General features: G+C 36.6%; 5 protein-coding genes across 5 annotated transcripts in view; 2 read left to right on the forward strand and 3 right to left on the reverse strand.

Moving 5' to 3' along the window:
* Positions 1-394, forward strand: part of LOC108995225 (probable prefoldin subunit 4) — a 10,916-nt gene extending 10,522 nt beyond the window's left edge. The window contains exon 3 of the mRNA XM_018970741.2: positions 1-394. This exon is cut by the window's left edge and continues 113 nt beyond it. Within this exon, the coding sequence (XP_018826286.1) occupies positions 1-148 (148 nt within the window). The 3' untranslated portion in view covers positions 149-394.
* A 3,990-nt stretch (positions 395-4,384) lies between these two features.
* On the reverse strand, positions 4,385-5,784 carry LOC108995224 (PRA1 family protein E). The gene has a single exon (XM_018970740.2). The coding sequence runs from the start codon at positions 5,609-5,611 to the stop codon at positions 4,994-4,996; it is 618 nt and encodes a 205-aa protein (XP_018826285.1). The 5' UTR covers positions 5,612-5,784; the 3' UTR covers positions 4,385-4,993.
* Positions 5,785-19,424: 13,640 nt separating this feature from the next.
* Positions 19,425-21,572, forward strand: LOC108995210 (protein FAR-RED IMPAIRED RESPONSE 1-like). The gene has a single exon (XM_018970726.1). It carries the CDS (start codon positions 19,425-19,427, stop codon positions 21,570-21,572), a length of 2,148 nt encoding a protein of 715 aa, XP_018826271.1.
* A 464-nt stretch (positions 21,573-22,036) lies between these two features.
* Positions 22,037-24,416, reverse strand: LOC108995211. The gene is made up of 3 exons (XM_018970727.2): positions 24,113-24,416; positions 22,516-22,576; positions 22,037-22,438 (listed from the first exon to the last, which is right to left on the reverse strand). Exons 1-3 carry the CDS (start codon positions 24,414-24,416, stop codon positions 22,360-22,362), a joined length of 444 nt encoding a protein of 147 aa, XP_018826272.1. The 3' UTR covers positions 22,037-22,359.
* A 2,477-nt stretch (positions 24,417-26,893) lies between these two features.
* LOC108995215 (putative ankyrin repeat protein RF_0381) lies at positions 26,894-56,214 on the reverse strand. The gene is made up of 13 exons (XM_018970730.2): positions 56,053-56,214; positions 55,743-55,805; positions 55,492-55,662; positions 53,892-54,023; positions 53,322-53,461; positions 46,974-47,060; positions 33,986-34,111; positions 30,971-31,123; positions 30,132-30,203; positions 29,111-29,212; positions 27,905-28,075; positions 27,733-27,812; positions 26,894-27,470 (listed from the first exon to the last, which is right to left on the reverse strand). The coding sequence occupies exons 1-13, from the start codon at positions 56,081-56,083 to the stop codon at positions 27,386-27,388; spliced, it is 1,413 nt and encodes a 470-aa protein (XP_018826275.1). The 5' UTR covers positions 56,084-56,214; the 3' UTR covers positions 26,894-27,385.
* Between the last annotated feature and the right edge of the window lie 15,875 nt (positions 56,215-72,089).

The following is a 72,089-nucleotide window of genomic DNA, read 5'->3' on the forward strand; positions in this document are numbered from 1 at the left end:
AGGCAGGATAGAACAGATGAAAGAGGTGACAGGCCAGAACTTGGAAAAACTTGAGGCAGAGAAGGATTCCGTTCTTGCACAGATGACTGGATTGAAAAAGATTTTGTATGGGAAGTTCAAGGACTCCATCAATCTAGAGGAGGATTGATAGGGATGAGTTGTAACTTTGTATAATTTCATTAGTTATGCTCTGATGATATGATTACTTGACTTCCTGCAGATTCTGATAGGTTTGGATATTACAGTTACTTCACCATTGTCATTAGACGGTAGAATTTTTAAGTGGATGTTCATCTGTCTTGTTGGCATATGTCATGAATTGGTTTCTGTTTTCTGGCTCAAGTACTTTTAAACTCGTTCTGTTTCAAAGAAGTCTTTATTCTTTTTTACTTCTTATTATGTATTAGCTGTTGTAATTATCTTGTTTATGTCTCTTATGTTTATCTTGCCAGCTGATAAAAGTAGAAGTGCATGTCACCTGATGTATCGTGCATGTTTGATTCTTGTTGATCCCTAGGCTAAAAGAAAATTAAGCTGATACGAGATATTTGTGAATCTCATACCATGCCTACTTAAGAGGGAAAGACACTCCCTTTCTTGCCTCCTTCCGGATGGCTAATGCTAGATTTTTCTGGAATCTTCGTCCTACAAATGGCTTTGATATCTGGGATGTTAAAGCTCAATCGAGCTTCCTTCCACTAAAAAATTCTATGCATTTGCTTGATTGGTTTCTAGAACTGACGCATTAAAACCTCTTTTCGAAAGAGTTGCCTGCACTTCTAGGTTGGCTGGTCTAAAAGCTGAAAATGAGAGAGTTGAATATTCTGAATGGTTAACAGATGTGCGGCATTCTTTGCTCTTTTAGGAGCGAGTAAAGAAAACAAGGAGCTTGACAGTCTGGGGCCTAAAAAAAAAAGTAGAAAGTTGAAAGGTTGTTTTTTGTAGTGGTCTAGCGATTTCAAATTTGCACTGCATGAAGGAATCGTAAGTGTATTAGAGTATTTCAATCATGAGTGTAGCACTGCTTGTTTGCATGAAGCCATTAAGGGGATTTAGCATTTTACTTGATGTGTCACGTATGTTCCATTCTTGCGGAGACGAACGAACCCAAGGGTAGATTCTTGCTGTCTTTTCTTTGGCAATGGGATGGGACAACTGTGAGCAGAATAACTGAAAATACTAAAATTCCCACTACTACTGGACATATGTATTGCGCCGCATCGGGGATTCGGGAAAAGGAAAGAAGGGCAAGGAGAGGCTCCGCCCTCCTCCCTCTTGAAGCGTTTGAAGCGCTAATGGCGAAATGGTGATGTTAGGACTTATGAATTATTACGGAATGAAATGTACACACTACAAAATGAGTGTATATCAAAGTTCTTCGATCCGTACTTACATATATACTTTAAAAAAACAAAAAAATTTGTACTCCAAACTATTAACACTGATGCCATGTCCGGCTTCAACTAAAAAAACTAACAAATAACAGCCTCGTTTATTTCTATCCATCACGATAAATAAAAAATAAGTGAAAAGTATAAGGTCACGATGGTCGAATCCAATGAAAAGTTCATTTTCTATTCCTCCTAGTATCCATACATAGTAGATAATTGTTGGAAACACGTAGGTGAGGTCAGGTTACTGTTGGGGGGTGGTTTTCTTTACAGATAGGCTACAGGCATATGGAAACATGCATTGGAAAGTACGTTGTCATTTGGTGTTCCTCATTACTACAGGTGGGTTCTGTGGTCCTGGAAGGCCGGTTTTATTTAAAAAATTTATAGCTATGTCAATGATAACGGAAGCACTTTGCCAACTGTTACAGGAAAATTGGCTTTTCCTTGGATCCTTATACTTTGTTTCCATGTAAATCATTTCCTTTCTGGGTGGCAAGAAATAACTTAGGTCCCGTTTGGTTTTACACATATTCTGAACAAATCTCGTCTCATCTTGATATCAAAATACCATTTAAAGACAAACAATTTTCAATTTCAAGTTTTCAAGTTTTTCACCTAATTATTATAAATTTTTCAAATTTCTAAATAAAAAAACAATTCTACTTTTTCAAATTTCAAAACAAAAATTTTATTAATAAATTATGTTATAATAATATTTTTACTTTTTAATATTTTTATTCAATTTTCTCTCTTATTTATCAAATTTATTTGCACCCAAAATTCAAGTATTAGACCTAAAGACTAGTGTCTTCACAATTTGACTCAACCCATTGGGGGTTGAAAACTGAATTAAACCATTAATTTCCCTTTTATCTCTTTAAACTTGGCTCGTTTAATACAAGTTTCTATGAACTTAGAAAAAATTCTATTTATTATTGTTATGGTATTAATCTTAACTTTAAATAAAGGAAATCATATTCTTAGTCAAAATATAAACTTGCAAGTTGATTTTCTGAAAAAATAAAAACCAGAATTTTATCAAAATTTGCAGACAAAATTGAAAGATATAATGATATAAGTATCAAATAGACAAGTTTTATATAAATCATTTATAAAAAAACGGATCCCATAAATAGAGAATAGTTTTTTTTTTAACACTTTTAAGATGGAGTTTATTTTTTTACGAGGACTTGCATGAAACTTGTTTATTTGAAACTTGTACAAATTATTTCTCATAATGTAATAATCTATTTTGTAAAAACAAAATAGCTCACAAACAAGCTCCATCTAAGACTCAAAAGATAAGCTTGATATGAGTTCGAATAAAACAGGGCTGACTCCTCGCCACATGCTCAAACTCGAGTTGTTTACCCTCATAAATCAAACAAGGTAAATACTCTAGCTACAAACAAATTACACAAAAATAATTCCACAAATTGATGTAACTTGATATAATTCATTAGATTGTAAAGTTAATTTTGTTATAAAGTAAATCTAATAGATCAGATGAAACCACAACTGTTTGTAGGATTGTTTTGTATAATTCTTTTGTAGATGTAGTAGTACTCATCAAACAATACTGCCAAGAAAACAATCGACGCATTTCAACATTTAGATCGTGAGGGATTTCATCAATTTCTGAAGGGTATACAGAATGAAAAACCTAAAGTAAATTAATCAGAAACAAAGGAAACATCAGAGAAACGCCATTGAAATCATTAGCTAAGTAATGGCGAACCCTGCAGCTATGACTTACATGCTTACATGCAACGGACAAAACAGCAGAAACAGCAGAAAAGTAATTACCAGAAATGGCGTTGCCACCCCAACGTACAAAACAGCAGCAAATGCAGACTGGCTGGTCTTAAACTGAAACTAGACGTATACACACTACAATCTAACCTCTTTGTTAGCTCCAAGCAGAGAACTACCCCGACATGATTTCAAACGCATTACTTGTGAACATACTGAACCATTCCACACGATCTAGAACAATAAAATCAGTGCTCCAGGTAAGCAGAATGATAATGCAGTTACAAACTTTTTGACCATAAACTCTACTGAACCTCAGAGCCATACCTCTAATGCACTTAAAAGGATAAACATCACCAACCAGCAAGGTAAAGAATCAGAAGCCATAAACCAAAAACCACAGGTATGAGTATGTAATAAATAAATCGAATTCTCCTGGGCCATCATCTTTCTGATTCCTGTATATAACCAAAAGCTTATGCAAAAGAAGAGACTTCAAATCTCAAGGCAAATGGAAATTCCTTTTAGGACAGGTAGAGCATCAAAAAAATAATGGCTAATAATAAATTGGGAAGAAAATTATGTCTCTTAGAGGAGCAATACCCAACACTATCTCAATTGCTAATCACAGTACCTGTTTTTGGGTTACTAAATCACATTACATGAGAGTGAACAACATAAATGATACATGATAAGAGCCCCATTGTATATTGCATCGGAAGCCTTTATCAGAAAGCTAGCAAAAAGGGGAAAAAAAGATGGACTGAAATGAAATGCTATTTAAGGGATGCAGTAACAAGTGCAACGACTGTGCTATCTACACAACTAACCACAATCTATACATAAATTGAAAAACGTTACAAAGAAACACAAGTCCTTCAATCCACATACGTAGTCATATGCTCTCCGCTCAACCTCTAACAATTATTAAGAAAATACATGTACGTCACCTATAAAGGAAAAAAATGAATGTACCTACTTCTCAAAAAAAGTAAACAAATGTACTGAATCAGAAGACTAAAACAACATGAGTAAAAGCAGAACGAATAAGTAAGAGCAATCAGATAAACAAAGGCTCAATTTTACAGCTTAATGCTAAATAGCCACACCATAAGCACCCCAAAAGTACGAGTACAGTCTGCAGAGTATTCACTGCAGGAGGAGGGGCGGGGGGTTTGGGGTGCGGTTACATCAATTCATCTGAATCATATACTACTAACAAAACTGAGACCGATATCAAATTTCATGCCAGCTTTAAAGAAATAAACAACTCAAACAAGCCACACAGTCATTAGGATAATTCAATTTAGCAAAAGTGAAGAAACAAAGATAATTTTCCACGTTTAAGATACATCAGAAACAGACAAAACAGAAATCAAACTACAAACACTAACCCCACGAAACCAAAGAAATCACCTTCCCTATTGATGCTGCAAATTAAGACAACACATTTAACCTTGATGATTCCATTGTCACTTGGCAGCATGAATCTGAGTCAATAAACTAACCGAAACGACCAAAATCCAAGTGACCATGTAACAAACCAAATACCCCACAACCATTACCAACCAAATTGTAGAAAGGGTCCTTAAGCGCAAAATCAATCTCGATAATATCACTATCTGTTCCCCAAAATAAGTATACAAATCAAGACCGCAATGCACAGAACCTCATCTCCTCACCCAAGAAAGCCAACTACTGCAATGCCCACAATAAATCAAACCTCGAATACGGATCAAAGCTGTGAAATTGGCCAATCACCGCAATACCAACCAATCAAACCTTAGAAAGCAAATCACCAGTTGTAATCATAAGAAGTTTCATGAATGATAACCAAGAAGAAGAACTCAAATCCGGGTATACGTTGGCCTTACTGGCTGAGTCCCCACGACCGAGACCAACCCACCTGCCACGGCGCTCTCCTCGTCAAGAAACAAGTCATCCGTGCTCCGAAAAGCCGCGTGCAACCCGACAACCACGACCCCAACTATTAGAGCCACCAAAACATTCAAACCCACATTGGTCAACACCAATGCTATCACAGTAACAAATCCCAGAGCGCCGAGCACGACTCTGTCGTCCAAGGATTGACCGAAGAGGACAATTGGGGTGTCCCTATTGAAGTAGAGGAAGAGCCAGGCGACAAAGACGATGAGGAAGACGATCATGGAAACAGGGTGCCATAGGAGACTGAGGAAGAGGATGAAGAGGACAGTCAAAGCGTAGTTGACCCGGAAGTGGTAGAAGTTCCGTCTGATACGGGACAGAGCGTCCGGATAGGAGAAAGGGAGGGAGAAGGAGGAAAAAGGGGTGAAGAGTTCAGCCCAGGGACGCCGTGGGGCTATAAGGGTTTGGGTTGCGCGAGTGGCGCGCGAGATGAAGGTTAGGGACGTCGGGGAGGAGGGTTGTGGTTGTGTGGTTGTGGTGGTGCTGCTGCCGTAGCCTGCCGGTGATTTCAGAGACATTTTCTGTAGATATGTGAAATAAAAAGTAGAATTTCGTTCAGATCTAGGCAATTGAAGAGGGAGAGAAACCCCGTAGGTAACAGCCAAAGGAGTGAACTGGAGTGAAGGCTCTCTCTCCGGGAACAATGACCGGAGATTGACAAAAGCAAAGCAAAGTAATTATTTTCTGAGGGTCATGGGCCTCCGGCCATCGTTTTGTATCTCGTTTCCCTTTTTTACTTTCTATTTTTACATTAAAAAATTAAATAAATAAAAAATAAGAAAAAAATAATTGAGAGATAATATAAAAATAATCTCACAACTTCAATCTACTTTTAAGACTACCATACTCTCAATTTAATCCAAATAGAAAATATTTATTTAGCATAGCATATTAAGTATTTAGTTATTTCACTTGTGAATGTGATATGAAATAGCAAAAATATTCCTTATTTTATGAGTAGTGCGATATGTATGCATGACTTTATGCAAAGTTGTATCTCTTTCGATCTCTAAGTGCATTAATATTGGATTAGTCAAATGTCAATTAAGTCTAAATTTTAACTAATTTTTTTTAAAATTAATTGCATTAGACTAGCCAAATCACTTCAAATCAAATTATGAGTTACAATAAATAGAAAACCAGAGTCTTAGTTGATGAGTTATTCTTTACCAACCAAAAAAATATTTTATTAAAAATTATTCCCACTTTTTTTTGCTAACTCCCATGTCTACCCTCTCCCTTCCTTCCGTTTCTCTTCATTTCTTCTTCATTGATCTTCCTTTCTTTTCATGTTAAATAATTTGTATGTACAGTAAAAATTAAATTATTAATTAATATATTGAGTGTATTTGTAAAATATTAAAAAATAAATAAATAATTTATTAAAATATATAATATTATATTATTATTTTAACTTTGGACTGTCTAGTCTAATGTGGATTAACCTCTTCAAAAGTTTAACCTTAAGTTATAGTCGAAATTTGGACTTGGCTCTGGCCATTGCCAATACTCTAAGAGTAGGGTAGGAAGAGGAGAATGGGCAATCATGCACTACTCGTTTTTAGTAGAGTCGTAAAAGTCCCGACGTACAAAGGAGTTCTTGTTGGAACAGTAAGGAGGAGTTGGGGGAAATTTGGAATCAATTGAAACTCAGTGATAAAGAACAATCAGAAATCAACATCAACATTGAAAAGATGGAAGAGATGCATAGTCAAGGAGAATGTAGTTTGAGTCACAAGATATGCACGAATCAACATATAGGAAAAGAAGTCATTCTAACCACCATGTTGAAGCTTTGGAAGGTAGGCAGATCATTGATTTTCCATGAGGTTTGTATGAACACCTTCATCATTACTTTTGAAAAACAAGAAGATAGAGATCGAGTTCTGGAAGGTAGACATGTTTATTCGATACCAGCATTTTTATCTTGAAAGTCTTCAATGGCAATACTCAACCGCACCTAATTAGTTTTGATTCCGAACAATTTTGAGTCGAGTTGCATAACCTCCCAATGGCATGCATGAATTGTCAAGTAGAGAAACAAATAGGGGAAACGATTGGTAAAGTGTTGGAAGTGGATGTACGTGAAGATGGAGTAGCAGGTTGGGGGAGTTCCTCGAGGGGTAAGAATTGAACTTGAACTGAGGAAAGTTGTAGCCTAAGGAAGAACAATAAACATACAAGGGAAGAGCATGTGGGTGCCTATAAAATACGAGAAGCTATTGAAGATGTGCTTCAAATGTGGTTGAATCATTCATGGGAATCAAGGTTGTTCGAGTGATGAACTGAGAAAAAACCATAGCGGTGATAACTGATAAGGATAGTCAATTCGAACCTTAGTTAAGGGCTGACACCGGAAACTGTTGTGGATCAACTGATTTTCAAAACATAAAGAGGAGAACCAGAGCAATAATGATTCTCAAAACCATAAAAAGATCCGAGAGCTCGTCAACCGTACTGTTTAAAGTTCCAACCCGACGGAAGATAGTGTTGCTCTAATTCAATCAAACCGAGGAAAACCAGTGTTTGATGGCGAGAGAAAGTTAGCAATTTAGGTGGAACTGAGGAAAGTTTGAAAAACACAGAGACATTGGGGATGGCAACAGATCTTGCAGCAATCATAGATTATCATGAGTGATTTTCGAATTTGAGTAAAGATAGAACTCAGTCTAAGGATTCAAAGTCCAATTTGGTGAGAGGCCTATTGTCTCTGTAAATAAGAAACAATTAGGCCTTATGATCTCCAGCCCACAAATCCCAAAGAAGAACAATAGGCAGAATGGGCTCTCCGCAATAGAGGATGTTAACCCAAAGGCTCATTCAACGATAAACCAGTCTGTGACAGATGATCACTCCTTACTTAGAGCTCAAGGGAAAGTAGTGGCAACCAGAGGAAGCAGAAGAGAAGGGCAAGAGGAAATGGAAATGTAGGTGAGTCTATGCTCTTATCCTTTGTTAAAAATGTTCAATTTTGGATTGGAAAAAGGCAAAGAGTGACCGAGGGGAAGGAGAAGGTGTGAATGTTGTGATGTCGTTGGAGGCTGACGTGAGAAATCATCATACTAAGCTGGAACTTCTAAGGACTTGGGAACCCTAAGACAATTCAAGTTATTTGCCTCATGGTAAAGGAAAAGTAGCCCAAAAGTGTTTTTCTTGATGGAAACCCTTCTCAAGTCTTGTAAATTGGAAGCTCTTAGGAGGAAACTGGGTTTTGATGGGTGTTTTGGGATGGAACTTGTAGGAGTGGGGGTTTGGCCCTTTTGTGAAAATCTAATATAGGTCTTGAAATTTAGAACTTCTCATTGAGACACATTAATATTTGGATCACTAAGGAGAAGCACATAGTGAAGTGGCTTATTACTGGCTTCTATGGCCACTGAAAAGCTAGTAAAAGGAAAGAGTCATGGGTAGAAGGCTTGACATCAAGATGTTCAAACCATAAGCCACTAGTATTATTATTCAATGATGGATTTCTCAGGCCTAATAGGAGCCAAAAGTTGATTAGATTTGAAGCCAACTGGACCAAAGATAAAGAATGTGAAAATATTATTAAGAAGGAATGACAAACTGGTGATTTATCAACTAACTCTATGGTACAGGTACAATCTACACTTAATAAGTGTAGTACTGGTGCTCTCACCAGATGAAGCAAAAGGAAAGTTAGAGCCAGTGAGAAAGACATAAGAGAAAAAACAAATATTATCATATGGTTACAAGAAGCAGAGGGGCCACACAATGTGGAGTTGATCAAAAGACTACAGAATGAAGTAGGAGCAGGAGCTTTATTAGAGCAAGAAGATATCAAATGGAGGCAAAGGTCAAAGAGAACCAGGTATCAGCTTGGGCTAAATATTTCCATGCCTGTGCTACTCAAAGGAGAAAGGAAAACTAGATTATATAGATTAGAGACTCTAATTCTATACTCAGGATAGATCAAGAGGAGATTCAAAATGCTTTCTAGAATTATTACAGAGAAGTATACCAGTCAAAAGACCTTCAATAGAAGCAATTGAGGTTTGTTTGAAACACATGGAAGCTTGAGTAACAAAAGACATGAATGACTAGCTATAACAAGAATTCACAAGATTGGAAGTTGAGGAAGCACTGCACTAAATGACCCCTTTAAAATCCCTAGGCCCAAATGAGTTTAGGGCATGTTTCTACCAATCCTACTGGAGTGTAGTTGGTGATGAGGTTAGCACTACTATTCTTAAATTCCTGAATGGAGAGGACTTGGTCCCCCTCCATAATTTTACATATATTGGTTTGATCCCTAAAGTTAAAAAACCTATATCTGTTAGTGAGTTTTGACCTACAAGTTTGTATAATATGTTGTACAAGATAATTGCTAAAACTCTTGCTAATAGACTGAAAAAAGAGTTGCCAGATGTTATTTAACTCAACCAGAGTGCTTTTATTTTTGGAAGACTTATTATTGATAATATCATGGTAGCATATGAAGCTCTGCATTTGATGAAAACAAGACAAAAAGGAAGAGAAGGGAGTATGGCACTCAAATTGGACATGCCTGAGCATATGACAGAGTGGAGTGTGTCTACTTGGAGGAAGTTATGAAGAAACTTGGTTTTGGACAGAGGTGAGCTGAACTCATTATGAAATGTGCTACTTCAGTGCATTACTCAGTTTTGGTGAATGGGAAGCCTAGACAAAAGACTATCCCTTGAATGGGTATTAGGCAAGGACACCCCTTATCTCCATACATTTTCCTCTTGTGTGCAGAAGGCCTCAATTCAATGATAAAGTACTCAGATAGAAAAGGTACTACTAGAGGTGTTTTAGTAGCAAGGAGAGGGATTAGAATCAATCATGTTCTTTTTGCAGATGATTGTATACTATTTTGCAGGGACAACTTGAATGAGTGGAGGAATGTGATGCAAATTCTAAAGAAATATGAACAAGCTTCTAGTTAAAGTCTCAACAAGCAGAAGACTACCACATTCTTTAGTCCAATACCAGTTGTCACATCAAAGACCAAATTTTCAGGGAAGCAAGAGCAAAGGTGAGTGGTGACTATGAGAAATATTTGGGATTGCCCATAATGGTTTGAAAGTCTAAATACAAAACCTTTAGGAGATCTAAGAGAGAGTCTGAAATAAAATTAATAACTAGAAGAATCACTTCCTCTCCCAAGCAAGTAAGGAGATCCTTATCAAAGTAGTGATACAAGCAATTCTTACATATTCAATAAGTGTTTCAAGTTGCCAAGGTAATTGTGCAAGGAAATCTCTGCTATTATGGTCAGATTTTGTTGGGGGACACATGAATTATGATAGAAAGATCCAATGAAAAAAATGGAGTAAGATTGGTATATCTAAAGCTAAAGGAGGGTTGGGTTTCAAGGACATTGAAAGCTTCAATCAAGTCATACTTACCAACTAACATTGGAGTTTATTGACCAATCCCACCTCTCTGGCAGCTACAATTTTGAAAGAAAAATACTATAAATTAGAGAATTTACTAGAGGCCAAGTTAGGAGGGGGCCTTCAGTGATTTCGATGAGCATTTGGGAGTAGATGGATCTGCTTAAAGAGGGTCTAAAATGGAGAATGAGAAATGGAAATAAAATCAATATATGGGGAGATAGATGGTTGCCTACTCCTAGCACTTTCAGTGTGCAATCCCCAGTGCATATTCTTAACAATGATTCAAAAGTCAAAGAACTTTTAGATGAAGAAAGAGGCTGCTGGAATGTTAACCTCATAAGAGAAGTGGTGGATGATGAACATGCAGAAGTGATTTGCAGTCTACCTATTAGTAAGCTGGGTAGTGATGACAAATTAATTTAGAGCCCTACTAAGAATGGTAGGTTCTTCGTTAAGAGTGCATACTATTTGGAAATAAGCAGAATGAGGAGAGTGGAATGAGAGCCTTAAAGCAAGAATGGGGAAACTGCTAGGTGGAAGAGAATTTGGGAGATGAATGCTCCAAATGTGGTTAAATTTTTTGTCTAGAGCTGTCAGTGATATCCTTCCACAAAGAGAAATTTGTTCAAGAGAAGAGTAACTGAAAATTTCTTTTGTCCCATTTGTGAGAAAGTAGAGGAAACAAATTGTCATTCTATGTGGAATTGTGCCGCGGCCACTGATATTTGGGCTGAACCTTTGAGCCTTATTCAGAAATGGGTTTGTAAGGAGTATGATTTATTCAGAATTTGGGAGGAAATGGTGAGCAGATTTAAGAAACAAGAGTTGGAGGAGGTTGCTTCAATTATGAGAAGGATTTGGTTTAAAAGAAACAAGTATATCTATTAGCATAAATTTGATAGCCCAAGTTCAATCACCAATAGGGCCAGGGACGACTTGGAAGAGTTTTAGCACCAAACACTCACAAATGGAAGAACAGATAGAACAACAAGATGGAAAAAACCAGATAACAAGACACTCAAAGCTAATTGGAATGTTGACTTTGATGCAAAGAATTAGAAAATGTGAACCGGTGTTATCATCAAAAATTGGGAGGGGGAGATCATAGCAATGTTGTGCATGAACCCAAAGATAATGGGCATTTTGGTTTGCTTATCAAATCTATTTCAAGAGCCTAAAGAGGCTACATTTAGAATGTGGCCATGACAACAAAATACTATTAAAACCAGAGCATGGTACAGTGAGTACTGGAATCAAACGTCATTCCATATTCCTCTCGTATATTACTCATTAAGAAGAGATGATTCATTAAGTACTTTGGGCTTCTCTGTTTTTAAATCACATCATCATTTATAGACAAGTTCCTCATTTTTGTGATTGATGAACACTCAGAAGAGTTGCATGGAGCCTAGATATATTTTCTAGCTTGATTTGCGGATATCATATTAGAATAAATCCACTAGATGTTGAGAAGACAACATTTTGAAGTTTCAACCCACCATTATCATTACCAATTAGTAGTAATGCCGTTTAGCTTTTCTAATCCCAACTTCGTTGCTTTTTTAGAACATGTTGAATAGGTTTTTCCAATAGTAAGGGATAAGTGTTCATTTGGTAATCCCAAAATTTGCTATTTGGGTCATATTATTTATCCTCAAGTTGTTGTGGTGGACCCAGAAAAAGTTGGTATGATTGCTTGGCCTAAGCCAACTATCTTTAAGGAGCCATGAGGATTACTTGGATTAAGGTGCTATAAAAGAAAATTCAGTTTAGGCTACGGAGAAATTACAAGACAATGACTGAGTTGTTAAAGAAAAATGATTTCCTTTGGTCAACTCATGCCAAGTAAGCTTTTGGAACGTTAAAGCTACCAATTATGATGCAAGCTCAAATAATCACCCTTCCTGATTTTCCCAAGCCATAAACAATAAGCCCGTAGCTTTTTTTAGTAAGGGACTTCAGTCATGAAAAATAGATGTTCGCATTAGTTTTAGGTGCGGTTTAAATAGTGAAATGAGATAAAATAGTTTTAAAAAAAAGTTAAAGGTAGAAAAAAATATTGTTAGAATATTATTTTTTTAATATTATTATTATTTTGAGATTTGAAAAAATTAAATTATTTATTATATTTTATATAAAATTTTAATAAAATTATAATAATGAGATGAAATGAAATAAAACAATTTCATTATCCAAACGGGACCTAGAACTCTTAATTTGCACAAATCAATGAAGCCAAGTCTCTACTGGACGAAAATTACTTTAACAATAGCTCTACGATGAATGAAAGAGAAATTTAGGTTGAGGTGGATGAAACTGAAGAGAAAAATGTTGTATTTGTTAGAGAGAGTTTGACCATTAATACTGAAATAGTTGGAAATATGACTGTAAAAAATATAATTGTTGGTAAGTAAATGAAAGTTGAAAATCACGTCGTCAGGGACATAATGTCAAGACATGTCGTGTGGGGAAAATCACGAATGGAGAGAAAAATCGTGGCCGTAAGAAAGAAGAAATAATTACGGATGAAAATATTAATGGGAACGTGCAGAATGGTGAGACATCAAAACCGGCACTTCATGAGAAAAAAGAGGGTGAGGTTGCTGAAGAGCAGGATAGGGAGAATTTCATGTCCTCTGTTCAGGTGATTAAGGCTACCGAAACAGAAAATCTTGTTGATAAAGCAGATGGAGAGATTGTGCCCAAGGAGCTTACGGACTGGGGTGAGTTTGTGACCATTGCGGAAGCAGATAACACTCTAAATTCTTTTAGTTCCCAGGAACCAAACACTCTGCTTCTGAAGGAAGGTATTCCTGAAGATGACCCCTGTTTGGTTGATTTTAGTATGAAAGAAAACCAGGAAAATTTGTTTGAAGATTTTGTGTTGTCTGAACCTGATCCTGAGATGCACCCGCAAACTCTATCTCAGGACAAAGTTTATTATTCAGATAATGAAGGCAAAACTACAAAAAAAAAAAAATCAGAGAAAGAAATTTGAGAAAGTGCGAAGCTCCCTACGGGTCCTTACCCGTTCCTCTACTTTGCATTTATGAGTGAATCCATAATTGTTTGGAATGTCCGAGGCATTGACACTTCTAATCGTTGGTTAAAAAGTTTGGTTTTTAAGTTCAAGCCTAAGCTTATTGTGATTTTGGAACCTTTCCAAAATCAAAACAAAGCTCTTCGGTTGATGAATTCTCTTCATTTTAATTCTTTTATTTCTAACGTTGATGCTGGGCGTAAAATTTGGATTTTTTGGGATAATGTTCTTGATGTTCAAATGGTGAGAATAAGACAGCAGTTTATTTCTCTTCGTGTTAGTACGGGATCTTATCAATTCTTGTGCAATTTTGTTTATGCTAAGTGTAGCATGTATGAGAGGAAAGTTTTGTGGGAGGATCTCAGTTCTCAGTCTCTGGGTTCGGAACCTTGTTTAATTGCTGGTGATTTTAATATCATCCGTAATAATTCTGAGAGAAAGGGTGGTTGTCCCCGTCCTACTGCAGCTATGGAGGATTTCAACAATTGGATCCATCAGGGTGGTTTGGTTGAAATGAAATCAAAAGGTAAAAATTATTCTTGGTGCAATGGGCAGTCGGGCCTTGCTCGGTCTTGGGCAAAATTAGATCGGGTATTCATGGATGTTCCTTTGTTCTCTTCTTTCCCGAATGCTATTTGTTATTATCTTCCGCGCACAACCTCTGATCACTCTCCAGTGGTTATTGAATTCAAGATGGATCCTTTCTCTTATGGCCCATCGCCTTTCCGTTTCCAACAAATGTGGGTGGACCATCCGCAGTTTTTACAATGTATTCGCCAGGTGTGGTCTGAGACTATCGTTGGCCAGGGTCTTACTAAATTGGCTATCAAATTGAAAAATATTAAGGTGGCTCTGCGGGAATGGAACAAACAAATTTTTGGCCATACCACCATTCATATTAATGCGCTTGAGAGGCACATTGAAGAGCTTGATCATAAACTTCATATAAACTGGGATGAATCTACGGAAAGGGACCTCCTTATCTCGGCTGCGGAATTAGATATTTAGCTTCGACGTGAAGATACAAGATTGGTTCAGATGTCTAAAGTAAAATGGCAAATGGAAGGGGATCGGAATACGAAGTTTTTTCATGCGTGCCTTGCCAATAAACGGCGTAAAAGAGTGATGGAAATGAGATGTTCGAATGGGATGGTCTTCACTTCGCCGGAGAGCCTTCATCAAGGGGCAGTGGATTTTTTTTCTAATTTTCTGCAGGGTATGTCGAACAGATCTCTTCCGAATCTGTCATCTCTTATTTCTCCTGTTATTTCAGATGCTGATAGCAATATTTTGTGCTCTGTTCCTACATTGAATGAGGTTTTCTCAGCTCTCTCTTCTATCCCGTCTAATAGTGCTCCGGGACCTGATGGTTTTGGTTCGGGTTTTTACAAAAGTTGTTGGGAGGTTGTGAAAGAAGATGTCTTGGAAGCCATATCTGAATTCTTTGTTTCTAAACAGCTCCCAAGATTTTTTACGGCCTCTTTTCTTGTTCTTATTCCAAAGGTTGATAATCCTTCTAGGTTTGATAAATTCAGGCCTATCAGTCTATGTTCGGTATTTTATAAAATATGTTCCAAGATTATTGTTAATCGCTTGACAGGTTTACTCGCTCATATAATATCTTGGGAACAAGGCGCCTTCATTCCGGGAAGAAGTATTTTTGAAAATATTAGCATTACTCAAGAAATGGTCCATTCTATTAATAAGAAGGCACATGGTGGTAATATCATGATTAAACTGGATATGGCTAAGGCTTATGATCGAGTGGACTGGTCTTTTCTTATAGAGGTTCTTCGTTGTTTTGGATTCTCTTCCAACTTATGTGATCTCATCAGCACTTGTATTTAGACTCCTTGGTATTCTATTATGACGAATGGTACTACTAAAGGCTTTTTTCAAGGAGGTTGTGGCTTACGGCAGGGCGATCCCCTATCTCCCTATTTATTTATTATTCTCCAAGAAATACTATCTCGTCTCATTAAGCAAAGTGTGGAGACTCGAAAATTTGGTCAATTCTCACAAGCCCGAGGTACGCCTATAATCTCCTATCTTATGTATGCTGATGATGTGATGCTTTTTTCTAATAGTAGTTCCCAAGCCATCAAGGAAAATTTGGATGTGCTTAATAAATATGCAAGTTGGTCGGGCCAATGCATTAATCATTCTAAATCTGCCATTTATTGTTCTAATAAAATCCCTTCTACTCGTAAGAGTCTTTTATTAAGAATGACTGGATTTTCAGAAGGATCTTTCCCTTTCAACTATCTTGGTGTGCCTATTATTTTGGGTCGTCTCAAACAGGTGTATTTGGAAGATATGGTAGCTAAAGTCCAAAAGAAAATCTTTGGTTGGAAAATGAAAATTCTTTCAGCTGGTGGTAGGCTTATCTTATTGAGACATGTTCTTTCCAGTATGGCTCTTCACCTTTTTGCTATTCTTCAGGTTCCGCAAGCCACTATCAATACTCTCCATTGTATGATGAGTACCTTTTTCTGGGGGGAGTTTAATGGTAAAAGCAAAAAAAAAATGGGTGGCCTGGAATTCTATCTGTCGTCCCGTGGATGAAGGTGGCTTGGCATTGAGAAATCTTGATGATATGCAACAAGCCCTTCACACCCGTTTTGCTTGGAATCTCATTCAAGGTAATTCTTTATGGGCCAATTTTTTTAAGGGTAAATATGTGGGTACCAAACCTTGGTCTCTTATTGACCCTAATAAAGGTACTAGATTCTGGAAAATGATTGCTAAATCTCTTCCTTTGGTTTTGGATAACACTAAATGGCGTCTAAAAGACAGAAATATTTTATTCTGGTATGATAAATGGCGGGAAAGAGGTCCTTTAGCTAATGAGATGCCTATTGTGGGTAATTCTCTCTTGAAAGTTAAAGACTGTAAATTATCTAATAACTGGGATGTGGACTTTATTCTCCAGTTAGTGGGCCCGGCTAATTTGGACGGTATTTTAGAGGACATTTGTAAAGCTTAACCTGGTCTAGATGTGTTGATATGGACTAAAAATGATAATGGTTTGTTTTCTACCAAGTCGGTTTGGGATTGTGTTCGTATTAGAGGTGGCTCTCTGGAAGGGCATTCTTGGATGTGGCATAAAAGTCTTCCTTTGAAGATGTCCATTAATATGTGGAAAGCCTGGTATATGGCATTGAGTGTTGATCATCACCTTCGTCGCATTGGTATTCCTATTACTTCTCGATGTGACTGTTGTGCTAACGGTCATTATGAAGACCAGAATCATGTTCTGTTTGCAGGTGATATTGCTAGCACTGTTTGGCATTATTTTGGGGCTAATCTTGGTATAGTCAATGGTCGTAATTGGAAAGATATGGTTCAAACTTGGTTTCGTCGTGCGAAATTAGCATCTCAAATGGGCATTATTGTGGGAATTCTCCCGGTGGTTATTACTTGGCGTCTCTGGCGAAGGTGTTGTCTGGCGTGTATGGAGGGTCAATTTGAAACGGCCCCTGACATCATTCACTCTGTCCGACGGTGGATTAGTATTATTTGCCGTGATATACATACTAGCTCTCACGTCTCTAGTTTTGATTTGCAGGTACTTGAGAGTTTGCAGGTTCAACCCAGTTTCCCTCTTGCTCGGAGTTGCAAGATTATTAAATGGCAAAGGCCTTTGGCGGGTTGGGTTAAATTGAATACAGATGGCAGTAGTTTGGGCAACCCAGGAGATTCTGGCATAGGTGGGATTATTAGAAACGATCATGGTAAATTAATTCATGCTTTCTCTGCATTTACTGGCACAGGTTCTAATAATCAAGCTGAGCTTGTAGCCCTCCTACATGGACTCCAGGTTTGTTGGTCTTTATCTCTCAATCATGTTGAAATTGAACTTGACTCTATGACTGTTATTTCTTGGTGGCGTAGTAAAAGATGTGGGGTTTGGTACTTGGAGGACTTCTGGGAAGAAGTTCTTGATATCATGAATTCTATGACCTGCTCTATTCACCACATTTTTCAAGAGGGAAATAAAGTGGCAGATTGGTTAGCCAAAAATGGAGCTTCTAGTAACGATTCAGCTTTCTCCCATTTGATGGAGACTCCCTGAATGTTGCGTGGCCTTATTTGCATGGACTATTCCGGGATACCTTCGCTTCATATTACTTAGCCTTGTTTTGTCTTTTCTTGTGGTTTTGTCGTTTCTTGTTGAATTATTTTTTATGGTTGTTGGTTTTCTTTTGGTATGCTGGGATTTTTTGCTATACCCCAGAAGATGCTTGTTTTTTGTAACCACGGTTTTCCTCCGCCACAAGTGAGGGCTATTAATAAAATTGGGGAGGAGTCACTCTTGGACAGGTGACTCTAACTCTTTAATAAAAAAAAATTAAAAAAAAATGGCCATTGAAAAATGTGATTTTATTAAATTCAACCCAAGTGATCTGATTTAGCAAGGAGATCTGATAGTCCTGTTAGATATAATAAAGCTCGAATAATTGACCCAAAGAGTTAGAAAATAATAAGGTTATAGAGCATAGTACATGACCATAAACCTTGAAAATCCCAAATCCCAATAGCTATGTTCCTTATTAGAAATTATATTTATAATTATGAAATGTGTAAATACTATATAATTATTTTGAAAGAAATGAGTATATACGAGATTTAAATAAAAAATAATAATTTTTTAATAATGAACTTCACTCGCTTTCAAAATGATTGCGCAGTATTTATATACTTTATAACTGTATATATCATTACTTCTTACTTATACACCATTTATGATGATGTTGTAAAAAACTCAAAAACAAAAATTAAAAAAATATATAATTTTATTAATACTCATTTTTTTAATCATTAAATAAAATAAAATATAAAATATAAATAAATAATAAATAAATAAATAATAATAAGATAGTTACGCTATCATTGCTCATATTATTTTGTTATGGAAAATGCTACTCATCCCGCACTCACGTCCCGTTCGGGCATCCCTCTCGACGTGGCAATTAAAATGTAAAAAGTCAAATGAATAAAATAAGGGGATGAAAACACACGGGCAAAGAACGCACCCCCCGCACCCCCCGCACTCTTTCTCCAGAACGAACGTCCCGCACCCTTCCTTCGCGAATACCCTTCGCGAGCAGAGAACCCGTTCGGACCCAGACCCCGAGAGCAGAGAACCCGTTCCGACCTCATCTCCCTTTCCTCCATCTCCGACCTCTCATCACCGACCTCTATTTCATTTTTTTTTCCTCACCTAGACCCCGCGCAGCGCTCTCTGCGTCGTCTCCCACCCGTCTACCCCGTTCGGCGCAGCCATCTCCCCCAGCCCCACGAGTTTGAGCACCACCAGTCTCTCGGCCATCTCTCCGTCGTCGGACCCGTTGTATTTGTTTCCCAGCAGTTCCATTTTCCCAGCATTGCTGTTTCCCACTGCAACATGTCCGAAGGTTTATTAATTTTTTTTTTGTGGTTTGTCTGGGATTCGTATTTTCTTCTAAGCTATGTTGTTATTATCTCAATGTATTGTATTAAGGAAGGGAAATAAAACAGAAAGATGAAGAAATTTGTGAAACAAGAAATTGCACTTTACATGTTTGTGCAAATGCTTGTGAAAACCGAAAATCAATATATCTCACTAATTCTCCGTAGTGGTTATGTTCAGCATCAATGCATTTACACAGATTGTCGTCAATGATGAACACAGCTTGATTAAAAATGAAAAAGAAAAAGTCTTGATCTCCCTATGCTATTTTATTATACAATAGATACTTGGCTGAATGTAATATTTCCATTTTATTCAAGTCTAATAAGTTGTGGAGAATAGCTGATCCGTACATAGAATAGCTGATGTGATGAATTTCAAGACTTATGCCAAATCCTTTATTTTAATATCCTTGTTTCACATGTTTTATATTTGCAGAGAATTTGAACGTTGCAATGGATGCCGATATAGAATTTTCAAATAATGAGTGTGATGAGGTAGAAATTGATAAGGAGATTGGAGGTGATGAAACAATTGAAGAACCTACGGTTGGAATGCAATTTTCATCTGTAGAAGAAGTGCATGCTTATTATATGAAGTATGGTAAGAAGAAAGGGTTTGGGGTATCCAAAAGGAATATTAGACAGGATGACGATGGGATAGTAAGATGGTTTTGCTTGGCATGCGCGCGAGGAGGCATATCAAAGAGTACGGTTGCCAATGTTATGAAACCAAGACAAACTGTAAAGATGGGATGTAAGGCTAGAATTAATGCGGTATTAAATGTTGAAGGTGGATATATTATATCTAAAGTGATATTGGATCACGTCCACGCCTGTAGTCCGGGGAAGGCAAGACATTTTAGATACTTTAAGAAGGTTGATGCTCGTGTTGCCAAGAGGCTTGAAATAAATGACGAGGCAGGTATAAGGTTGTCCAAAAATTTTAAGTCTTTGGTTGTTGAGGCGGGGGGTTATGAGAATTGCGCATTCGGGGAGAATGAGTGTCGAAAATACATTGACAAAGCACGACTACTTCGCCTCGGGGTTGGAGGTGGTGTAGCTCTATGTAACTATTTCGAAGATATGCAAAAAAGAAATCCGGAGTTTTATTATAAGATTGACGTTGACAATGAAATGCGGTTGAAGAATGTGTTTTGGGCAGACGCTCGGAGTAGAGTTGTGTATGAATCATTCGGGGATGTTATTACATTTGATACAACATATCTCACTAATGCTTATAAAATGCCTTTTGCACTGTTTGTGGGTGTGAACCACCATGGACAGTCAATCCTACTCGGTTGCAGATTGATATCCAATGAGGACGCAGATACATTTGAGTGGTTGTTTCAGTCATGGTTGCAGTGTATGAATAACCAACCGCCAAACGCAATCATCACAGACCAAGACAAGGCCATGAAAATTGCAATATCGAGGGTGTTTCCAACTTCTAGGCATCGATTCTGCTTATGGCATATAATGAAAAAACTTCCTGAGAAATTTGGCTCACATTGTCGATACGGGGAAATTAAGAGTACCATACATAGATGCGTATATGACTCTTTCAGTCAGCATGAGTTTGATGAACATTGGTGCCGTATGCTCGATACATATCATTTGCATGAGAATGCATGGTTAGTATCACTGTATAGTGATCGACATTATTGGGTGCCGGCCTGTGTTAGAGACACATTCTGGGCAGGAATGTCAACCACACAGCGAAGTGAAGGAATGAATGCATTTTTTGACGACTATGTTCACTCTAGAACTACTCTGAAGCAATTTGTTGACCAGTATGATTCGGCCCTTAGGAGGAAGGTAGAGAATGAAGCAATTGCTAACTTCAATTCCTTTAACACGGACATTCCTTGCATCAGTCGCTATCCTCTTGAGAAGCAATTTCAAAGTGCATATACTCTTGCTAAATTCAAAGAGGTACAAGAGAAATTGCGAGGATTTCTATATTTGACTACTAAGGAGATGGGGTGTGAGGATGGTAGATATATGTTCGTTGTTGTGGATGAGATTCAAGTTGGTAATGACTTATTAAAACGTGTAACATTTAATGTGGAAGTTGATCAAGATCCCCTTGATGTGAAATGCAGTTGTAAGTTATTTGAGTTTAGGGGTATTTTGTGTAGACACACTCTCCGTGTCTTAACTCAAATGGGCCAACATACAATACCATCAAAATACATCTTAGATCGGTGGAGGAAAGATATTAAGCGAAAATACACCTTCGTGAAAAGTAGTTATGACACTACTAGCATCGACGATGCACGAAGGTACGACAGGATCCAAAATTGTTTCTATGAACTGTGTTCCAATGCTTCAAAGGCTGAGAGCAGTTGTGTTAAATTGATTAGTCAGATAGAACAGTTGAAGACACGGTACCCTGGTATCGCTGATCATGATACTAGCAACACAGTTGATACAACTCCTTCGACGGAGGCTTCAACCCCTAGAGTTATTAGTCCTTTGGTAGTTCGGAGTAAGGGAAGACCACCGTCTAAGAGAAAAGTGCACCCCACTGAGAAGAGTATTAAGAAATCGAGTACGAAAAGGCGATTGCACAACAACCAAGCTGAGGTTCATTTTTATTAATTTTGTATACTAAATTTACAATTCACTTGGTCTTGAATATTTTTGTAGTTTTTTTTTTAATTTATTTTTAATTTATACTTTTAACACTAGGATGAACAAAGTCAAGTTTGGACACATGCGCCGGAATTTTTTTCAACTCCTTCAACTGCTCATCACTCACAGGTAATGTAAAAATAAAATATTTTGATAATTTTTTTACTGAATTGTGTTACTACTGACAATATTTTTTATGCCTTTATAGGACAACATTACGGAAGCTTTTCATCAAGACTTCAGTTATTTTTGATTGGTAGTTGCCATGAGACAAATTTGTACTTGGGATATTATTGAACTAATTTTTGTATTGACGTGTTTAGATCATTACTTGTAATATTGGGATTGTATTGAATCTGTTTTTGTAATCGTCATTTTTATAATAGTTTCTTGATGCAATATCATAATCATACTCATGACATTGAAATTGCTTCAAAACAAGCCTAAACAAGGTACCCATAACATTGAAATTAACTTCAAAGATTACATATTGTCTTAGCATTTCCCTCAAAATAAGCCTACACAAAGTACCCATGACATTGAAATTAACTTCAAAGATTACATATTCAAACATTACATATTGTCTTAGAATTTCCTCCAAAAAATAAGCCTAAACAAAGTACCCATGACATTGAAATTACTAAAATTACAATGACTCTCTCAACATTTCTCTTGCGCCTCTCAATCTCTATTTCTAGTCGACGTCGAGTTGTTTGGACATCCATTGCTAGTTGTATCTTTTCAATTTCGGTTTTCAAACGGTTGATTTTCTTCTCCCCATATGGTAGTATTTCTGGGTCATACCAACAAAAATATCCGCAAGAATACCCAGCCTGCAAAATCAGCCAACACATTAGGAAACAAGGATTAACATTCACTTTATAGCAAACAAGATTTAGATTTGAGATACCTGAAAGTTTTGACACGTGAAAAATCGATGCCCGTCATTATCCTCCGTATGCGCAGTTCGTCTGCATGCTTTAATACCACAAAAGCATATTGGGTATTCATTTTGACAAGTGTTCTTTGAGCGTGAGATATTGCTAGTGCTACTACGTGCTTCCGACATTATAGAATATCTAGTCTCGTGCAGGAAGAGCTATCTAGCTCGGGTTCAGATATGCTTTTCTTCATTAATTGAAAAAATAGTAGACAACACATCTAGCTTATAAATTAACATCAACTAATAAATTAACAAATATCATATTTCAGAATGCATGACCGTGAGAGCAAATATACATGGAGTTGAAGGAAAATCACATGACTGAAGATGAAAAGCGTTAAGATATAAAATAAATAATAAAATTTATCTATTCTTGTAAATTTTTTAGACATATGTTTAGTTCATATAATATCAGGGCTGTATAGCTCACAACTCTTATATGATCCTACTATAGCCTCGTCTTCCACTTTCTTGTCATGTGCAGCTCCTTTTTCAACCCCAAACCTTACTCTTGATCTCTATCAAGCTTGACAGCTCAAATTATCTTCTTTGGAATTCTCAATTTCTTTTGATTTTTCGTAGCCTTGATCTGATCGACATTATTGATGGTACCGATCCTTGCCTTCAGAAATATCAACTTGATTCTAAAGGAAATGCCACTACTACTAAGTCCAGATTTTGTTCTCTGGCAAAATATATATTAGTATCTCTTGTATAGTTGTATTGCTTAATTGCTACACTTTCTAATGCAGTTATCTCCTCCGTGTATAATCTAAATACCACCCAATATGAGATTCACATGAAAAAATTAGTTTTTTAACGGTAGACCCCGGCCACTCTTTTTCAAAGAGAGTGTGAGAGGCTTATACGCCGTCCTAAGACTGTATTTATGTGATCCTGATTCGCCTCAAGATCATTTATGACTATCTATTAGAACTATTTTAATTAAATTACTTCCATAATTCCATCAAAATGTTGAAACCAGCTTGATGAAAGAAAGATTAATTCATGGTGCAATTACGTACTATTGATTCTTATTAATTATACGAATTAGTAATGGTTTAATTACTTATACTAAGTACTCAAGCTTAGCTAAAATTAATCTCTAGACGCCTGCCTAGCTTCTAATCAAACAATTTTATTTTTGGGTGTATTATCACAGCAGGCGACAACTACAGAGAATAAGTACGGGGGACTCGTGCCAAAGAAAAAGCCATTGATTTCAAATGTAAATCATCAACACTACTTCCACATCTCCAAACATGCATATATATATATATATATAACAAATCTAGTAAAATCACTAGCTTAATTTACCCAACCCATTTTGATTTTCGATTTTCACAAGCATTTGCACAAACATGTAAAGTGCAATTTCTTGTTTCACAAATTTCTTCATCTTTTTATTTTATTTCCCTTCCTTAGTACAATACATTGAGATAATAACAATATAGCTCAGCAGAAAATACGAATCCCAGACAAACCAAAAAAATAATAATAATAATAATAAGCCTTCGGACATCAATTGCAGGGAAACTGAGAAAGGGAAACAAATACAACAGACCTTGGGTCCGACGACGGAGAGATGGTAGAGAGACTGGTGGTGCTCGAACTCGTGGGGCTGGGGGAGATGGCTGCGCCGAACGGGGTAGACGGGTGGGAGATGATGCAGAGAGCGTTGTGCGGGGTCTGGGTGAGGAAAAAAAAAATGAAATAGAGGTCGGAGATGAGAGGTCGGAGATGGAGGAAAGGGAGATGAGGTCGGAACGGGTTCTCTGCTCGCGAAGGGTATTCGCGAAGGAAGGGTGCGGGACGTTCGTTCTGGAGAAAGGGTGCGGGGGGTGCGTTCTCTGCCCGTGGGTTTTCATCCCCTTATTTTATTCATTTGACTTTTTACATTTTAATTGCCACGTCGAGCGGGATGCCCGAACGGGACGTGAGTGCGGGATGAGTAGCATTTTCCTTTTGTTATACATATATCCGGCCCTAACTACGGGTGCTAGGTAGGTCCCTATAATCAACTTGCCAAGCATACTCTCACCCACTCCCTAAAGGAGGTACCAAGCAAGCAGATGACGTACAAATTGTATAACCAAGCGGGTAGCTTGCCTAGGTTTCACTTGCCCAAATTCTAGACATATTTTCCATCACCTTCTCCTCAAGCCTTCTTCTTCTTGGGTCTCTACAGCCGACAACCAAGGTCTCTATGCAAACCAATAGCCAAGCCGAGGTCGCAAGTAAGGGACTCTGCAACCCACGACCTAGTTGTGGTCGTGGGTAAGGGGTTTACAACCCACAATCACGACTTTGTAAATGGGTCTTTGTGCAAAAACACAGCCAAGCCATGATCGTGCGTAAGGGGGTCTGCATTAGTGCATACCATCTTTCTTCTTTTTTTTTTTTTTTTTTTTTTCAAAGAAGAAAATTATAGTTGGACCTACGTAATGAGAGTTTGATCTACGACTTGAGATTTGAATATCAAAAGTGAGGAAATGGATCTTAAGATTTAAGAGTTGAATCTTAAATATAGGGTTTAGTTTGGACTACGGCTACATTTGGGTAGCAAATTCTTCTCAACACTCTTCAAGTATTCTCGTATTTATAAAAATAATTCACATGTCAAACAACTTAAAATACTCTCAATGGGACCCACAAACTCACTTCAATCTCTACTCATAACTATTCACAAACATTTTATAATATTTATCACTATTATATATAAATAAAAAATAAAATCACTATAATATTTATCACTATTATATATAAATAAAAAATAATTTCACCATAATATTTATTTATATTATATATAAATAAAAAATAAAATCACTATAATATTTATCTCTATTAAATATAAATAAAAAATAAAATCACTATAACATTTATCACTATTATATATAAATAAAATCATCATTAAAAAAAATCAATCATTGATGGGACCCACATATTTTTCAATTATATATCCAAAAATCAACAACTCAACATATTTCATACATCAAAACAACTCAAAATACTCTCAATGAGACCCACAAACCCATGTCAATCTCTATTCATAACTATTCACAAATATTCTCAACACTTCTTAGGTATTCCCACTACCCAAACGTAACCTACGTAGTGAGCTAAAAAATCCACCTGCCCATTGGAGGGGACGTGTGAACAGGAGGTTTGGGTGGAGTGGAAAATGACAATCTCGAGCCTCCATATCCTCTTTTCAATGACTTTTAGGGTACGTTTGAATCTAAACACATCTCAATTTATCACTATAATTTTTTTTTAAATTTCAATACAAAATATAATAAATAATTTAATTTTTTTTAATTTTAAAATTTTAAAATAGTAATAATATTAAAAAATAATATTCTAATAATATTTTATCATCTCAAATCAACTTATTTCAACATCCAAACGCAGCCTTAGTTAATCACAATTAGGTATCTAGAGCCTCCATATCCTCTTTCAATGACTTTTCTTCTTTTTCTTAAGCATCTTCAATGGATTAGTCAAAACTAAATGACACTTTTGATGAATATGAAATAAATTTGACTTTTGACTATTCCATTCACATAAATCTCCACGTTAGAATATCTATTTTTTTCTTTATATAACAATAAAATAATATAAAATAAATCTGATTTTGTCTATTCACACCAAATCCTCATATTGAATTATCCATTTATTCATTATATAGTAATAAGTAAATAATTAAAAAAATATTTTTTTAATTATTAATTTAATTTAATTTATCATATTTTATCATTCTACCTATTATATATTAATTAGTAATCATATTCTAATTAAATTATGTTAATTAGTAATCATTTTCTAAACAAAACAAAAAAGGTCTAGTACCATGCGAGGCCCCAGCACATGAGCTGTGCATTAATGATTTTTTTTCTTTTTTTTTAGTAAACTGAAGCCGTGCATTAATAGTCACTTAGAAAATATAGACATTGAAAGTAATTAATTTACTTCAAGTCGTGCCCCCCAAATAGTTTATATACTTGAAGTCGTGCCCCCCAAATAACACCTAGTAATATTACTTTCATTCAACTTGAAAGTAGACATGAAAGTATAGAGAGAAATAAATGATAAATTATACATTTAGTGAATCTCCAGTAACTAGCAAATTTGAAAATGATTTTAGTGTTTATGTAGTAGCTAAAGTCTAAATATTTAGATTTTAACTAATTCATTGTGATGATATTTTGAGGTCTCATAGCTGAAAATGCTATGTATTTAGCTTATTGCAAATCTATTGAGGATGCTCCCTTTGGAATGTACTTTTTTTAAATTGGTCCACATCAAACCATGTCTGCTGTCAAGTACATCGTGAACATGTCAATCGTAAAAAAGTTTCCCAACACAAGTATCTTTTATACTAACTAATGTGTTTGGCTTTCACATAAATAGTGCATTTGGTGTGTCAGTAAATAAGCATGCAAATAGAGTTTTTACAAACCTAAATACAGGAGGGTACTTATGTCTGGTTTCAGACCAACGCCAATCAATTCAATGAGCACTGTGGATCATGGGTTTCCAAGGTTTTCCCTCAATTGTAGACTGTAGTACCAATGCTGTAAGTTGTCCCTGGTTGTCTTAAACGGGCTTCTTCCCTTGGCAGGCTGTTGAATGCATGAGCCTTTTAATAGATTATTCGGAACCTTTTGATTCGGTTGGACTCTAACCAGTCTAAGAAATCTTACAATAAGGTTTTTGATGTTAAACTGGCTGAAATAATTGTGATTCTCTACCAAAACAGTGAACAATTCTCATTGATAAACTATAACAGTTTTTTTTTTGATACAGTTTCCATGTATGTCCGGTATGACCCTTACAGCTATTTATCCACACAAAACTCCAGTTCCTCTTTCTTGATTGGTGATTTGGTACCATGAAACTTCCTCCCAGCTTCAACAGCTTCCCTGTAGAAGTCGCAGGTACTCAGAGCATGTATTTGATTGATGACATAAATTTTGCAGTCCCTCTTAAAGTGTAAGATGTCCCAAGTAAACGAAACTCTTCAACAATTAGCTCATTTCATGGAATCGATAAAGAGAACAATAAATGATTTTGTTCTTTTCTTTTCTTTTTATTTTTATTTTTATTTTTCATTTTGTAATGTAGTCATCGGCATGCCAAAACCAAGTCCTAAGTAAATCCAGAGATGGTGAACGTGATCACTACCTGAAGGCATGCACAAGTTCCTTATTTTCGGGGTCAAGCTGCACTCCCTCATAAAAAGAGTTGGCTGCTTCATCAAACCTCTGCAATAATAAGAGAAACAAATAACATCAGACCACAAAGACCAATTCGTTGTTTCAAATGCCATGGACCAGAAGCGAATATGAAAACATGCCTGCAATAAGCGTAAAGCTGCACCTTCCCGGTAGCAAGCTTTCGGCCAATCTGGCCTTAATGCTCGGCAGGCCTTTGCATCATCTAAGGCATGCTCAGCTTGACCCATGCGTATCCAACAAAGGCTCCGATTGGAAAACAAAGTAGCATCAGTGGGGTCTAAATCAACTGCCTGAATATGCATCCCAAACAATTACAATTTACAGTCAAAGAACTGAAAGCTCACGTTTAAGATATGCATCTGTGAATAAGGAAACAAATTTTGCCACTGATATCTATAACACATAATTTTTCATAGTAAAAGCTTCTTTGTTTCTATTAGGCCACGTCATCCATTCTTGCAGTAAATATAAATTGATTATTTAAATTTCAAATAATAGAATAGCATACAGAAGATGGTATATCTACTACCAATGGAGCACTAAAAATATCAATCACCAGCTAGATTCTGTCAGAAGAATAGTCATGAGAAGTTTAATTAAGTCTCATTCACCTATTTGGTAAGTGAAGAGGTTAATTAGTTTCTTTGAAAATGCGCTAAATTATTATTATTTTTTTATTGGCACTGGGTGTCCAAGAACAAAGTCTCAACTAATCCTGGGGGTGCACAGACCTTCGGCAAGGAATTTCCCGCAAATGCACTTCAGGTAATTCAATGAGAAGTTGCCCCCCGTCAGATAGTCCCTAGAAATTATTTGCACGAAAGAGGATCCTTAGACTTGGAGGGAGCATACCACCAAGACCAAAGCTTTTACCAGTTGAGCCACACCCGTAATGCGCTAAATTATATTGGTATATTGGTGACTGACCATGAAATATGCTTTCTAGTCAAACAATAAACCGATAAGTTACCCCAACAATGTTCTATATAGAAAGAGAAATACTTTAGCAACAAATTGATTACACATAAGTAATCCCACAAATTGAAGTAGTTTCATGCGGTTCATTAGATTGTAAAGTTATTTTTATTATAAAATAGATCTAACGGATCATATGAAACCACATCATTTTGTGGGATTGCTTTTGTGTAATCTCTTTGTGGCTATAGCAGTCCTCATATAGAAATGTGTTCTCTACCATAAGATGAAAATTAGCATCAACCAAGAGCACGACCAAATACAGAGACATAGGGTTGCAGCCGAAAAGGAAAATTTTCAACAGTAAAAGGGAGAGAATATTGAATTAGTCAAAGGAGAGAAGTATGAACTTGTGTATAAGCATCTACAGCAGTATGATAATCTTTTCTTTTGAAAGCATCATCTGCTCTACATTTTGCTTCTGCAGCTTTCTTCTTTGCTTCTGGTGCCACCTGAAACGTTGAACATTCATCACATCGGCAAGCACAACGGTAAAAGTATTCCAACAGAATACTTTAACTCAGAAAGTTTAATATTTATGACTTCAGACAAAAAGTTTAATATCTCCATAATTCAATAAAAAATAAAAAAATACACAATAAATCCGAAGGATAAAAGACTTGCAAGTAATCACAAGGTGAAAGTAAGTCCAAATCCCTGTCAATGTTAGAGGGGAGAACCATTTCCTTGCTCACAATGATTGCAATGATCCCAAAGTGGCATCTTAAATTTCTTTTCATTAGCATTTCAATGCTTCTTCCACTGGAAAAAGTTTTCAATAAGGATTCCACTTCTTATAGAAAGTGCAGTATCATAAGAGATAAAACCAGTAATTGATTCATGGAAGTCTTTGATTCAGTCTTTTGGTGAATTGACATTACTTTTTTACAGGTAATGGTTGAACTGTGACGATCAGAGAGTAAAAACTAGAATATTGAATTTGAATTGAATTTATGACAGTAACTAGATTTGAATTAGATATATAATAATCTCATCTACAGAACATCCAGTGTAATCTTACCAACTTTTTTTTTTTATTGGCACCGTGTATCCGAGAACAGCGTCCCGACTAATCCCAAGGGTACACAGGCCCTCGGCAAGGAGTTTCCCACAAGTGCACCTCGGGTAATTTAAGGGAAAAATTCCCCAGTCTAGAGATTATTTACAGCCAAGAGAATTTGAATCTTAGACTTAGAGGGAGTATACTACCAAGACCAAGGCCTCCACTTGAGACAACCCCTAGGGGTTTTATCAAGAAAAAATAAAAGCTAAAAAGCATCCAATTTCAGACAACAGACAATCCAGAAAAGAATCTGAGCCGCAGTAAGTATAACAAACAGAAAGGTACATTAGAGAGTAAAAAACTGATACCTCAGGGAGACCTTGCTTTAGTAGATTGGTTTCCTTCGGCATATTAACATTGCTTTGATCCCTTGTTTCTTCCTGAAAATTTTCCCTTGAATGTTAATACAAGAATCTAAACTAGTACTGGATTTGGCAAACCAAATAGAAACTGATATAGACTGTAGTGACACCAGGTGTCTCTTCATTATTTGTTGCAAGTAATTATGGAATTGTTTATGTGTTGTCTGGGTTAGTCTTTTATTTTCATATTTCCTTCCATTCTTCAGTGGATTTTTTTTTTAGACACCTGGTGTCTAGGACAAAGTCTACTAATCCTGGGGGTGCACAACATTCTTTTTTATTGGCATCGGATGTCCAGAACAAAGTCTCGACTGATTCTGAGTGCACAGCATTCTTAAGTGGAAAATTTTCCTCCTTTCACTCAGTAATATAATCTCCGTTCCAAGGATAATTTGAGGTTCTTCTCATTATGTACCCAGAACTCCTTTCACAATGGCTTAAGAGCTCCAAATTCCTTTGAATGGAGAAAGAAACTCTTTTTGTTTTTCAAATAAAAAAGACAGTAGACATCTAGTCACTGGCACACTGCTATGCTTGTTATCAGGCCAAGAAACAATTCTTTATTTTTGGTGAGAAAGCTAATAAGGAAACATAGAGGTATTTTAAAATATTTATTTCGAAATCAAAATGCCCCACCAAGAGATCGCAAGGTTAGTCTTTAGTTTAAGCTAATATGATGTTTTGAATAAACACAATAGAGCCTATATAAATATGCACTCATTGAAAAATTGAAAAGCTTCCTTTCTTTCTCACATATCCAAAATTTCATGCCTCGATATTAGTACCTGTTGTTTGCTAGTTTCAGACTGCATATGCTCAAGTATTTCATCAACAGTCCAATTTGAAATGGTCTGAACTTTTGAAGTCAAAGGAAAAAGAATCTCAACGGCTCCTCGATTGCCTTGTGCAGCTGCAACCTGGATCGGCTTCAGACCATCCTGGTATGGCAAGAACATCTTTTTTAACAATACGCACCAAGAACATCCAATATCTATACTTACGAAAAAACATCAAATATGGGTATGATTTTAATTAATATTACTGTGAAGGAAACAACCAAAAATGGACTCATACAAGCAATCAATCAAAACGAATTGGTAATTATAAGGAGTCAAGGAGAGATGGTTAACAGGCTATCTCATAGAACTTTAGTAATGTTTCCTGACAGTCCACTTAGTACAGAATATAATCTGGATGCTTTGGCTCTAGCTATGATGAACTCAACCAAAACGTTTTTCCTATAATAGACCATTTGCAACTTAAAGGAAACCACTAACAAGATTATTTTGAAGAGGCCTCCAACTTGGAAAATGTTCCAATATTTGAAAGACCTCCAAGTTGGAAGTGTTGGGAAAGAAGACCAAAGTCATCCAGAAGATTGCACCACTTTGTTTTATAGCATATATTTAGAAGGAAAAGAAAAATATTTATTTTTTTCTTTGCTATTGAGGTGTTGCCTATTGAAAGATGGGTTTCCCAACCTACACTGAAAAAAAAAGCACCAGTTATAAGTTCTTAATGCACACTGGAGTATTGAAACAAATAAAAATAATTTATTAAAATAACCACAGGCAGTGTAACCAAAGCATGTGAAAGTAAGACGATCCTCTCCCTTCCCCCCTTCCCCCCAAAAAATATAAATGAATATTTAAATTAAGTATAGGTCCTAAAATTAAAGCGTAAATTAATAACAAGTTTAGTACACTGCACTTACATTTTTTGGTCATGGGAACAATTTAGGACACTGCACTAATGTTTTTGCACATGGAAACAAAAGATTTACCCACTCTTAGGGCATGTTTGGGGGGTGAGATGAGAATTTTGTGTTTTGTTTTAGTGTTTAAAATATTATGTTTTAGTATTATTATTGTATTGGGATTTGAAAAAATTGAATTGGGATTTAAAAAAGTTGAATTGTTTATTATATTTTATATGAGAATTTGAAAAATGTGTAATGATGAGATGAGATGAGATGAGAATTTTGTGTCTCATCCCACCTCCCAAACCTGCCCTAAGTCTTAATCAAGGATTGTTCATCATATAAATGTCATTTTTTTCTCTCTTTCAATTTTTTTTGAGATCACATATATGTAATCTGTTTTAATGAATAAAATAGAATTGACTATAATTACCAATACAATAGGAGGGGGTTGGACCCCAACAAACAACCCCAAATACATTTTACAGAGCAGGAAAAGGGAAACAATTGGGTAACGGAACCTACAATTCTGGTCCTATATTTTCTTGACATGTGGTCTTGAGAAAGGCTGTTGTGAAGGTGATTTGATGGGCTGCAGAACCCAATGCATTCAGATGCACGTTGGATCTGTTCGGGTTGAGGCGCTTGATCAGAATCTTTTCTCCTACATACTTGGATAGGAGAACTTTCGAAGGTAGCTCCCAACAAAAGCAGTTTCAGGAGGAGAATGAAACTCCTAGCAAAATGAAACAGAAGATGATCAGCAGCAGAGGAGAGAGGTGGCACATGGTGGCCAGATCTGGTTAAAAGGCAGGGTTGGTTGGTGGAGGTGGTGGAGCAGACACTCGGAGGCCTTCGATGGAGCACCTAAGGTGAGGACTAGTGGAATAGCACATATCTAAGTTTGAAAAGAAAAACAAGAAAATATACGAAAGAAAATCGAGAAAATAGGAGACCAAGGCCAGAAAGCCACTGGGCAGCTATGCGTGCCGATGACAGCCCGTTACCAACCATTGATCCAAAAGCCTTAGAATTGTTGAATACTAATTTGGTCAAACATTTAACCCAAGGATCATAACATTCCGCCACGCTTCCGAATCCAACATCCACGGTGGCCCACTCTATCGGCACTGACCAGGTAGTAGTCCTTTCCCTTTTGGCAATTCACTCATCTATCATAATTCAACAACTTAGGAAGATAGGGATATTCCAGAACTCTAAAAAGAAATAAATATAGGGATGGTATTAGGAAGGTTCATGGCATATTCCAGCAACGTCTTGTATGCCTAAATTCCTAAACCTAAGAAAATTTAAGAGGTTAGGAAAGCATTATGCCTAAGTTACTTAAAAAGGAAGATCAAATTGGAAGTATAATTTTCTTGCTAATGAGGACTAAAGAGACCGATCAAAAAATGAATAAAAAGTGTCAAAAGGTATCATCTTTATTTCTGTGGCGATCTCATTTTCTTACGAGTAATTTTGATAAGTAGAGGTTCAAGTATTCACAAATCTTTTTCTTTGGATTTTATTCTATTAAGTGTTTCAAAAATCAATTGAATTCTTGACCATATTATTTTCTTTTTTGGGTGAATGTTGTTAGTATATCAAATGCCCCTAGTGTTAACTAATGATGAGGAAGCCAAATGGGTAACTAATGATGAGTCAATAGTCACAATATGATGAATAGTCTTTTTTATTGAAAAAGTATGAGTTAAGTGTGGGAAAGTCAAATGATTAGAAATGGAAAATCAATAGAGAAGTGTTAGGTCTATACACAAATGATAGGAGACCTTTCATCTCCAAATTTTTTTTTTATCTTAATGTCAAAAAACCGAGTGGGTTTATACTGGTAATAAAGAAAATACAATGAAATGTCTTTTTAGCATGTGAAGCGTTGGGATAGGTCAAAGTAAAATGAAAAATAGATTAAAATGATGAGGTAGCTCAATATAATACAAAGAGGATGCTTCAGGGATTATATAGGTAATATATTTCATAAATTCCAACAGTAATGTAAAGACACTAGCACGAAAATATATGAGCATGCTGACTCAAGTATAACAGGTCAATTCGTGACTATATAACAGAAGTATAGCTTCACCTCGTCAGTGACATTTGGATCAGCTCCAGCTTTCAACAGACAGTTTATGATTTCTAAGCTCCCATTATCAGCAGCAATATGCAAAGGGGTTGCTCCACCAGCGCTAATATTTACTTTAGCGCCTGCCTATACATTAGAAAATGCAAACATTATTTTTTTGATAAGTAGAAAATGCAAACATTAGGGTTGCTGAAGAAAAGAACGCATAAAATGGCACAGAATCTAATTACCAGATTTATTTTGCAGATGCACATAAACAGAAGGATAGTTATCAGAACATTGAAATGATATCACATAGGTTCAAACATCAAACAAACGCTCTTTTAAATAAGCCCCAAGCTCTACTCTTTTATATATATAAGTAATACAAAATTCTGTAATTACAAAACTAAAAGGCATAGTCAGCAACACCCGGGCGCAACTTTATTATGGCTAAAAGGATAGCTTTATTGGGCCCATTGGCCCATAATGTTTGAAGGCCCAATTGGACATTTATTGGAATAAGTTGGCCTACACTTGAGTTGGATATTTAATGTAAATCCATTCCCGTGGAATAGCATTTGGAAGACAAAAGCTCCCTTAAAGGCACCCTTCTTTGTATGGACAGCTTCTTTGGGGAAGATTCTCATTACCGAGAACCTAAGGAAACAGCGAATCATAGTCTTGGATTGGTGTTGTTTGTGTAAAACGAGTGGAGAATCAATCGATCATCTATTAATTCATTGTTAGATTGCCATGACTTTGTGGAATGACTTTTTTGCAAGGGTGGGTGTAGCTTGGGTGATGCCAAGAAGGGTGATCCACCTCTTAACTTCATGGAGAGGTTTCCAAGGCACTTCTCAGATTGCCGCAATTTGGGAGATGGTTCCGATCTGCCATGGTGGTGTCTTTGGAGGGAGAGGAACGAGCGAAGCTTCCAAGGTCAAGAACGGTCATTGAATGAACTTACAACCTTTTTTTTACCACCTTGTTTCAATGGTCGATTGTAATAGATTTTTTTTTTTTTTTTTAAATTAATAAGAGATTTTATTACCAAGAATAGGCATAACCCAAATACAAGAAAGTATACAAGAGAAAATACCTACATACACTCAAGAAACTGAAAAAAGACTAAGGCCTCGTTTATTTATGCAGTTCACATGAGATGTTTTGTTGAAAGTTGAATAAAATATTGTTAGAATATAATTTTTTAATATTATTTTTATTTTGGGATTTGAAAAAGTTGAATTGTTTATTATATTTTGTATGAGTTTGGAAAAATTGTAATGATGAGATGAGATAAGATGTTTTATGTATCCAAACCGAGCCTAAAGCAAATCGAGAAAATCATCTCCATTCAAAATAAGAGCCTTAGCCCACAAACTCAAAGTACTAAAGAAAAACTCTCTAAGTTCTCCCATCGAGCGTTCTTTATCTTCGAAACACCTCCCATTCCTCTCCAACCATAAGCACCACATCAAACACAAGGGGCTCATCTTCCAAATGGCAGCGGCAGTTTGTCATCCCTCAAAACCTTTCCAACAAGCAAGAAAATCAACCACTTGCTTAGGCATCACCCAAGCAATTCCCATCCTACCAAAAATCTCATTCCACAAAATCTTGGCCATCTCACAATGAAGAAAAAGATGGTTAACAGATTTACCATATTTGCTTCACATAAAGCACCAATCTACTAAGCAAAGTCCACGCTTTCTTAAGTTATCTATGGTCAGAATTTTTCCAAGAGATACCAACCAACAAGCAAATCTCATCTTACTAGGCACCGTAACTTTCCAAAAGCTTTTCCAGGGGTAATCACAAACACAATGGCAGGTTAGCACCTTATAAAAGGAACTTACCAAAAATCTGGAATTGCCTGCATGAACCCACAGCAAGCTATCCTCCCTTCCCTGAATAATCTTTAAATCATATAATCTTCCAAAAAAAATCTGAGACTACATTCACTTCCCAATCATGCACATCTCTCACAAATTCAACATTCGATTGAGGATTATTATTCAAGAAAGAAAGAGAATCAGCCACTGCAACATCTTGGTCCCTGGCAATCCTAAATTGGGAATGGAAAAACATTCTTGAGGGCTGAATCCCCACACCAAAAATGTATCCTTGTCCCATCCCCCACCTTAAATTTAATATGATTGACAAATTCCCCCCAACCAATCCGAATGGACTTCCACAAATCCACCCCATACGCTCCTCTAACTTCATTAGAGCACCAATTCCCCCACATTCTCCCATATTTAACATCAACAACAATTTTCCATGATGCATCCCTCTCACAATGATATCTCCATAACCATTTTCCAAGAAGAGCTTTATTAAAGAGCCTCAAATTATTATTATTCTTTTTTTTGATAAGTTAGAACTTTATTAAGCACAATGTAATAGGCGGAGCCCTAGTACACAGGAAGTATACACAAGAAACACCTAATTACATTCTAAAACTTAGAAAAACGAAGACAATAACTCGTTTACAGCCCCACCCTTGAGTACAATAGCAGAAAACCAGTTAAGTAGAGTGCTTATAAAAAACTTCCAAAATGCATCTCTATTGCGTTCCCGATCATTAAAGCACCTCTCATTTCTCTCCAACCAAATACACCACATAATACACAAAGGCATCATTTTCCATGCAGCTGCCACTTGGGAACAAGTATGCAATTGAAAGTTGGTCCAGCTTGTTAGGAAATCGACCACTGCTTCTGGCATAACCCAGCACAGCCCAACCCTTCCAAACACACCATCACACAGTACTTTAGCCATTTCACAATGAAGTAGTAGATGGTTCACTAATTCCACTTCTTTCTTGCACATAAAGCACCAATCCAAAACAATCATTCCGCGCTTCCTCAAGTTATCTATAGTCTGAATATTCCCTATTGCTACTGTCCATACAAAAAAAGCCACCCTTGACGGAACATGAGCCTTCCTAATCCTCTTCCAAGGAAAACCAATATAAAAGCCACCCTTGATGGAACATGAGCCTTCCAAATCCTCTTCCAAGGAAAGCCAATATGGTGCTGATTTAGTAACACCTTATAAAATGACCGAACTGTAAATTTTTTAGAGGCTGTTTGTCTCCAACATAGTTGGTCCCTGCCCTTTCTTCTTATCTCCACTGAATACAACTATCTAAAAAAATCAGTAACCTCCTCTACTTCATAATCCTGGGCAGATCGGGAGAAACCTACATCCCAAAGCACCACTCCATTGGAAAAACCCATCATCTTGAAAACTGAAGCTTGCTAATTAGTCGCCAATCTGAAAACAACCGGAAATGCTCGAGACAATTCAATATCCCCACACCAAACATCAGACCAAAATCTTATTTTTGAACCATCACCAACTGAGAAGTTACCTTGTTTCAGGAAGCAACCCCAACCATTCCTAATAAACTTCCATAGACTCACTCCATACGAATCCCTGCTCTCCTTAGTACACCATCCTCCCCAATCACTACCATACTTACGATCAATCATCCCCCTCCACAATGCTTCCTCTTCCCCATGGTATCTCCATAGCCACTTCCCCAACAACGCCTTATTAAAACTACATAGACTATGAATACCCAGACCTCCATCAGCAATCAGGCAACAAATTTTTTTCCAACTCACTAGGCTACGTTTGGGTAGCGAAAGTATCTCAACACTTTCCAAGTATTCTCGTACCGATGAAAATACTCCACATGCCAAACACAATGAACCATCTTCGTACCAAAGTCTCTCCACTATAATATTTATCACTATTATATATAAATAAAATCATCATTAAAAAAAAATCAATCATTGATGAGACCCACACATTTTTCAATTATCTATCCAAAAGTCAACTCAACATACTTCATACATCCAAACAACTAAAAATACTCTCAATGGGACCCACAAATCACTTCAATCTCTACTCATAACTATTCACAAACATTCTATCATATTTATCACTATTATATATAAATAAAAAATAAAATCACTATAATATTTATCACTATTATATATAAATAAAATTATCATTAAAAAAAATCAATCATTGATGGGACCCACACCTTTTTCAATTATCTATCCAAAAGTCAACAACTCAACATACTTCACACATCCAAACAACTCAAAATACTCTTAATGGGACCCACAAACCCACTTCAATCTCTACTCATAACTATTCACAAACATTCTCAACACTTCTCAGGTATTCTCACTATCTAAACGTAGCCTAGTCCTCAACCAGGCCTCCCCATAAAAAATCTCTATACAATTTTTCAATACGGTTGGCCACACCAACTGGTAAAGGGAATAAAGAAAGGAAATAGGTAGGGATATTAGAGAGAGTACTCTTTATAAGAGTAATCCTACCCCCTTTAGATAAATAAGTCATTTTCCAAGCTGCCAACTTCCTTTCTATCTTCTTGATCACCCCGTCCCAAATGTGTTTGGCCTTAAAAGATGCCCCTAGCGGTAGTCCCAAATATTTTATGGGCAGAAATGCAACTTTACACCCCAGAAAATCAGCCAAGTGATGAATAGTATGGACCTCTCCCACCGGTACCAACTTTGATTTACTTAAGTTCACTTTTAATCCCGAGATAGCTTGAAAACATAGCAGGACAGCCCTCAAAATTTGAATTTGTTTCCCAACAGCCTCACAAAAAATGAGGGTATCATCAGCAAAAAGCAAATGTGATATAGTAGAAGGGCCACTAGAATTAGTTCGCACTGAAAAACCCGAGATAAATCCTGCTCCTACCACTGCCTCCACCATGCGACTCAAGGCTTCCATAACAATATCAAATAAGAAGGGAGATAAGGGATCCCCCTGCCTCAAACCTCTAGAACTCGGAAAATACCCACAAGGCTGCACATTAACAACTACAGAAAAACGGATAGTTGAAATGCAATGACTTATCCAGCCACACCACTTATCTCCAAAACCGCATCTTCTAAGCATATACAAAAGAAAATTCTAGTTTACATGATCATATGCTTTTTCCATGTCCAGCTTACAAAGGACCCCCGGAGCCCCTTCCCGCATGCAGCTATCTACACATTCATTTGCAATCAACACCGAATCTATAATTTGTCGTCCATTAACAAATGTGTTTTGAGATTTAGAAATGATCTTCTCCATCACTTTGCTCATTCTATTTGCTAACACCTTTGAAATAATCTTATAGACACTACTTACCAAACTAATTGAGCGAAACTCCTTCAACTCCGAAGCACCCACTCTCTTTGGAATCAAGGCAATAAAAGTGGCACTCAAACTCTTCTCAAACTTTTGAAACTCATAAAATTCATGAAAAACCTTCATCAAATCCTCCCGCACAATCTCCCAACAATCTTGAAAAAATGCCATAGAAAAGCCATCTGGCCCGGGAGCTTTGTCTCTCCTCATTCCACACACCATCCGATGCACCTCAAGCTCTTCGAATGGCCTTTCCAGCCAACTTGTTGAAGAAGTATCCACCGCTGAGAAGTTCAATCTATCTATCTTAGGTCTCCAATCTTCCGTCTCACTAAGGAGGGAACTAAAATACTGCACAACATGCTCTTGGATCTCAGCAGGTAAGGCAAGCAGATTATTTTCAGTTCTTAACATCTCCATAGCATTGTTACGTCTATGAGAATTGGCCATTTTGTGGAAGAAGCTAGTACACTTATCACCCTCTTTAAGCCAAAGAACTCTCGACTTTTGCCTCCATGATATTTCTTCCCTCAAAAGAACCCTCTCAAGTTCTATTTTTACTTCGTTCATCCTAGATAAGCTCTCCTCATTATCACCATCAGCTTCCAAGGATTGAAGCTCTTCCCAAAGGGCTTTTTTCTGCTGCTCAACATTCTCAAAAACCTCCTTATTCCATATCTTCAAATCAGCTTTTAAAGCCTTGAGTTTACTAGCCAAAACAAAACTAGGAGTCCCCTCAAACTGGTACGACAGCCACCAACTTTTTACCTTATCAACCAAGCCCTCCACTTCTAGCCACATATTCTCGAACTTAAAGTACCGTTTGCCCTCATGAATACCCCCACACTCAAAAATAATGGGGAAATGATCCAATCCTATCCTTGGAAAACATTTTTGGCACAACTTCGGATAATGAGCTTCCCATGATGATGATACTAAAAATCTGTCCAATCTAGAACTGCCTCTAGAATTGGACCACGTACACTCACGCCCCACCAACGGCAAATCCAGCAGTTCCAAGTCAAAAATCAGCTGTGAGAAAACCTCCATTGCTGTAGTTATTGAAGAAAGAGCCACCCGCTCACTTGGGGATCAAACTATATTGAAATCCCCACATATGCACCAAGGAAGATCCCACATAGAATACAACCCTGATACTTCATCCCACAGCAAGTGCCTATCCCGATCCCTATTGGGACCATAGACACTTGCTAATGCCCACGACCACCCATCTTCCACGTTCCTTAATACACATGCCACCAAGTAATTTCCAATGCACTCTTCTACCATCTCGACAACTCTACTATCCCACATGACTAGTACTCCACCAGAAGAGGCTAAATAAGTCCAGCCTACAAACGAACCTCTCCACAAGCTACTAATAACATTCCAGTCAACACTTTCCAATTTTGTTTCTTGGAGGCATACAACATCGATCTTCCAACTATGAATAATGGACCTAATGTGAAGGCGTTTATTGACATTATTGATCCCCCTTACATTCCAAGACATAATTTTATGCTTCATTAACTGATATAGCTTCCCTCCCCTTAGATCTGTTCCTCCCCGAAGTACCCTCCTTATTGTCATAATTAATAGAACAATGCAATCTTCTCAACTCCTGCTTCTTTTTCACAAATGACTGCTCGGCCGTGGTCGACCAGCTTCAATAGCAACTAAAAGTGCCCTCAATTGTTCTTTATAACCTTCATAAAAGAGACCCACATAGCTTTGAATTTTCTCCACTTGTTTAAAAACCCAATCTGAGGTTTCCTCCGACACAATCTGAAGAGGAGTCATCTGTAACGGAGATGAACTATCCATCTCCTCCTCATAAACAGCTATTTTGAGCTCTGGATCCGAGACCATCCTATCTTGCTCTTCCATTTCAGACCGTACAAACTCAACCTGCCTGCTTCCTTCTAAATTTAAGAACTGTGACAATAAACAATTACCCCCTTCCACCATAGAGGTCAGAACCTCATTTTGTCCCTCAGCAACCTCGACAATTTCCCCTGCCTCCCTTTCCAGAACATGGTGGACCAACATAAGCTCACCCGAAGCTTCCATTGTGCCTATCGACTCTTTTTGTACCATTGGTGGAAGCATCTGTGCTAATATCAGCTCCGTTACATTGTCTCGGGACTGAGCCGAAACTGTCTTGCCTTTACTCACGAGAAAATCACCTTTACTCCTCGCGATTGACGTCGGGATCTCCTTATCTACTACCGTCGACCAAGTTTGTGTAGGAGCCGAGATGTTTGTTTCTGATCTTACGGCAAAACTGCCTGAGTTCACCCCTCCATGCTTCACGGACCCTACTGCCGGCGGCTTTTCTTCCGTCAAAGCTTTGAGGACCTTCGACGTAACCGTCTGAGGCTTCGCCAGCCACGATGGCACTGACCCACCCACCTCTGAGTCCGCCCCGACCTGCGACTTCTTCCTCCACGCCAAACCTTTCAGCTGGTTGGGCTCGGATCCGATATTCTGTTTGGACTGGGCCTTACCTTTAGGTCCCCTTTCCTGGCCCACACCCAAAGCCTCAATCCCCTTCTTCATAAGATCAGGCTCCGGCCCACTCCCCAAGCCCAAATTCAACCCCATAACTTCTTCAACCCCAAGCCTCAATCCCCTTTAGGTCCCCTTTCCTGGCCCACACCCAAAGCCTCAATACCCAAAACGCACCGTATCATCCCTTTGACTTTAACGGCCATCTCTTCCAAAGCAGCCTGCATATCCCGCAAATCCTTCAAAATACTTATATCATTTTGCCCAGACACCTCTGCCATCACCCTCCCGCCTTTGTGCACCTACCAAAATAGGAACTTCGCCTACTCTATTCAGGTCTGCCGAAGCAAAATTTCTCCCTTCTCGAGGTGTCTGCACAACCTCCATGTACAACCAAGCCAATGGGAGTGCCACTGTCGACGAAGGTGGTAGACCTCTCCCCTCAGCACATTTGTTACCCACCTCCCTCACGACCACTACAAGCTTCCTCCACCCCATTCCATCCCTTTCCCCAGGGACAAAGATGATACTCCGGGACACACCAGTGGAAGGAAAATAGAGACAAGAAACGTAGGCAAATTGTAGACTATTCTTGATCAAGGTTATCCCACCACTTTAGACAAATACATCATCTTCCAACCAGCCAAAGTGTGTTTAATCTTCTCAATCACACCATTCCAAATAGAATTGGCCTGGTACACACCAATGGAAGGGACATAGAGACAAGAAACATAGGCAAATTGTAGAGTATTCTTGATCAAAGTTATCCCACCACTTTAGACAAATACATCATCTTCCAACCAGCCAAATTATGCTTAATCTTCTCAATCACACCATTCCTAATAGAATTGGCCTTGAAAGAGGCACCCAAAAGGAGGCCAAGATATTTCATAGGCAAAAAGGATATCGTACACCACATTATGCAGTCAAACGGCTCACTAGAAACATTATCTACAAGAGCAAGCTTTGACCTGGTGCAATCCACTTTCAAGAAATAGCTTCAAAGCGTAAACAATGGCCCTCAAGGAGCATAGGTGGCTTGGGATTGCCCAACAAAATATTAAAGTATCATTTACAAACAGCAGATTGATAATGTTCAGAACATCAAGATTTCCAGTCCTTCAGAAAAGAAAGGGTATGTTTGATTAGGAGAAATTTTGAGAATGAGAATTTATAAGAATTTTTTTGTGATGTATTGTTTGTTGGGTTTTGTAAAAATAGATATGAAAATGAATAATTTGTTTTCTATATATGTTTTGTACTAGAGTTTGTAACAGTAGGTAGAGTTGAAAAGTTGCTCGAATATAATTTTTTTATGGTAGTTTGTGAAAAAATTGTCATTATTTTTTAACTGAAAAATCTAGGCAAATGATTAGTTAAAGAGTTGAAATAGAAAGTTTTTTAAAATTGAAAGATGTTTGGAATGAAGTTGAAAAAAATTTGAAATTTTTTAAAAACTTAAAAAAAAGAAAAAAAAAATGTTAACCAAACATGACCAGAACCTCCAACAGTAATGAAGACAACATTCTATTAAGAGCCTCCACGACAATAATGAAAAGTTACGAAGATGAAAGATCATCTATCCTCGACCACAAGCTACTAAGGAAACCAGCACGAAAAGCCATTCACTAGTAGAGAGAAGAGCACCAAAAAACGCAATGCACTATCTATGGCCATTATTTCTCCTCAAAGCTACATCTCCCAAGCAAATAATAGAAAAACTCCCAATTAACATGATTGTAGGCCTTTTCAATATTTAATTTACAAAGCAATTGTGACTCACCTAAAATAAACGTACAATTTAGATTCGTTGGCAATAAAGCAATAAGCACCGAGTCTAAATTGTGTACCTCTTACATAGCTCTTACAAACACTTTATGTGGCTTCGAATAATCTTCTCAACAACCCTACTAAACTTATAAGCAAAGACACATACTACAAATGTTAGTGAAAGTGCTAGGCATTTTAAGCACAAATGCCGCCTAGAGCCTAGATGAAAATTTTTAAAATATAACGTATAAAATTGCCAATCAAAAAAAATATATAACGTATAAAAACAAAATATGCATAAAATGATTCTAGCCTTGGTGAATAGTGGCTTTATTGAGGGATTCTCAATGGGTAATCCTATTAGGGGCACCATTAACCTATCTCACTTATTGTTTGCAGATGATATACTAATTTTTTGTGAGGTAGAACAAAACCAAATTCAAACACTGAGGGCATTATTACTTTGTTTTGAAGCGGTTTCCGAGTTAAAAGTGAACTTTGATAAATTAGAATTGGTGTCAGTGGGTGATGTTCCTAACATCTGGCAACTGGCTAGTATCCTTGGATGTAAGGTTTCCTCTCTTCCCATGAATTACCTTGGTCTTCCTTTGGGGGCAGCAACAAGGTCTACATCGATTTGGGATATAGTGGTGGAGAAGATTGAACACAGATTGGCAGGTTGGAAGATATCATCTCTCTCAAAAGGTGGTAGGATCACTCTTATCAAAAGTACTCTTTCTAATCTACCAACGTATTTTTTATCTGTATTTCCTATTCTAGCAAGTGTGGCAAACCGTATTGAGAAGTTGTATCATGACTTTCTTTGGAGTGAGATAGGAGAAGAATTCAAGTATCATCTAGTCAAGTGGGATAAGGTATGTTCTCTATAGTCTCTTCGGGTGGGTTGGGTATTAGAAACTTGAGGATTTTCAATCAAGCCTTGCTTGGGAATAGTTGTGGAGATAGAATATAGAACCAGAAGCCCTATGAAAGTTAGTGATTGATTGCAAATATGGAAGCATGTGGGGGAGGTGGTGCACTAGGGAGGTCTATGGGGCTTATGGAGTGGGCATTTGGAAACACATTCGAAGTGGGTGGGGGACCTTTAATCGGCATACTAGACTAGTGTTGGGTGATAGATCTAGAATAAAATTTTGGACTGACCTATAGTGTGGAGATCAAGCCCAAAAGGATTTATTCCCATTAGTTTTTAGGATTGCAGGTGAGAAAGACGTCTCGGTGGATAATTGCATGGAGTCATTGGGGGAACTAGTCCAATGGAACGTGAATTTCACTAGAGCCGTCCAAGATTGGGAAGTTGGCAGCTTTGAGGAGTTTTTTGCTCTTCTATACACCATGAGGTAGAGAACCCAAGAAGCAGATAAGATGTGGTGGATACCCACAGGTAAAGGTAAATTCTTGGTCCGTTCTTTCTATAAGACGCTTACACAATCGCAGAATACGCAATTCCATGGGAGAAAAAAATGGAGAAACAAGGCGCCTCCTAAAGCAGCATTTTTTGTATGGACAGCAACATTAGGTAAGATCTTGACAACAGATAATCTATAGAGACGTAAGGTGATCATAGTAGATTGGTGTTGTATGTGTAGAAAAAATGGTGAAAATATTTATCACTTATTGTTGCATTGTGAGGTGGCTGGAATGTTATGGAATGAAGTGTTTAATAGAATAGAGTTAGCTTGGGTTATGTCTGCCACAGTGACAAAGCTCATGGCCAGCTGGATAAATCTACAAGGTTTCCCACAAATCTCAATGGTGTGGAAAATGGTCCCGATTTGTATCATGTGGTGCCTATGGAAGTAGCAAAAATCGTCACTAGAAGTACTTAGATTTTTTTTTTGTTAGCACTCTTTTTCTTTGGGCCACAACTGTAGATTGTCATGGCCTCGATATCCATGATTTTTTTGTTTCTATTACTTCTCTCTAACTGGGTGTGACCTTTTGTATACCATCTTGTGTACTTGGGCTATGCCTATTCATATCAAATAATCGTTTACTTATCAAAATATATATATATATATGCATAAAATATCATAAAAAGTTTATAAAAGGCATGATAGTAACATTTTCATCCTATTAAGTCAATTGCTTAAAATCATTGAGCAACATTACAATCAAGATCAACTAATTACATAAATTTAAACAAAGCATTGAATATAGTTCTCTTGTTCTTAATAAAATATGTACAATCCAGATATTTTTCAGCCACAATCAAAGTAAAGTACGTGGCTAAATCAAAATACACCCAAAAGGAAATAATCAAATATGCAAAAGAATTGTAGGTATGACTTGTATGCTAAAATAAGGAATACAATGCCATCCTGAAGTATATAATCATCCTCATCATTAATCATAAAACCATCATCATAGTCATCAACGTATTTGTAGCCCTCATCATCTTCCTCATTTAATTTATCTAAATTAAATTAATATAGTTAAATCTGATATTTTACATTCTTTTCAAAAACTACAAAAGCATGCTTTTCACACTATAATCTAGCTAAGAAAAGTGCCAAAAAGTCCATAAGGTAAATGTGCTTTGATTTCAGTAAGCGAAGGGCTTCAGGCTTTGGTGTTTTAAGCTTGAGTGTGCTTTTACCAATACTGTCCATAGCCCCGGCATTTTTAGGAATGAGGGTTGTGAAGTGCAATTAAGGCTTTTCTCAAACTTCTTGTTGGCATGAAAAACCTAGAATACCTTCATACCATCATCTTGAATCGCATCCCAACAAGCTTAAAAGAATCCATAGTGAAACCACACAGACCCTGTGCTATATCACTAACCTAAATTTACCATCTTGAAGATCTCTCTCTTCAACAGCCTCTCAAGCCACGTTGCCATCCCTTCCTCAATGGACTAAGGTCCTGAAGCAAATCGCTCTGAAAATTTATGTATATAATACTGTAAAATATGGTTCACGATCACAGTCTCATCAGAGAAGACTAATCATCAACCAAAAGCATCTCAATAGTGTTGTTTCTCCAATGTGAGTTAGCCACTTGATAGAAAAACATCCTTAAAGCGCCACCGTTTCTATTCAATAGTGTTACTTCTTGTTTAAGAAAAGTACTACAGCTACAAAGAGATCTCACAAAAGTAAACTCATAAACTGACATGGTTTTTATATGATACGTTAGATCTACTATGTGGGTTTACTTTTGGCTAAAGCACTTCTCATTTTGTAATGATCTAAGTTTTGTTTTGTGTTGGTCAATCTGTCATTGTACTACTGTGCTGCAGATTGGTGCGTACAGATTCTATTTGGTATAAAACTAATAAGTTACCCAAAGCAAAAGCCACAGAGCTATCTTCATAATGAAGACATAACAATGCTCATAATCAAATTACTTGAGTAAACAAGAACAGAATGCAACTGAAATAAACCGTCAAACCTCCAAAAAGGAACCGAGCAATATTGATGGCATTTATATATCTTCAACTTTTAAAATAGATATGCAGAAAGTTCTGGCACAAAGTCCATTTGATATATTTGAGGATAAAGAAACACAGAGAAACCTGAATCAACAACTCTAAAGATGCCAGTGAACCAGCTGCCACTGATGACAACAGTGGAGTAATATCATCATCTGTTTCAATATTAGGCTGCACAACAATAGCAGGAAAATGAATCAAAATATAGAAAAGAATTTCCCGTCACATTTCAATGGAAACAAAATATCTGGTTATAATATTACCACCAACAAAAATCTTAAGCAAATGACATAAGGGAAACAAAAAAAATGGCGTCTAAAACTGCTAACAAAACAACCATGTTTTTTTATAAGTAATAATATTATATATATATATATATATATATCAATAGGAGTAACCAAGTACACTAGACGTTACAAAAAAACACCTAGCCCATACAAGAGAGCCCCTAATGACCCAAAAAACCCATGAGACCTACACAAACTACACCAAACCCGAATTGGAATGTAACACACCTCCCCAACCCCACCCCGACCCCTTGTTTCTATAAAACTAATCCACTACCCAAACATCCCACTACGAGAATGTCTTCACAATGCCCTCCCTTTAGTCTTCCCTTGACTTGAGCTACCTCCCTAAGCATCGTAGTTGATTGCCCATAAAAGATGCTTTAACTCCCTACTTTTCTTAAAATTTGATTTGGTTTCAAGCGCACGGCTCACCTCAATCACAGTGAGTAGTGCGTTAAATTGGTTTTCATATTCTTCATGTTCTCCATATGAAAGCCCCAGGATTTGCTGAAACCCGTTAACTTTATTTAGAACCCAATCCGATGGTAAACCCACTATATCGTTTATCAAAGGAAGAAAAACCAGGGAAACGATATTATCCCCAGCTATAGTACCCAATTGCACTCTCGACTCTAAACCTTCCCCCACATGAGGCACCAACGACAAACCAATAATTTCCTTACTGCCATATGGTTGCTCGACAGCTATATGGTTGTTGTCCATTGTTTCTGCCACCATTACAAGTTCCTCCCCTCCATCAACATTGCTTGTATTTGCTTCACCCCCTGACGATCCTTACCGTGCCACTTTGTCTGACCCTACTGCTCCCTCAAGAAAAGAACAGGTACGGGAAGCACTACCTTCTGTTACCCTGTTTGCATCTTCTAAAAGAAGCTCGACTGTTTATTCCCAAGCACTCGAGACCCTGGATGGACCCCCATCTTCAACTAAAAATGAACTCTGGACAGAAGTACCAACCCCATATGCAACTGGTGACTAAGGACCTAAAACTCCTTCAGGAGGCATAGTGACACTGGCATGGACAAAGATGCCAACGTCCAACGATCCTATCTGTGACGGCGTTGAAACGCCCTTTGCCGGCACACTTGTGGGCTTCAAACCCGAAGGATCTACACCCCGCCCTCCCTCATCCATTCTTGACCCACCACCAAAACCCACGACTAGATCTAGCCCCTTATCCACTTTAATTATCAGATCTTTCACATATTACATAACTCCCTTCAATTGAGCTTGGACATCTCACAAGACCCCTCCACCTCTCCCAATGTCACCTAACGGCCTTTGTCTCCTATAAGTGTCTTACCCTTTCCTTCTGTCGCTGAGCTAATCTTGGCCGGACTACCTGCTAGTGACCTCAACACCACAGCGTACGAAGCACCTTAGGAGAAGGCCTTCCCACTGTTTTTCCATCAACAAACTCCCCACTTCGAGTAGTGGCTTTGGATTCAGTAACACTTCGAATGGACTGCAGAAAGCCTTTCCATCCAATGTCATTTGCGCTCTCTAGAATCACCAACAAACATTTCCTCCTTCCATTCTGAAATCCTGAGAGTTGCAGAAAACTGCCCCTTGCGTTAACATGACGTTGAATGATAAAAACTTCATTACCCATCCTTAGCTCTTTGAAGAAACCTACATGACAGTTAAGTTCTAAACAATCCTCAATCCCCTTAACAACCCCCAAAATTGTCATCCCCCCTAGACACATGAACTTAGCTATCCTTTTATTGCGTTCAGAAATACGAAAACTATTTTCTCCCTCTTTTGTAAAAACAAAAGTTTTTTATTCGACTTTCAACCACCTCTCGCCTTCCAACTGAGACGAATCCACATCGCGCGTCGTCATTGTCAAATCCCACTGCAAATCTGTGCCCACTGCTCCCTACTGCTCCCGCTTCATCCTCTTAAGGTAAAAAGCATATATGTGCCCACTACAAGCATAGACACAGACTCAAGTCTGTGGAGGTGGCGGAGGCAAAGGCTCAAATCATAGAGCCCTACTGTGTTAACGAAAAAAATAGAAGAAAACTCAGGTCGCAGGTCGTAGGCAAAGGCTCAAGTCGACCTTAGAACCAGGTTTGTACGCACTAAATGCAACTCAAAAACCCCGATCGCCAAAGGGGGACCAACGTCGGAGGGCCCTCAAAAGAGTCACCAGTGGTGAGAAGTCACTCGCCAGTGGTCGAGGGCGCGACATTAGAGGGCTCCGAGAAAGATAGAGAGAGAAGTCTTGCGAAAAATCCAGGTCGCCGAAGCCGAGATCTACGCCTCAACACTGTCGTCGGGGCCCGTTGACCTTGTCTGGGCCAATGGTGAGGTGTCACTCGCCGGTGGTCGATGTCGTCTCCAAGAATGACAGAGAGAAAACTTGCGAAAAAAAAAAACAAGTCACCGGCACCAAGACCTATGTCGGACGACCCTCAGCGAGGTCGCTGGAGTCCATCGACCTTGTCTATGCCGGTGGTGAGGGGTCACTCGCCGGTCTAAGGTGGTTGCATGATGGCGGTTGTTCTTCTCTCTCCGTAGGGCTTTCTCTTGCACATTGGCGGCTCCAAAAGTTTGCAACACGACAAACAACCGTGTCATGCAAATGATCTTAGTATATTTAAAATGATGAAGTAGATCAGCACCCATTACTCGTATCCAATGCCATAATGTTAGAAGCTAATCATGCTTACACTTGAGAAGTAGTTATGTTTTGGGATTTCCAAAACCATTTTCTACCACTGGCAAAACTATATCTTTCTATCACTTAGATGATGAGATGTGGACCGTGTGGTTGGATAATAACAGTTAAAAAAATATCAGTTTTAATACATTTTTTAGGCCCAACTCAATTTGCATGCCACATGCAACATACTTTTTACCAATGTAAAGATTCAAGGTTAAAATATTGAAATCCCCCACAATCAATGATTGGCATGGCTCTAATTCGCTAACAAAGATGACAGCTAAGAACTTAAAATGGAATCCTTCACACAATCACTACCCAACCTCTTACAGAACAATATTATGGACTAACTATTACGAGGCAATGCACACCTCTTGTCTTACAAGTAACTTAATTTCATTAAAAAAACAGAAAGAAGAAAGATTCTAGTACACAATAAGTATACAAGAGAACCCCTTATTCAGGAGAAAAAGAAAATGGTTCAAAAAATCTGAGAAGGTAGGAAAAGAAAACTATTAATGTGCATACACGTGCAAAGGAAGTTGGAAACATTATTTTTCAGCTCTACACAGAAGTTTCTTTATCTTCAATGATCTGTGCATTGAACAATTTCAAATACATCACTAAACATAAAGGGGCATACCTCCAAACTTCCAAAATGTGATGATACCCCTCCTGTCATCCCAACTCACTAACAACTCTCACCATTTTAGGCATAACCCAATCAACACTAAACATTGAGCCAAGTCCATGTATCTCATGTTACTTCACAAAGATGAATAAGGTGATCAATAAACTACCAACTCTTATTTCACATGCAGCCACTAATCCACCACAATGATGTTCCACTTCACAAGTTATCTAGATATCTTCCCTAATGCTTCCACTAGTGTTGGTGGAAGTGCTAGGCACACTTCAGCACAAACATCATTAGATCCTAGGCCCAAAGCACAAAGTACAAGAGCACACGAGTGAAGTAAAGTGCACATTCATAAGAAATAATGTATGGTAAGTTAGTAACAAAAATCAAATCAATAAAATACAATATAAAATAGGTTTAGAAAGCAAAATGGTAATATATTTGGCCATTAATTCAATTCAGTAGAGTATTATGCAACGTAAAATCAAATAATAAAGTAATTTACATAAACTTTAAGCATAACATTTTATAAAATTCTCTTATGCTTTACTAAGTATACATATCCATGATATTTTACAGATCAAAAAATATATATACACATCCATGATATCAAAATATACCAAGAAGCACAAGACCAAAAAATTTCATGAATTGTAGCTATCGAGTTCTATGCTAACATAAGCAATCAAATATCAATACATTTTTGCACTTTAACCTCACACAAAAGCACCGAAAAGCGTGCTTTTGTGAATGCAATCCACTTTTTGTTTATGAAGTGCTACGGCCTTGGTGCTTTGCACTTAGCCACGTTTTTACCAACACTAGCTGCCACCCACATAACACGACTCTCTAAGAATCCTTCGCTCTCCAAACACTCTTCAAAGGAAATAGGGAACCAATAGGTGAGGCTACAATGTAGTTTGATTTCACTTCTAATTGGTGTCTTCACCCACACAATACGTGACTCTCTAAGGATTCTTCACTCTCCCAACACTCTTCAAAGGAAATAGGGAACCAACAGGTAAGGTTAAAATCCGATAGTTTGATTTCAAAATTGGTGTCGTTTGGAAGGGGTCCAACATATACTATCCACATGATCCGTCACCCCACGTGCTCTTAAGATATGTGATATCCCATACTAAATGATGAGTGTAGGTAGTATATGCGATCTCATATTGGTTGGGAGGGAAAAGTTCTTGCTCTGTGATTCCAATGGGGCTCCAATTGTAACATTAACTAGTCCTATTGGAGAATGACCCAGATGTGGCTTGGGCCTCCCTTGGGGCATTACAAGATATCTTCAAAGGTTGTTTCTCACACGACACATCATGCCAAAAGTTGGCCTTAGAACCATCACCCAAAGCAAATCTAACAACTTTTGAATAAGTATCTCACCTCCTCCTCATATGTTTCCACACTCCTATACCAAAATGCTATGTTACCCCTTAGAACACAACCTCCCCTTATTCTGCCACGCTTAGAATCCATCACGAATCTCCACAAGGCCTCCCTCTCCGTAGCATAACACATCTTTTAATTATTTAAGACAAAAGACAAAATACTTAATTGTCTACAAACGGCAGCAACATAACTATGCATATTCTATTACTTCTTGCAATCTTACTTAAAAAAAAAAAAAATCTTAAAATCTCCACAAAACCTCCATCTTAGTCACATAACACATCTTTTAATTATTGAAGACAAAAGACTGCGCATATCACATCTATTATTGAAGACATAGGACTGAACATCTAATTATCCACACAATGCATCAACATAACAAGTATCTTCTATTACATTATGCTACTATTGTCATTATGTCTATTAGACCTATTACCAATATTATAAATGGCATCCATTTAATAGAAGGGATCAAAGTAACTCTCAATTTGATTTTATTCATAATGATAGGCATAGCCCAAGTACACAAGAAGATATACAAAGGTACAACCTATCTAAATAGAAGCAATAGAAACGAGAAAGTCATGAAAATCGAGGCCATTAAAGTCTACAGCTATGGTCCATATTATTAATATGGCCATTAAAGTCTCAATTTGGCAAGATGATGTGTAATCGCGTATGAACTCAACATGAAAACTGCATGAAATACCAAAACATTTTTTTTCATAAGTAAATGAAATACCAAAACATATTCACCAATCTATTACATTACCAAAAAATAATATCCAATAAACTAATATTTATGATAGATCAAACAACTAACACAGGGCAAGAAGCCTATAGGTATAAGGGTACCAAGTTCAAGGACCAGGAGGAACCGAAACTTCACTTGAAACACCAGGAATCCCCACAAAAGAAACAGGACTAAACATGCCCATATAAGGTGCATAATCCTATCAAAGGGATTACGGAGCACAAGTGAGCTCTGATGACCCAAAAGTGGGTAAAATCAATTCATGCAAGGTTCTACTACCCTTTGGACCAATGAGGCTTGGACAAAGCCAAAGGAATGACAATGGCAAGGTAACTCGGGAGGCCTAATAGGCAACTCAACAAGGTCTACCAACAAAAAGATGTATATATCCTAAGCCAATGTAATCATTAAGACATCACATGACACAAGGGAAAACTTTAACCCTTTGGAACCTCTTCATCAGCATAAGATGGTCCTAGAAGCAAGTTTTAATTATTAAAGTTTCACTCGAACACAAGAAAAGAGTCCTGGGAGAGGCTTTATCTCCCTAGGTCTTGAAACCACAGAGGCACCACAAGAGGACAAGAGTAGGGTCAAAAACTTCAATATATTAACTAAAAGATAACAATATAAGAAGAAATCAATCCAAACATACATTAGCATGGTGTTCCAATAGAACTTTGACAGCATCTTTTTGTCCATGACCAGCAGCCCAAATTAGAGGAGTACCAGAATCACTTTGTGAGTTAACATCAACACCCTTGGAAAGTAAAATCCTCAGCAGCTCAATTTCTCCTGTGTGCAAGCACAAAATCTATTGAAAGTGGGATTTATTGGGAAAAACATGATGTTAAGAATATTAAATTCTATACATCTATCCACATCGTGGACATATACGATTTTCACCATATGTATGCCCATGGCAATAAGGGGAAGATATAGATGATCATCTAATTTTACAGCCTTTAAACAGTAAGTTTTACATGTAGTTTCTGGACTAAAATCCAGGTCAGGTTAATAAAGCAAGAAAATAACATAAATTATGAAACTACCAAAACATCTCTAGGATTAAGATAACAGAAACATATAATTCAATCATCCTTAAAAGAGATCAATTAAAACAAGGAAGACAGAGGGATTATGTAAAACAGAAAATTTAGGAACAAGCTCTCCATGCACTAAAGATCCAAACAGGAAGATAAGGGCTGAAAATTTAAGAACACACCTATTCCAGCAGAATGATGCAGGGCTGTGGCCCCTAAGTCAGTAGGTATAGCAGGATTGGCACCACACTCGAGAAGGTATTTGGCTGTACTGGTATGCCCTTGCCGAACAGCATGAATAAGAGGAGTCTCACCTGTAGATAAATAACGAAAATCCACACCATGAAAAACCATAAAACCTTTAAAAATAATCTCTCTCTTCTCTTGTTTCAGCTAATATTTTGAAGGTTATACATTTTACAATCATGGACAAAGACCATAGAATTACTTTGGATAGTATATGATTCCAAGGAGTATTTTAGTTAAAGGACAAGAAAGATTCTTAAGCCTCGTTTGTTTTCACAACTCTTCTTAACTCAATTCATCTCATCTAATCATTACAACTTTCTCAAATTCTCACACAAAATAAAATAAACAATTCAACTTTTTAAAATCTTAAAACAAAAATATTATTAGAAAAATATATTCTGACAATATTTTATTTAACTTTCAACTTTTATCTCATCTCATTTACGAAAACAAACGAGGCATTAGTTAAAGGGATACTTGGGGAATGAGATGAGATGAGAATTTTGTAAATAATAGTAAGATGGTTTGTGAATAGTATTGAGATAGTTTGAGTTGAGTATTTATTAGGTTTCGGAAAATGAGAGAAAATAATTTGAATAAAAAATATTATAAAGTTAAAATATTGTTAAAATATAATTTTTATTTTGAGATTTAAAAAATTGAATTATAATTTTAATATTTTAATATTATAATTTTTTTTGTCTTTTGTTTGAAATTTTAAAAAAGTTGTAATGATTAGTTTGAAATTATTTGTGTTTAAATAATGTTTGGAAAGAAAATGAGATGGGATGAGATGTGATAGAATGAGATGGAAATTGTTTCCAAACACCCCCTAAGTGTCACTTTTGCAACATGCATGTTCCAACCCAACTAATCACTCTCAACCAAACGGTAGAAACCGTCTCTACAAATGTAGTTTCCTAACTTTTCATTTTGTTTCCTTGCATATAAATCACAAAGATAACTCTTCCTAATCTAGATTGCTTCGTCAACACATTACTAAGCATTTATAGAGAGGGCATGTGATACCTCATATGATAAGGATAAGGGTAGGTGGTATATGAGATCCCACATTTCTTGGAAAAGATAAGTTCTTGTTCTTTATATTAATGTTCCAACGGAACTCTAATTGTATTATTGACTAGTCCTCTTGGTGTATAGGTCATATGGCTTAGGCCTTCTACTATGGAGTTACAAATGATATCAGAGCATATCCTAATCAGAAATATGGGACTTGAACCGTACCACCTACAATGGACAATTCTGACAAGGACGTCTGGAGTTTAAGGAAGGGAGATTGTGATACATCATATGATAAGGATAAGGGTAGATAGTATATAGAATCTCACATTGCTTAGAAATAAGAAGTTCTTACTCTTTTTATTAATCTTTTTATTAATGTTCCAATAAAGTTCCGATTATATGATTGACTAATCCTTCTGGAGTATAGATAATGTGACTCGGGCCTTCCATTGAAGCGGTGGGCATGAAGAAAATAACAGAAACGAACAATGTAAGATATTAGGTGCATACCATCTTCATCTTTTGTATCAACATCGAGCTTCAATTCCTCTAACAAGTACTTGCAAACTTCTGTCTTCCCCTCCCTGGCCGCAAAGTGAAGTGCCTCTCGTTTGTTCGCATCCTTAATATCAGCCACCGTTCCAGCCAACCCCTTACCCTCGTCAAGCTGCCTCGCCAACTCTATCCCAACAAAATACCAGCCAAATAAATCGTCAACATAAAGGCACACGAACACACACACGTATAAAACGTGAGCTTACTCTTCAAGAGATCAACATTGCCAGTACAAGCTGCATTCAGAAATTGTTGAACTTTCTGTCTCACTGCATTTGGCAACGGAGTGAGAGAATGAGAGAGATATAAAGTAATTATCGAACACTATGCTTCGATATGAATCAAATTGTACAAGCATACACGCAGAGCGATGGAGAAAGAAAAGCATTACACAATTAAAACGTTATCAGAAACTGTGTAACCCAAGTAATGAATCAAATTGCAAAAATGATCCATGTGATTATTGGTTGTGATGTATGCGGTTGGCTACGCCAGAGAGAGAGAGAGAGAGAGAACCTGCAAGGGCAGTAGAAGCATCGGCGGCCATAAGAATTACACAACAAAACTGAAGTAGAAGCAGGACAAGGTTACTCGCTAAAACCCTAAAATGGAAGAGCGTTGTTTTTGGGTTTTATCTTTGAGACAGGCTACAGCCAAAGAGAAGCAGCTTAACAAGGACACTTTCGTCTGTTTGGTTATGAAAATCTTTTAAACCAGTTTAACTATGCTTCCAATAGACGATTGCCACCCCGGCACTTCATTAACTAATTGCATGAGCCGCATCACATGGAATTGCGAGTAAAAAAAATAAAATTTATTATTAAAAAATTAATCTCTTAATATATATAAACAACCTATCAAACGAAAATTTCTTGTTTTTAACGGTTTACGTTGTTTTCCATTAAAAGTTAACACCGTTCATTTGGCTGGCAGCCACTACATCATGCATCTACTTCAATTCATTATTAAGGACATCGATATCTGCGTGCGCTTGATCCTAAGATTCGATGTTTACATATGCAGTTAGCTGCTTCCGCATATGCGTGCGTGCATGCATGCATTCACATATATATCCAAAAAACCCAAAACAAACAGAGTGCATGAATTTGTACGTACGTAGAGAATTTGTCGCTTCAGAATTGAGTAATCAGAATGGATGCCATCCAGATTCAACAGATGTTTTGTTCGCATTTAATAATTAGAAACCATTGGAATCACGCTCACTACTTAATTAATTATATAAATCATTCATTCATGAACTAGCAGATGGCCTGCAAGGTATATCCTTAAGGGATCGCCAACGAAGGGACTCCACCGTGGAGGAACTCGGTCACGCACGACGACCCGCACACGACGTCCACGCAGAACTGGACCCTCTGTCGAGCTTATGGACAGCTGAAATCTGGTGTTCTCTACCCAACTTGAAATCTTGATATTTCAAGTCCGTTGGTTTTCCTTTTGAGAATTGGATATTTTGGGTTCTTTTGTTTTGCTCTGTTTTCTTGGCAACCGGTCAGAGGGGGGTTTGGGGTTGCGCAAGTTTTTTTGAAAAAGATTTGTGTGGTATATATAAATATATATATATATATATATATATTATAGAGGATTTGTCGACATGGTTAGTGGGAATTTGTTCCATTGTAGAAAGAATTCATGGCCGCCCGAGGAGTATATCAGTAGGAAAACTTTACAGTTGGTAAGCTTTTATGTCGCTTGCATTTTTTTTTTCAAAAATTAATTTCTAATATTCATTGGACTCTATTTGGTTGCTGAGAAACTTTAAGAATGAAAAAAGAAAAGGCAGACTTTGAAAACTAGAATTTTCGCTTTAAGAATGAAGTGCATCGCTTTAGGATAGAAATTGAAAAGAAACAATATCCACTTAGAATGATTGCTGTGCGATTTAAATTGTAGTGATGCACTTCATAAATGGTACATTGGTTTTGTCAAAACAATTATTGTCCGTTACATGAAAGTTGATTGTTGTAGTTAGGATATCTGGTTTTAATATTGTACGTTGACTAATTTTTCTTTTTCTATGAGTGTTTTTTGTAGTTTGATTTCGATAGTGTTGCCCCTCCGGAACAAGCCTGGAGGAGGAGATTAAATAGCCACGCTAATATTCTCAAAGAATTTAGTGTCACATTTATGGACGCAATAAGGATGGTAAGAGATTGTTCTCTTTCATATTAGTTCACTGATTGTGGAAACATACTTGTGCAATATTTAATCTTGAGCATAGCTTATCCCATATTTATATAGATTTTCAATTTCCTTTCCCAGTTATGTCCCATTCGCTATTTTTGAATTTTGAATTTCAAGGTTCAACTAGGTATATATACGATTCATGTTAGATCTATTTGACCTTCTTAATGTTCAAAGTCCAATGAACGAATAAAGAAATGTTTTTACATTAGTGTAGACCATCTACTTGCTATGAGGTTTCTATTTTCAAGATATATATGATCCGTGTGTTTTGACATTTCTGTGTTTTTGACATTCTCAACTTATCTGGTGTTATGAGCCATGGTTTTTTAGGTATTTTTTGCATGCCATCTCAGATCAGAATTGCATGCAGTCAACTCTTTATGTGAGCGTATAACTGAAAATAGTTTGGTAGTTCATAGATCTTAGTCTACTGTGATATCAAGCATATTATGAGTTGAAGTGCTTCTGTAAAAACATTGTCGCTAACTGTGTGAATTGAATCAAATGTGAAACGAGATATTTTCCGTTAAAAATTTAAATACTGAGAGCTATTATATGTAGATATATGATAAACCAAAAAAGTTATGGTATTTATGACAGAAAGATGCTAAGCATGCACCAAAAGATCTTGTTTCTTCATAACCTCCCTCTCTTTCTCTCTGTGCCTCTTTCTTTGTGCATATGTGTGATCAGAGGCCTCATACTTCTCTTATTGGTGAAAGTTTACATTTTAAGAGTTTAGTATGCCATTTAATTAAATTCTAAAGCAAAATTAAGAAGAAAAATGAAACAAGATAAGTGAGATAGTTGCTGGATACTGAATACCGTTAGCAGTAAGCACGAGCAACAGCTGCTTAGTCAGTCTTGCACAAGGAACCAAGCAATTATTGTTGGCTTCAAAATGGGATATCAGTGCTTCAAAGGAATGCAGGGCTGGCTAAGATCATCTGGAAACTATTCTACCTTGTGATAAAATTTAAAAAAAAAAAAATCAGTCATGGGTCTCTTACCCCTCTTATTTTCATTGTCATAGATGTAACACCACTGGCGCAACAATCAGTTAAATAAGTCTATTAGTTATGCAGCCCAAGCCTAATATGGGAAGCAGAAGGGTGGAGAAACCAGAAATCATCTTACTGTGGAAGAAGCAAAAGATCTCTGTCCTACTGTGCAAAGTTGGCATGTGGATTTGGAACCATGAATTTACTTCTAATTTACTCTGTTCTTTTGCTATTTCAGATTTTTATATCAAGAGATGGTGGGAACAAAAATTTTGCATCCGTTTTGGCTCCAGGCCAACATGAAGGGCTGGGGTAAGAAAAAAATCATGAAGTTTTAAACACTTTATTAAAACAATCATGATTTGAATTTATAGGTTATTGCAATATTTCAGTCCTAATGCTCTTAGTTTGACATGATTTGAATTTAATGAAAGAAGTCATTTGTAGTATTGGCGTGTCTTTGGAGACTGAAAGTATAAAAGGGTTTGAGGAATTGCTTTGTTAGAGAGAGTACTACTCTTAGTTGACAAACCTATTATCCTTGAAAATTTTTTGCATGAGTAACGTACATCCAACAAAGTGCCCTGTTCTTATTCACTTCTTTTCTTTTGTGTGTGTGTGTGTAATAAATTAATTAATGATTATGGAGTTCATGTCGTATATGTCGAGCTCATCTTCTCTGTTCGATGAAGTTTTAGGGTCCGAGCCAGAGTCCCCCGTGTCGGTTATCTCCACTACCTCCTCGATGCCGTTTTATTCAAAACAAGTTAGTACGTTTTTTCCAATAATTTTCATTAATCCTTAATGGTTCCTTAATTAAAATTAAACAAACAATTAGGTTGATTATTAATCATAATCAAATAATTTATTTATTCAACTATAAATTAAGACCATTTTTGATGCTGTAGGGACCATATTATAGCTTCTATTAATGCTCTTCTTTTATAATATATCACAGCGTGTAATTATTTATAAATTATATAAACATTACATCATTATTTAATTAATTAAAAATATTACGTTCTTATTAATAAAAAATTAGTTCTTAACAAAAAAATAATTAAATATAAAACAAACGTGTATTGCACATTGCTTTCACCTAGTTTTTTTATACGTGACAATAGTACAATTCACAATTTCAAATCTCTTTATTCTCTAATTCAACCGGTAGAGGAAGTCCATACCGCCGCAAACCACGCCCTCCTTGATGAAGAAACTCCATGGACAAGCCTGTGTACAGCATGTCTCAAAGAAGGCGCACAATTTTTCAAGCCATCGTCCTTCTCAGCATCCAATTTCAATCCAACCTCAACTACGCCCTTACTATCAATCATCTCATACACTTTCTAAACTTTTTGTAACTCTCTCACCATTGCTTCAGCAGCCACTTCCCTTACTTTACTATCCATAGATGCCAAGTCCTTAAAAACACTAACATGAAACTCAACTCGGGCAAGCCACTATTCGATGAAGGTGCCGTTGGTGTACGATCTTCACCCTCTCCCAAATCTGCATCTATTTGTTTGAATCTTTTGTGTTCTTCTTCATTCTCAGAATCTACAGATTGTTCTCTCTTTATCCAATGCCTTCATAATCTTCTTCCTTCTCTCCTTGGGTTTAATGGACAATGCTTCATTCGTTTTCTTATCCTTCTTTATTTTCTTCCTCTCCAAAAGATTCGAAACAACATTATCTTTATGATCCTCCATTTCCTCCTTCACAGAGCTGGAGTTTCTCTTCTTACTACCCATTTAGACCAAAATATTTAATTTATTTATAAATTAACCTGAATAACGGGACATTAGAAAAGCAAACACTAAAGCCCCGAATTGGAGGGTCATGGGTGTGGGCAACGGCAGGGAGAGAGGGTGAAGAGAGGGTGCGCATGGATCTGGGAGATTGATTTGGGAGAGAAGAGAGGATCTGTGTAAAGTGGGTGATTCTGTATTGTGCGGTTCAATGTTAAAGTCATGATAAAACTTTTTGAAAAATAATTAAATATGATTTTATCAGGTTTTATGAAGATAGGTGAAATTTTTTAAATAGATTGGTTTAAAGAGTTAAATACTAAAATAATGTTTGTAGTTAATCTATTCAAACATTATTTCATGAACTTTAATTATGAGCTGCTTACACTCAAATTTGGACTAGTTTGTATAGTGAGATGAGATGAGATGAGATAATTTTAGATAAAAGTTGAAATTTTAATAAAATATTATTAGAATATTATTTTTTAATATTATTAATATTTTAAAATTTTAAAAAGTTGAATTAAGATTTGAAAAAGTTGAATTGTTTATTATATTTTATATGAAAATTTAAGAAAATTATAATAATGAGATGAGATGAAATAAAATAAAATACTTTCTGAATCCAAACGAGGCTCACGAGGCTCGTTAGGCCTTGTTTGTATTAAAAAATCAACTAAACTCATCTCATCTTATTTCATCTAATCATTACAACGTTCCTAAACTTTTAAACAAAATATAATAAATAATTCAATTTTTTCAAATTTTAAAATAAAAATAATATTAAAAAATTTATATTTTAACAATATTTTATTTAATTTTAAACTCTTATCTCATCTCACCTTAACTCAACTCACTATCCAAACCTCTCATTAATATTAATCAAATCAATCATGTCAATTTTTAATATATTGTTAAAAATTTGACAAAATGACACATCAGAACCTGGAGTTGGCTTCAATGGTTAAGGGTTTGGACTTGGGGGTATGCTTTCCCAAATCTAAAGTTCAAATTCTCTCATATGCAAACAAATTTAGGAGCCATCGGAATGAGAGATTTTTTTTGTTAAATTACCCGAGGTGCATTTGCTGAAAACTTCTTGCTAAGGGTCTTGTGCATGAAATTTTAAAATATTATTATTCATGTATACTAATTTTATAACATAAAATTAATCTTATAAATCTTAATATAAATTTGAATATGATATAACATAAATTAATCTTATAATGTTTAAAATAACGTTTGAAATTTGATATAACATATGGATTTTAATTATATAACATAATATAAATTTAATATAATATTAACATAACATAAAATTAGGGATATGCGTCAATCACTTGCTAAAGTTTTATTGGAATATGATTTTGTTTATCCGTAAAATAGAGAAAACGGACCAGACCAAACTGAAACTGGAAAAATTGGAAGTTTTGGTTTCAATGTTGAATCAGTCCGGTATCGATTCTTAAATTTTCAAAATCGATATACACCAATTTAGTTTTTAAAAATGTCCAAACCCAAACTGAACTAGACCGATCACATCCCTAATTAGCATTAATGAATTGATGCTACGTGTTATAAAAAAATAAAAAAATTATTTATATATTAAAACATATAAAGGTAAAACAAGGACCAGGCGTTACCTTAGGCTTATTTGGAAAACTAATATCAACTCATCTCATTTAATTTCAAAATTTTTTATAATTTTATTCTCAAACATTACTCTAATACAAACTTTTTTTAATTTCATATATTCAACTTTTTCATCTAATTATTACCTAATCATTACAATTTTCTTAAACTTTCAAACAAAACATAAAAAATAATACTTTTTCAAATTTCAAAAAAAGAATTATATTAAAAATATATATTATAACAATATTTTAATTTCATAATACTTTTATTCAATTTTTTTCTCTCCCATTTCTCAAAATCTAATAAAACATTTTAATTCAAATCATTTTATTATTATTCATAAACTATTTTATTATTATTCACAAAATTTTCATCTCAATTAATTCTACAAGCATCTCTTGATCGTGTCAAGGTAGTCGAGGCACAAACTATTTGGGTTGCATGACCAGGCCTTGACTCAAGTTACGTTTGGATAATGAGATAATTTCAGATGATCTATGAATAATAATGAAAAAGTAATAAAAAAGTAATGATAAAATATTAATAATAATGAATAGTAATAAAAAATAGATAAAAAATAATGATAAAATATTAAATAATGGTGAAATGATCACACTACCCAAAGACAGCCGTAGCTTGCGTCAACCAAGCGTTCTTGCCCATGCTCCCAAGCTATGAGGCGCTATTATGTCAATAAGTCATTACCACGTGGATGTAACCTAAATAACAATGATAATTTTTATTTTAATAAATATTTACATATTTTTATTTAATTAATTTTTTAATTTTTAAATAACACTTGGCAACATTTCATTGATGGGGGGGGGGGGAGGTTGAAAACCCTTACCTAGGGGTTGGCAGCAAGGCCCCGCACCTCGATGCTCCGCCCCGCCTCACCCTGCCCTGCACCTCTTTTTCTTTTTTAATATAAATATTTATTATTTTTACTATATATAAATATAATAATATATATTAAGTAGAACTTTTACTTAATACTTTATGTAAGTTGTAGTGCAGTAGAGTGATCCTTTTATAAATTGTCTTGACAATACAAATCTCACACTTAAGCAATGTGAAACTCTTGTATTACACTACAACTTACACAAGATATGTACTAGCAAATTTAAAAAACTACATAATTTTTAAATTATAGTCATATTTACAAATTTAAATTTACAAATTGAGTCCTCAAATGTATTTTTGATCACTTTTAGACCCATGAATAATTTTTTAATCTAGTAGAATGTAGTTCATTATTGAAGTGGACGGGGGGCGAGGCAGATTGGGAGTCCGTCCCGCACCCCGACATGCGAGGCAAGGTACCCTGGCTCCGGGATATGGGGGCGGGGAGGGGGCTACCCCGCACATACATTCCACTATGCTACCCTACTCGAAGGGTCAGAGAGTAAGTTCTTGTCACTGAAAATCACATCCCAGCTATACAAATATAAACTCCAAAGGCTCTATAGTACATACGTTCCTCTACAAGGAAATCAATGAACTACTCCAACATAGAACTCCACTAAGTCTCAATAAAAGCATCAATATCCAAAAATACCAAATCAAAAGAAAGTGACTAATTTCCTAAATAAGACTCTCTAATAATCACTTGTACCATTTGACAATTATTTCCTTATGTCCACTAATCTCGCTCGTGCTTACTATTCTTGATCTCCAGTCAAACCCTCAAAATCATCTGAAAAATTATAGAGATAATTTGGTGAGTTATCAACAACTCAGTAAGCAACAAACATATACTAATATGTAATCATAAGCCAATTACTATATATAGAACAAACAGAATAATCGAGCGATATTTCATAAAAACATTATTTACAATAATAATAATAATATAGACAAAGGTCCTTTGGCATAAGCATAATTGAACATCATCATAACAAAACAGATTCCATGTTTAGCCCCGTGGTAGGGTTGTGCAAACTTGGCGGCCAACCAAGCAAAAAAATCATGTTAAATTCTCTATTTTAAACTTGGCATGCTGAGTGTGCACATAGGAAAGGAGACTCAAAAATTACTTTGTTTTTAAAGTGGTTGCACCACAAATAAAGGTGTTGGTACCAAGATAATAATACAGGCCATAATTTTACATCTATGACAAGGTCGGGATAGAAGTAGAAACAGAATGTCATGTCATAGGGTTTTCAAATGCAACATATCATACTATATCAAAACTGAGTACTGAACAAATAAATATCATATGATTATATACAAATTTTTAGATTTCATATACACTCTTTTTCTACAATTGAGAACTGAGTACCAAAAATGCTCATGTTTACACTAGTCATGATAGAAAATTTCCTTTTCATATTCAAATACAAAGAGTAGTGCATAAAATTACTAAGGTTGTGTTCATAACAAAATATGCAAATTCTTCACAAAATTAGCCTCAGTCAATTTTAGGCAAAATCTATTATAGGAGCGTTGTTTACCAGACTCTTGCACTATCTAAGCCTTGAACCTGAACTCTAGTAGTATTACAACCTAAACAAAAGAATTAGTCATTAACATGTTAATAGCCTACACAAGTACAAAACCAAACTAACTAACAAGAATTCCATAATCCGAACAATAGATTAAATCAATCATAGTGCCTCGGTTCCATAATGGCCACATCACAACATCTAAAAATTCACTATTCCACAAAAAGATTAGCTCATCCTCGTCAAATTCACTTAACCATTTTGTAACATCTCACTCCCCAATAAAGTCATTTTTTTTTTAAATTTTCGGGGAACTAGTGTGCTACCAAACTTTGACTTAAAAACTTTTCTTCTAACAAAGCGCCAGATATGAAAGATCCCATAAATAAATAAATAAATTCCATCTTTATTAAATACTTAAAATCCAAAAGCAAGTATGCGGAAGCACTTATTTAAAATCAATAAAGTCTCATATGCTTATTAAAATAAATTATTAAACTAAAATCATAAAACTAAGCATAACATAAACTATCTAAGTCTCTGCCTTGCCTCCCTGGAACAAGTCATGTCCTGTAGTCTCATCTTCATAAATGTCATCACCTAGGGTGGTTTAAAAACATAAGAACATACAAAAATGAGTCGAATACTCAATAAGTAACACATCTTACGGTAAACATAATAAACATATGGTTTTCTTAAAAAATATTTATACTCATAAATTATATACGTGAATAACATGAACGTGAACTTATCTTTCACTTGTCATAGGCTGATACATACTGTTGACTCCCGTGAGTTAGGGTTAGCGAATCTAAGTAGATTCCAATTCCACCATTGGCCACGGGTTCTGGAATCCATACATAAGAAAGACACACTGGGTGCATTACCAGCATGTATAACCTGACAATGCAATATGCCGATAACATATAGTACCTTATTCATATCATAACATAGACCGTTACATATCTTATCATTCATACTTCATCATAATTATACTTGCATACTTGTCATATCTTGTCATATCATAGATTTCAAGTGAAATTGCATATTTCATTCATACTTCATCATAATCATACTTGCATATTTGTCACATCATAGATTTCAAATGACATCGCATTCTTTCATAAAATTCTGTGATACATGTTTCTTCACATAAAATCATGAGTTTTCATAAATATTTTAATCCATAAATCTTCACATAAAATCATGCATGACTTTTTATAAATATTTTAATGCATAATTCTTACATAAAATCATAAATTTTCATAAATATTTTGATGCATAACTCCTTTTATAAAATCATGAATTTTCATAATTTTATCATGACTTGGGTATATAAAAAGGGACTTCCAATGGAGGGCGTACATGCATAATATTTTTATAGAAGACATGCCGTTTACCTTACGTATGTGTAAAGGTATGATCATACTACTTACCTCGTAGCGCTAATCTAATATTTCCGAAGCACGACTGATTACCTATAAAATAGACGTAACTTTTGTAAATTTCTAACTTAAGACGTACTTCGTACTCAAAACCTAAATTTCTAAATTAATCTATATTTTCATAAATCCTAAAATCCTGCTAACTGTAAAAATAGTCTAATTCTTTCATGGGCCTAAACCATCATACTTCCATATAATCCATTAAACTCGTAACGTATTTGCAAGCCCATGACCTATTCCAATTTGCCTGGCCCATAATCAAATATACATACCAGCTATTTTACTTGAGAGAGTGATCAGAGATTGACGTCGGGAGGGAGAGTGAACTAACGTAGAGAGAGAGAGAGAGAGAGAGAGAGAGAGAGAGAGAGAGAGCTAACGGGAAGGAGAGACATAAACCGAGAAATAGAGAGAGACTCACGTACGGGGGGCAATGTGTGGGCTGGGCGGTGTTTGATGGTGGATAATTATTCTTTGGCTCCCTCTGTTGCAGCTGGCGGTGGCGGTGTGGCCTTACTGTTGCAAGGCATAGGTCGTGGCTCTCGGTTTGGTTTGCTATGGAGGTCTCTGTTTTTTTTTTTTCTTGAAATAGGGGCTTAACGGAGTGATGTTGATGCATTGGTGGATGTGTAGGGCAACCCGTACGGTGGTTGCTGGCATGGAGAGATACTGGTGAGGTGCTTGCAGGGCAGTGCATAAGGAGGAGGTGGTGGCTCGACATGGTGTTGTGGCTGAGGGAGGAGACGTGGAGGAGCTTTCTACAACACGGGGTGGTTGGACATAAAAGAGCATGCAAAGGCTATTTTTCCGTGGCTGTCCATGACTACTGCAGCATGGAGGAAAGAATTTTAACATGAAGGCTGAGGGGTGGTGCACTGGTCGTGCATGGAGGCTGTTTGTCGTGTGAGGGGATGAAGCTACTATTTTGCGGCTTGGAGGGAGAGACTCACGGTGGAGGACTTGGGGCTTGGGCGTGCGTTGGTTTGAGGGGATGTGGTGGCAGCCACTGAGTGGAGGCCGTGAGTTGTGAGGGAGGAAGGGATGGTGGGTGGTTTTCAGCGCGCGTGGTGTTTTGGTCCTGGTTGTAACATGAGGTATGTGAGGTGTGACTAGTTTAGGTTTATGCCGTGGAAGAAGAAAAATCAAGGTAGGGAGAACATAGCGACGACTTGAGGAAGGTTGGGTATCGCGACTTAAAATATTCTCACGAAGGAGAAGCAGGTATATGTTATATATTATTTGTTTAAGAAGTTTTAACGTGAAGAGGGCTTACGTAGAGTTGTAATCCTAGTGAACTTTGATGATGAAGACGTGCATGGCGTGGAGTTCACGGTTTATTAATATAGAATAGGCTTAAATTTAATTATTAAGCCTAATAAAATTTTATAATCCATTTAAATATTTTTGGACCCATTAAACATAACTTAGGCCTAATAAAAATTATCAATATTCCGATCTTGGAATTATTGGGCCGGGTCGTAACACCTTTACCACAATCACACTATTGTTCACAAACTTATTGCCAACATGTTATACAAAATAGCCCACATTTTAATTACATCCGTTCCTATGTTGACAACATTACAATCAAAAGACCCTACAAACGCCAACCATCCATAAAATCACAAACTCTACAATTTCTAACATATAAATAGAGACCATACAACATCCAATAGGTGCTAAACGTACAAGTTACGGTAGCAGCAATGTAAACACAAGACTACGCTCAGTTACCTTACCCAGATTTCGTTGTAAGGGCTCGTCAAATTTCGTGAGTGAGACGACACTACCTTGGCAATTCATGAGTGAGATGACATTACCTAGGAAAGCTTTAGATGCATTGAAACATAGAAATGACATCAAAATCTAGTTTAAAAATGGTGAGGTAGTACACGATTGAAAGACTTACAATTGAACGGAGTGGTGGATAGAGACTGAGGTATAACTTGGTGGTGAGAGGCGCACGTTGACTCCGGTGGCCTCTGTCGATCATGGCCTAAAACCTAGAGAGAGAGGGCATCGCAGGAGAATGGTTGGCATCGACAACAACAGAGACAACAGAAATTGATTAGAACAAAGTCAACAAAGAACTTACTAGCATTAGCGAGGTGAATATGGGGGCAGTGTGGTTTTGTGGTGCCACCGGCCCCCACTTGGAATTGAATAGTTACTAAAGCGTCGGGGCATGTAACACAAGACTATATAACCCTCATACATGACAGTTAAGATGCAATGTACCTATTGATAATTAGCAGTATACAGTATATTGCAGTGGAAAGTCTAGTTAGGTCAAATAAATAAGACATATATCATGGTACCGAAGCACATAAATCCCAAAGCAGAAATTTCATAATAGTCATCAAAAGACTTAATTGTTCCAAAAGAGACTCTCAAAACCTGGAATCACTACATCGAGTGTTATCAAAATAAGTCATTCATCAAAAGGGATCCCACAACATAAGTCCTTTAGTGAGGCCGATCCTACTTGGCCTTGTCCTGATTCAAAATCCTCCTTAGGTGCTCAAAAAGCTACAACACTTCAGTGATGAATTGGTTAGCAAGTTCCAACCTTTCCAAAATAGACGACTCTTGAGAGATCTTGCATCTCTCCTGGGACTCCTTAGATTTTGAATCAGGACAAGGCCAAGTAGGATCGGCCTCACTAAAGGACTTATGTTATGGGACCCTTTTGATGAATGACACATTTTGATGACACTCGATGTGATGGTACCACGTTTTGGGAGTTTCTTTTGGAACAATGAAGTCTTTTGATGACTATTATGAAAATTTCTGCTTTGCGATTTATGTGCTTCGGTACCATAATATTTGTCTTGTTTATTTGACCTAAGTAGAATTTCCGCTACGATATACCGCATACTGTTCGATATCAATAGGTACATTGCATCTTAATTGTCATGTACGAGGGTACGTAGTCTTGTATTATATATTCCGATGCTTTAGTCACCATTTAATCCCAAGCAGGAGCTAGGGGCGTCACACAAATTTTCCCACTAATCTACATATATTCATTTATAGGTAAAGCATCTACACATATCGTAAATGCCATAAACGTAGCACCACTAAGGGCATTCATGGGAATGTGAGACCAATCAGTCTATAATAAACAAACTGGAAGCCAATGTTACATAGACAATAACATTTAAAAACCACTAGAGTTGCTATACACAGGAAACATCCAGTTGCACATAAGCCACCCAATGTTTCCGCTACTGACGTTGATAGTTGATATCCTTGACCAGGCCGGTAAGTGAAGCATCATCCATCTTTCAATCCAACAAACAACCTACATTCTCATTAATTGTACCTTTATACAATTAAATAAACCAAGTAATATTAAATAGTAATGACATATACAGGTTCTTTTGGAATAAACAATCTAAAGGTTTTTGAAAGTAACTTTCCTATAAACATGCAGACATGTTATTGCCACACGTCCAACCCTAACAAAGTAGTCATTCCGTTCAAAGTCACTACAAATGTTAACAATGTTCTATTAAATAAACTAGCAAAGCTGGGTTAATAAATTTCAACTCAAAGTATCCAACTCATAATTTAGTGCAGATCAGAATTGGATACTTCACGATTTCTACTAAGGAGTGGTTTGGATTCAGAGATGAGTTGAGATGGGTTGAGATAGTTTATGAATAGTAGAATAAAAGTTGAATTATTTATTATATTTTGTGTGAAAATTTGAGAAAGTTATTTTGAAATTTGAAAAAGTTGAATTGTTTATTATATTTTGTGTGGGAATTTGAGAAAGTTGTAATGATGAGATAAAATGAGTTGAGGTGGGTCGAGATGAGTTACGAATACAAACGAGGCCTAAAGGGAAAAATAAAAATACTTGACATATGACATATGATATTATTTTAATTCTCTAACCATACAAATTTGCTAATATCATTAGTAACGAAAATTGATAAACCATACAGTACAAGGCAACCATGCATATAAAAAATCAGACCATTAAAGCATCACAAGTACAAGGCACCAAACCACCCAATGTTAAGAAACTCTTATGATATTCTATAAAGAAATAATGGGTCAATATAGCAAGTCCGGAAATTAGTTCTACATTACATTAACCAACTCTAACTTTATTATTTGTTCTACCTTAGTCTAATGTCAACACTTTTTTGAATAAGCAACCCAAAACTATCATGCTGCATCTCAAACCTTGTCATTTAAACCAGATAGACTTGTATTATTAAAATATATATCTGTAGTGACCAGCTGTATGTGGCTTATATGCTATACTGGGTCTCTTTAGTCAAAAGGAATGAACCACCCATTCTCTCCCCTAACGACAACTTTATGTGTCCACAAGAAGACCATTTTCCCTGCAAATAGGTAAAAAAACCTTAACAAAACTATTATTTTGCACTCCTAGTATGTCATTTCTATTTAACTTGAGAGGTATATATAGTGATCCACTTACTTCTCCCAAACCCCCGAGTGCATTTACATAATCAGTGCAAAACCCACCCATTTGATGGCAAAAATTCCATGTAATATGATACGAATTTATGCACATTGTCTTCATCCAACATCTAAATATACATGCTACTATCACTTCCTCATACTTGCAGCCAACAAGATGCCCATACTACTCCCGTGATCGTCAAAATGATAAAAAAGACACAAGAGGTGTCATAAAAACAGTTAAAAGGCCAACAGATCCCGGAGTCATGCTTGGAGACTCCCCATGGGATTGTTGCTATGAAAGTGAAGCTGTCATAAACTTCTCAAATTCATCTTGTATTTTATTTTCAATAATTCTTGCATATAAGCCTTCATTGCCTCAAACTGGGACTTGTAAAACTGTGCATCTTGGGAAAGGCCACCCCCATTCTCACAAGCACACAGACCACTTGCACCTTCTAGCATCACCTTTAGCTCTTTTTCCCAGAACCTCCCTAAACACAACAACTACTACCTCCTTCGTTCGCTCTTTTGGTGGCAACTCATGAAGCTTTTCCACCATCTTGTTCTTCCATATGATAAAAAAGAAATGAAGTGTCACACGAAGAAACTAACAATTAGATCATTGTTAAATACTCAACAATGTACAATTTAAACTAAAGATAAATTAAATGGAATGACATATATATAGATCTTTTCAAACTAGATATAACAGTTCCACAACCTAACTCACATTTCGACCATAGACTAGTCAAATATTGCATGCATAATATTTAAAGTGCAAGACCCGCACCTAATATGATATGTATTTACTAGTCATTGACCTCTTCACAAACTGAAATTTATTGCAAGTAACATTTAAATACATGTTACCCCTCAATTATTCATACAATGGACTTCCTCCCAGCTGTGTGGTTAGTTCGCTGCTTCTCACAATTCGCCTTGCTCTATAGTGAATGCGCCTGCTACATACAATACAATGTATAAGTAGTCAAAGTATTATTGATTTTGAAGCCATTAGGCTAATATATCATTAGACTAAAATCCATAATATTGGTCCAATAATATTACCTTGAAGTCCTTGCTATCCCACCGATCACATAAATTCTTCCACACCTTTGCGTCCACCAAATTAGTACTTTTGCCAAAGCCATTTTATGACTTTCATAGTTGGTGTAGTTCTTGTGCAACTTGTAGTGAAAAGAATTAAACGTCCTACGTAGTTGATCGATGATTTAACTTCTCCCATTGTAATACAAAGTCAGCCTAAATTATTGCAAACAATTATTTGTTTACTGGTTATTAATGGCTTAGAGTCATTAATAAAAAGTGATTATTCATTAGTTACTACAAAATAAATTGATAGACATCTACAATTTATTAACAAGCTTACTTTGACACAGCTGCACAACTCTTCTTGTTCAACTTCTATCACGTCATTCCAACGAGCATACCCTGTGTTAGTGTAATGTTTCACGATCCATGTGACTGTTCCATTAAAAATGCTTGCATGCTGGCATGAAACCTTTGTGTCCCCATTCTTAATAAGCAAAGGAATTGGACCAATCTTTCGGAGCATATCAAATTTAGTCATTTTCGCTCGCCCACGACCTTGTTTCCTAGTGGCAA

This window comes from Juglans regia, chromosome 11, assembly GCF_001411555.2.
Source record: "Juglans regia cultivar Chandler chromosome 11, Walnut 2.0, whole genome shotgun sequence".
In the NCBI taxonomy this organism is placed as follows: domain Eukaryota; kingdom Viridiplantae; phylum Streptophyta; class Magnoliopsida; order Fagales; family Juglandaceae; genus Juglans; species Juglans regia.

Bases quoted from the DNA above. Each gene is read 5' to 3' on its own strand.
- LOC108995224 (XM_018970740.2), bottom strand. From the start codon at position 5,611: ATGTCTCTGAAATCACCGGCAGGCTACGGCAGCAGCACCACCACAACC.
- LOC108995210 (XM_018970726.1), top strand. From the start codon at position 19,425: ATGGATGCCGATATAGAATTTTCAAATAATGAGTGTGATGAGGTAGAA.
- LOC108995211 (XM_018970727.2), bottom strand. From the start codon at position 24,416: ATGAAAACCCACGGGCAGAGAACGCACCCCCCGCACCCTTTCTCCAGA. The intron at 22,577-24,112 runs GTCTGTTGTATT...TAAAGCATGCAG, and splicing joins TCTCCGTCGTCGGACCCAAG to ACGAACTGCGCATACGGAGG. The intron at 22,439-22,515 runs GTATCTCAAATC...CTGATTTTGCAG, and splicing joins TCACGTGTCAAAACTTTCAG to GCTGGGTATTCTTGCGGATA.
- LOC108995215 (XM_018970730.2), bottom strand. From the start codon at position 56,083: ATGGCCGCCGATGCTTCTACTGCCCTTGCAG. The intron at 31,124-33,985 runs GTGAAGCTATAC...TTGCCATACCAG, and splicing joins ATCCAAATGTCACTGACGAG to GATGGTCTGAAGCCGATCCA. The intron at 30,204-30,970 runs GTACTAATATCG...GAAAATTTTCAG, and splicing joins CTGAAACTAGCAAACAACAG to GAAGAAACAAGGGATCAAAG.